A 65,841-nucleotide genomic window follows, 5' to 3' on the forward strand; every position below is an offset into this window, starting at 1 on the left:
TGAATCGAATTTGATCGAATGTGCTATTATTTAGATTCATATGATTCGAATTCAGCCGAATATGGACCTATTTGATCAAAAACGGACCTATTAGACCAAAAAAAACACCTTCAACTTAATTTCGGTTTTTGAATCCGATTTTCGAAGTTTTTTCAATTTGAAATTCGACTCTTGATAAATATGCCCCTATATTTTCATATTTTCTGTGTTACTGTTCCTTTAACAGAAAGGTGGCAACCCTATTTATACTATATATTTATCAAAAGGGGTATTTTATTCTATAAATTAACTAAAAAGTGCTGTTGTAAAATAATTCAAGCTATTGTCTTCACTCAAATTCTAGCTTACGGTAGCTCCTGCGAGCACTTGATGTGCCTTTAAAGGAGAACTACATAATGCTTGACAAAAAATAGGGGTAGAAATACTGCACATTATGTTTTGAGGTGATGTACCAGCCCAAGGTATTCACAGCTCTTTAGAAGTAAAAAATCTGTGCCTTCCAATATTTACCCAGTAGCTCCCCATCTTCTTTTCTGCTGATTCACTGTAGATGCACTGTGCTGCTGTCACTTACTGAGCTTAGGGAATGACTTACAATATACTGTACATATAGAATATACAGTTCATCCTTATCTTCTAAAATTCTACCCAGGCCGATCTGATCTCCAGCACCTTTTCCCTTGCTCTAACGGCGAGGCCTCTGTTAAGGGAGTGGACCTGTTTCCCATGTCCCATTAAGGTTAAGTACAGGACAAGTCTCACATTATTTCCTGGGAGTCAGACACATAACTTTCCATATGTCTTTATTGTCTCTGAAGTCTCATCCATCACTGGGAACTTTCCTTTGTAGATTGTAGGGTGCAGCTGCCCTAATTCCTGTCCAGACCAAAGACTGGTACTTCTGTATCGTGTTGATGTGGAGGCAGCCATCTTAATAATGGCAGGGTCTTGCGAAGTTCCCGACTGCGAGCAGCAGCTGAGCTGCATCTGTCATGAGGATGCCAGGGACAGTTCACTAATGATAATGTTACATTTAGTTACTTTAAAGGGAAGTCCCTCATTTGAACAACTAATTAAAGTGTTCAGCTTCCTTATTGTGATTAAATCCCTATGAAGTTTTCAGCTAACAAAAGCATCATAGATCTTTCACAGGGAACAATTCGGTCCAGTGGGACTGGCGAGCTACAAGTTCAAGGGGGCATATTATGGCTTATTTTACTTAGTTGGGGACTTTTGCTCATTAAACACTATATCTCATCTGGAGTGGCACTTTTCAATGTATGTATGTATATATATTTATATACACACACCTCTTATAAGGCCTAGCTAAGTGATAACAATTTAAATAAGCTATATATTAAATGTACTTCTTGTTTTACTCACTAAGAAAAATGTAGAGCCCTATTTAAACTTGCAGAAACAAAAAGACTGGGCAAAGTAAGTAATTTTTGTACTACTTTGACTGTTTTCAAAAATGCAACTTCAATAAAATGTTGTCTGCTGCTCATTCCAATATGGACCAAAAGCAACATGGGTTCCGTAACAGCATTTCAATTAAATTACATTTCTAATATCAAAAGAAAATTCACTGTTTTCTTCATAAACCTCTACTTCTAGGTAAAGTGTTAAAACACGTCAACGTCCCAGCTTCTAAGGTTTATCATTAGGACCCTTGTGGATGTTGTTTATGATTGGACATTATAATGTCCCTATTAATACTGTAGATTACACATGTGTAGACATTAGAAGATAAGAGAAAAATACAGGTTGTTGCCTTTGTTGTAGTAAGAGAGAAATACAGTTCAGTCAGATTATTCGTCCACAGCAGATCAGGAAGCCTTTATTATACAAAGACTGCAAGATTCAAGCAAAGGCTAAGAAATTCCATTGCAATTTGCACCCCTGGATCAGAGGAAATAATAAATGACACCTCTAACTTCATGTAGAAGAGGAATTCAGTTTTAAAAACTCCAGGACTTTATTTCTTGAAGCAAACACACTGGAGGACAGCAAGTGTGCAGGCAACCCAAAAGTAGAATCGATTACATTATGGAAATGTAGCTGCACAAAGACAAAACAGCAACCATCCACATAAGCCATTACAATTGTCCCTTTTGCAATCGCCAAAATGTTTATTTTAAAAAAACTTGAACATAAACAGCAAAGCAAGGAGAGGAGTCCCAAATGCACCTCCAAATCTTTTCTAACATCTGTGACAGTTGAGGGATAGATTAAGGCAGCAACCTGGGGATAAGTAGTGCCATTAAGATAATACATTTCCATTCCTACCCAACCAGCTCCATAATTAATTGTACAGTATAACGGCTTGGTACGACTGTATTCTGTATGAGTATTGCCAATGTGAAAGGGTTTAGCTGATATTGTTGCTAGTGATGGTGCACAACAGTAGGTGCCTACAATGCAAAGGACCTGATTGAGTAATAGGTTTATATTATTCTAATGGAATATATATTTCCACTGAATAGCCTTTTTGCATGCTAACTGCTACATGACAAGCAAATGACATACAAAACATCACAAATGGATTCTATTTTCCATTCAGTTATAATTGATAATAATTTGTATAATAATGTGCATGCCAATTCTACCAAGCACTATTTTACTATTTAAAAGTGCTAAAGCCTTTTATGGGGTATCGGTTTCTGTTATTACTAGAAAAAAAAAATAGGTCACAGTGACTGGCAAATCTTTCATGAAGCCAATGAAGATCAATGTTGATTGGCTGCCCTTCAACAAAATCTATTATTTCATGATGGATCAGTTCCCTGAAACTGCCTGTCCTCACACTGGCAGACTGTTCTGCCTCGTCCATTCCACGGCTGATGTCATTTACGATGACCTCCTATGAGTAGGTTTCATGAGTCCCAAAGTGAATAAAAAGCTAATTGCATTTAATACTTAGCTTTGAATACCTCCCAAACCTCTAATTTTTCACTTTGCAGCTGTTCCCCGGCCATCACTGTAGCATGCTGAATTAGGATACTGTGTCACGGAAGCAGTCTGATGGAAGCTACTGTTTATGTTCATAGGCTGTGAATTAAAGGATAATGGAAATTCTATATGTTAGTCCAACACTCTAACTATTTTTAAAACTTTGGTACTGGAGCTTGCATGCTATTTCAGACAGCAGGACTCAGCTATATGATGGCCACTTTCTGGCGTACTATATTGCTGTTATGACATAGGAAGATGAATACATGTTGTGACATGTCAATCAAACATCAGAAGAGTGGACAGTTCTATTAGGCGTTCAGTGCATGCAAAAAACTGATTTATTTACCCGTAGCATGTGCTTACAAAACAATTATAGGCAGCTGGATGAACACTGAACACAAGCCTAATAGAGCAAGTCCTTGCAGGTTTATCTTCAGAGGTACAGGTATGGGATCCGTTAGCTAGAAAGCTCCAAATTTAGGGAAGGCCGTCTCCCATAGTAGATCCCATTTTAAGCAAATAGTTAAAATGTTTTATAATTATTCCCCTTTTTCATCTGTAATAATAAAAAAGAACCTTGTACTTGATCTCAGCTTAGATATAACTAACCCTTATTGGAGGCAAAACAATCCTGTTGGTTTTATTGAATGTTTAATGATAATGATATATGTTAAACGATACTTAAGGTATGGAGATCCAAATTACATAAAAATCCCTTATCCGGAAAACCCCTGTTCTCGAGCATTCTGGATGTAACCTTTAGTAATTGTTCCACTATTTTATCATGCAGTTTAAAGGGGTGGTTCACCTTACAAACACTCTTTTCAATTCAATTGTATCAGATTGTTCTACAGAAATAAAGACTTTTTTCAATTACTTTCCCTTTTTAATATGTTTTATTGTTTTTTCAAAATCTAAGTTTAAAATTCAATGTTCTTGCCTCTGCTTTTTGAGTCTGGCAGCTCATTAATTCAAGTGCAGTCTCTGAACTTTTACAATTTTGCTACATTTAAGGTGGCCATACACGGAGAGATCCGCTCGTTTGGCGATGTCGCCAAACGAGCGGATCTCTCCCCGATATGCTCACCTTGGGCAATACCGGGCTGATCCGTTCATGGGCCCTAGGGCCCAACGATCGGATCCTAACGAATGGTAACGGGCGGTCAGATCGCGGGACCCCATCAACGAGCAGATGCGGCCGCGATCCAACGGGATTTTTAGTCCCATCCAAGAGAGATCTGGCCGACTTTCAGCTAGATCTCGATCGGGGAAGCCCGTCAGGGGCCCCATACATGGGCCAATAAGCTGCCGACTCGGTCTGTCGTCAGCTTTTATCGCCCCGTATATGGCCACCATTGGTTGATACATTTCTCAGCAGCATCTGTGGAGTATTAGCAACTATTGTATCAATTCTAACAGCTGCCTGTAATGAAACTCAGGGATTCCGCTCAGCAGGGCGAAAGATAAGAAATGTATCAACTAATTGTATCAATTTAGAGCAGTTTACGGGGTCGAGGACCCCACATCCCAGAGCTGCTTTAGAAGGTGAAAATTAATTTTCAATTCAATATTAGAAAAATGGTCACACATTGAAAATAGAAAGTCATTGGAAAAAGTCTTTATTTCTGGTGAACTGTCTCAAACCAACTGAACTGAGTTATGGCACTGCTGCAATTAAACACCTTGGTTAAAAAAACATATTTGGGATTAGGGCTGATTTTCTCCCAAAGCATTCCAGATTTAAAAAATAAATAAATCTTTCTTTTTCAGGGATATTTGTATAGTCTTCAGTAAATGTGTTTGGATGTAGGAAGAATAAATTCAGTTGGTGAGTGCAGCAGGAAATAAAACAAACACAGAATATCATAAATATAATTTATTAAAGAAGACGAAAACCTATTTCTGTCCTCCTGCCAGCTAACATGACATTGGTTAAATGGTACTCACGTAAAATATCATGAGAATGAAAGGAAATTGAAAATTCCATGAGAGAGTTGGTCCATGTAGACGCAGGAAGCCTGATCTCTGTGCCCTTGCCTTCAGTCCGAGGGACGGCTGATAATTGCCTGAGCCCCCACATGGCTCCCTCCACACGGCTCAATGGCATTCATTGCACGGACTCGTATATATTATATGTTAGTGCCATAAACTGTGCAGCCCTCCTGCTACCGGAAACTCCCATCTTCCGACTTTCAGGGTGAAGGGGGATTCCATGCAGTAGAATCGCCACAAGTTTGACATCAGTCATCTGTTAAACTGACTTGTGACAAAAAATATATAAACAGTTTTCATAACAGCCATACGAATTTATACTTTTAATTTGCATCTTTATTTAGCTGAATAAACCACAGTCATTTTGCAGAAACTAACACACAATATGGCCAGACAGAAGTAAGAAATCACAACTTCCTTCATCTGTTAAAGGAGCACAGTATACCCTTACGTTTTCCCCACTGAATTAAGGCTGTCCACATTCCATCGCCTGAAAAGTGACCCTTTAAATATTTAATTCATATTATTTTCCTTTTTCTTACAAAAGATGCCCCGCAACTGTTTGATAGCTAGATCTGCCACTGATTCTCCTGAGGGCAGGAGAGAAGCTGACTTGATTGCTCCTGATCAAGGTGACAGCTATTTGACTGAAACAATAGCCTCAAAATCGGATTTGGCTCAATAAGCTATTGCTTGGGAATGCTGAATAATTCTGTCAGGCAAAACCCACATAAGGCTGTATATATGGTACCATTTAGATACTCGTGTTCGACCTGCCTATATCTGATGTCACAGGATGAGGTAAGTGCGAGTCTATAAACGCTAGTTCCAACGGAGCTGGAGGCAGAGAAACATGGCAGAACTAAATTGGGTGAGGGGTGCTCAGGTGAATAGTTAGACCCACCAGCCCCATGTTCAATTATTAGCCTGACCTGAAGGTAAACCCATTAATCCTGGGGGTTTGGGCTGACCATGCACCTCTACTGTGGTCCTCATCAAAAGGTCTCCCATTGGAGGCAACATAATCAGAAAATAATCATAAGGCCCACCACCAAACTGGGGGGCAAAAATGTGCTTTTATGGTAACTTTGCTAAATGGGCAGATCTACCCGGCTTTCGCCTAACACAGTAACCAATAAGCAAATGTCTACAGATGGTGATCATTTGTTTCACTGATGGATTACATCAGTACATAAGACTATCATAAAATCCACATGGCAAGGCAACTTACATAAAATGGAACACAAATGTCAGGACCAAGACCAAAGTCTAAACCAGGAATGTCCAGCCTCGGTTTCCTCTGCAGTTGATCTACAACTCCCAGAATTCCACAACAACTGACTTTTTTTTATAAACCTAGACATTCATTAACTTTGTGCACCATTTTGAACAGAGAAGAGATGATGTAGCTTTAGATACTAGTTCCAGAGTAATCGGTGTAGTTTAGTAAGTTGCTCGCAATCTTTAAAGCCAGGGTACCTCACCGGTTGGGCATCCAAATCCTTTGCAGTACAGCGACTAGAACAGAAATAGCCTTTTTTTCAAAATGTACAGTACAGTTGCTAAGAATAAGGCCAAGGCCAGAAAAATGAGTAGCTTGTCAGTGAGCTCACGCCGGTTATATTTAGTGATAAGTTTTCGTCCAAGTTGTATAGTCCCCGACATGGATTTGAACTCCTCGTTGGCTTCCTGAATGGTCCGTGATGACGTGGCTATAGAGAAAAGATAAAGACCACGTGAAGATCTCACAAGAACGATCTGATCCCATACTTATTCCTACCGTCTCTCAGGAACATGTAACCCCCATTTTTGAGATGTAGGGAAATGACACACATTTGACACATTTCTCTGGCTACAATCACAGCTTTCCACACAGACCTAAATTTCCATTTGGAGGGTAGGGTGCATTAGGGTAGGAGGTATGTCTGCAGATGAATTGTGTGGTGATTGAGTGTAATTGTTTCTGGGTCGCATATATATATCCTGGGTGGAAGCTTTGCCCATACGAATGGTATGCTTGTAGTTTTATTTACTTTACTAAACATTTTTAACAACTCTAAAGCTCATTTTCCAGCTGCAGCACTTCCATGTCAAGAGATGTCCACTGGAGTTGGAATGGCTCTCCCAGGGTGGTTCTCCAATAGAAGAAACTGGTTGAGAAAGTCTTTCCAACTTGGAGGGGGGGGTTAAGAATTGCAGTAACAGTTGAAATAAACACTGCATTATGGATAACAAAATATACCACAAATACCTCTTGCAACACCTCTTTTGCCCAGCGTGTTTCAGCGCAGTGGGCAGAGAGAACTGCATACCTTCATACGTGTACTGTGGGAGCCCATGATTAAAGGACAAGTAACACTAAAAATGTATAAGTAAAAAATTATTTCCTCCCCCCTCCAATAATACTGTCATCCTGGACAAAGTTATCTATCTTTAATATTCAATACATAAATAATGCAATAAAATAGCACTTCCGGTCTGGTTTAAAAAGGCGATGTGGCGACCTGCACTTACGTGCACGCTCTGATGTCCCGTTAGCCGGCTTCTTTTTAAAACCAGAAGTTACTTGCTTCTATAGAGGGCCGGGCCTGAAAATGTACATTTCTGTTCTAGAGGGACGTCTTTAGCACGGGCTTGCAGTGAGCTGTGCGGGCTAGTCTCAGCCATAAACAGCCTTGTCTGATGCAATGCAAAATCCCTGCTGTCGCCAAAGTCTAGTTCTGCCGCTTGCTGATGGTTCCAGGAAATCACAGTTTGGGTCCCACTTGTTGGGAGAGCTCCCTTTCTCCTCTCTGTTCGGGGTGTGAGAGCAGGTGCTTTATGAATGATTTTCACCCAGCCTTTTCCCTGCCGCAAAAGCACAGCGCAGCAACTTACGGTTTTAAAAAGAAACCGGCTAGCAGAGCATCGGAGCGCGCACTTTAAGTGCAGGTCGCCACATCGCCTTTTTAAACCAGACCGGAAGTGAGATTTTAATGCATTATTTATGTTTTAAATATTAAAGATAGATAACTTTGTCCAGGATGGCAGTGTTATTGGAGGGGGGAGGAATTCATTTTTTACTTATAAATTTTTTTGTGTTACTTGTCCTATAAGTATCTTGCAGGTGCAAAACACGTAGGGCCTATGGAGATACATTTATACTTTTAACAATAATTAATAAAGACTTATTCTTTTAACTTATACTTTTGGCCCTGTGCCAGTAGCCCTGTTTTCTTGCTGTGTATTTCGGACTGTGAGTGCTTGTCAGGGTGTGGTGTTAGCCAAAATTAAGGTGGGGTAGAGCATTAGGAACAGCACTTTCCAGCACCTTACTAATATGATTATTCAAGCCTGGGGTAAAAATAAAATTTTTGGCTCTACAGGGTATAGGGTTCCTCCGTACCTAGTGTCTGCGTGGTAACTTCACTCTGCCGGACTTGCTGTGACATCATTCGACTGATACCCATCAGACTCTCCGTGATGCTGCTTGTCGACTGTGCCAAGTTTTCCTTCGCTACTTTCCTGTTGGGGAGAGTTGCATTGACTACAAAAATAATTCAAGCATGCACAGAGATATTTTTTAAGGAGCCACTTTGCTATATATTTCAAAACTATTCTGAAAAATGTCTCAATGTCCTTAATATATTGATATTGATAATGAGTGGAGTGCAGAGGACCTTTTTTCTTTGTATGAATTTTCTGTTCACAGCCTCATTGCATCCTCGTCTAATGGTTTACAATTGTAAAATTCAGAGTGAGCACAACTTTCCCGTTTTTTGCAAAACTATTCTGAAGACAAGTTATTTGACCCTCCAAAGCAGAACTGAATAGGACAATAGAACACCAGTCAGCACTGAACCAATTCCAAAGTATCTTGATATGGATTGGCTACAATTTGTATCACATTAAGATGGAGTACAACAAAGTATATAAACTATACGTGCCAAGAAGGACTGATATATGATATATATTAAGATTATATGCCTATACCAGTATAAGATTTAATTGGGTAGAAGAACTAAAACAGAACTAGAAACAAAACATGGGTACAAACTTTAATCTTCCTCTTCCCAATTTGCCTGCCTTTCTTCCCTCCAAGGGTTATAATAAGTCAAGGCATTTGCTAACAATACATTCTTGTCTCGTATATTATGTGTTATGGTTTTTTTCTTTTGAGACTTTCAGTCAACGCTTGTCAAAACTGTGGTAATTGGCATTGCTGTATTTCGGATCTTTCTTGATAAGTTTTCTGGAAAACAGATCTCTTCCAAGCAAGAGCAACCATGGATTAATAGGCTTTAAATAAAGACAGGGAGAAGTGTCTTTCCCCTACCAACTCACCCTCCTTGCTGGTGCCCCACCTCTCAGCACTCCAATAATAAAGAGGAAAAAGATTACATGGCAATGTCACCTACAAGTGTTAATAGCTGGCAGAAACATATACTATTGTTGAAAAATCACCAAAAATGAATAGCTTAGCATGTTCACTACACTCAAGAAGTGTGCTGCCCTGGTGCTGCAGTGCCACTGCATTGCACTATATGGTGATTAAAGTTCATTTCATCACTACCTAACATACAAGAAGGTGTAGTGTTATATGGCAAGTGGACAAGAGATCCCACCAATTCTTCCATTCAACATAGAGATCCTCCTTCTGTTTACATTCATATCAATAAATCCAAAAACAATCATTCAGGTTAATCCTCATAATGTAATATGCACGAAGAGTCTGTCAAAACAAATGACTCTACCGCTGCCTTGTAGGGTCACCTCCTTCCAGCAGTTCATCCTTCTCTGCGTTATCTATCGCTTGCTTGCAGGAAAGGTTCGCCTTACGCCACACAGTCTGGTTGCTGAAATCAATATCACAATGGATGAACAGCAGTTGCTAAGTTTGCTTGAGAAAAATGGAAATGCACATCAAAAAATCAAATAAGAAAGGCATAAGAATGGGCATTACAAGAAGACACTCATTTGTATATCTATATAGGATATTATATAAATAATCCTTTTTCACATGTAACAAGTTTGCCACCCTGGGAGATCGGCACTTTCCATGTAATTCCGCGCATGCGCAGTTGTCGCAAACCAGCAAACTGCTCCAACTGCGCATTTCCCCAAGGGGTAGTTAGCCTGGAGGGAGGGGGGTCTACCTGGAGTGGGGGGTACAGGGTTTTTTGCAAAAGGGTTTCCTTCTCATTTAAGGGGATTATTTACTAAACTCCGAATTTATCTCATTATTTTATTTAAAAAAGCATGCCCGATTTGAACCTATTTATTCATTAAAAAGCTTGAATTAAATCGGATCAGGAAAAAACCCGATAAAATCGAGTAAAAACCTGAATCTGCCTTTTTCCCCCCGAATCGCTTGATTTTTTGGAGTTTTTAACCAAAAACCCTGCCCTGAATTATTTGGATTTTTGTGTTAAACCCAGCGCAAACCACCATAACTTCAAATTGAGATTGGTGCCTCTCCCATTGACTTATACAAAACCTCGACGGGTTTGAGATGGCGGAATTTAGGATTTAGGCTTTTTGCAGCATTGGAGTATTAAAAAAAATCTCTACATTTATAGGGTTTTTTTCCATGAAAAATTTTAATTTTTGCCCTAAAAAGCTAGAGGAATTTGAGGTTAATAAATAACCCCTTAAGAGTCAAGTGAGTAAAGGTCTTCCACTGTTTCCTACAATGTTTAAATGATTGACTTTTTTACTCAAAATTTCTGAACAGCTACAAAGATGTCAACAGCAGGCAGCCATGCATACCTTAACATCTGTTTCTTGTGACACTCCATCTCCTTCAGCAATGCCTGCTTGTCGGATTCCTTATCCTGCTCCTTAGCCAGCTGTTCAAAATCCTTTCCCCACAAAAAAAAAAAAAAATACAACCAATTATGGATTTGGAAAACAAATATATAGATGGTGTTACATGGAGGGTGGGGAGCAATGATTCATTCAAAACGTTTTTGTTTTTTTGTTAAATCCAAAGAAACAGTGTTATCTAGTATTAAAGGAAAGCTAAACTATCAGAACAAATTAGTGTAAAATGGCATTTTTGTAATTTATGTAAAAAATATTTTTCTTCAAGTTTTAAAGATTCAAGCAGTTTTGGAACTGCTCATATAATGAATTTTAAAACAACAGCCCCACCTACTGGCCATTTCAGCTAAAATGAATTGCAGGCAGTACAGGATATTGTTTTACAGAGTTTTGTAGACAAGGTCAGAGGCATATATTATCTACCTCTATTGTGGATCTTGGAATTGCTAATTCTCTCCAATAATACCACGACATATCTGAAAGTAACTTGTTGCACTGGGATTATAGAATGTACCTGTATTCTCAACCTCAGCAGGTGGAATTTCTCCTTGACTTGAGCATTGAGATCATTCAGGGTGCTTAGAGGACCAGGACATTCTCGGATATCCTAAAAAAGAAAAGGCATTTAAAATGTTGGCATTTAATACAGAACATATTCCCTTCAATAATAATTTATATACAGAGGTGGTAGAAACAGCATAATGTCATCGTAAAAAGGAGTTGTTTTAGCCTTTGGTATTGAGTTGCTATTGAGTTACTAAAGATGTAAAGATGTAGTATACACCTTCCTTGTTCTTTACCCTCTAAGAAAGGGAGACTCACCTACGAGACAAAGGAACCTGATTGGCAGGATAGGTGTTTCTCTTAAGTAGAGATGGTTTGACAGCTAGCAGGGCATAATGATCCAATGAGAGACAATCCTCAGGTGTACTGTTCCTAAGCTTAGATTACATTGAGTAGCAAAGCAGCCTCAGTTCCACTGAAAAATTACATTTAAAGGGGTCGTTCATCTTTGATTTGATTTAACGTTTAGTGTGATGTATATGATTCTGCAAATTTTTTAAGAAACAAAATGAATGCAGAGTATTAAAGAGCATTGCACCTAATTTGTCTTGTTGTGACTGGGAGTATTTACACAAGAATAGTCTGTGGTCTGCTCTCCCTGCCGACAGCCCTGCAAGTCAGCGAGCATGGGGGGGGAGGTTCTAGTCCCCATGTGAGAAGAGTACGAGCTGTTACCACCCCATGTGGGGACCCAGAAATATTTTTTGTTGGGGAACCTGGCCTAACATTTACACCACTGGGGCAGTGATGTAGGAACAGGCATGATGACATCAGAGGTGGGCACAATGATGTTGGTGGAGTTAAGACACCGGGGAGAGTCTATTGCATCACTTAGATGTAACTGGCTTGATTTCTATCCAGTTTTCGCAATGTTTTAATGTGTTTATGCCAAGTTCAAAACCACACTGGTAGCAACCTTTAAAGGGGAAGGAAACCTAGTCAGCGCAAACCCCCCACCCCCCCTCCCATTTGTTGCCCACCCTCCCTCCTCCCCCTGGCCTACCCGTCCCGCTGGGCAAATGCCCCTAACTTGTTACTTACCCTTCTGCGCAGGTCCAGTCCAGGGAGTGCACAGACGACATCTTCTTCCACGCGATCTTCTTCCTGCTTTGAACGGTGCATGCGCAGTAGGATCATTTCGCCGGTACGATCTACTGCGCATGCGTGTGACTTTTGGCGCATGTGCAGTAGATCCGTACCGGCGAAATGATCCTAATGCGCATGCGCCAAAACGCCGTTCACAGCAGGAAGAAGATCGCGTGGAAGAAGATGTCGTCTGTGAACTCCCTGGACTGGACCTGCGCAGAAGGGTAAGTAACAAGTTAGGGGCATTTGCCCAGCAGGACGGGTAGGCCAGGGGGGAGGAGGGAGGGTGGGCAACAAATGGGAGGGGGGGTGGGGGGTTTGCGCCGACTAGATTTCCTTCCCCTTTAAGCTATTTTCTGCTTGACGAGTAAGCCCAATCCTTTAATTAGAGGTATGACAACTATTAGACATAGGGTTGCCACCTTTATTAAAAAATTTTACCGGCCAGTGGGGACGGGCACCAAAAGGGGGCGGAGCTATGTGGTGTGCCGCTAAAAGGGCGGGGCTACGTGATGTGCCGCTAAAAGGGGCGGAGCAACATCGCACAGCGCTGGAAAAAAGGTAAGTTATTTTTTAATTGGGGGCAGGCCAGGGGCTTTTTTAAAAGGGTATTTCAAATTACCGGCAATTGCATTGCCGGTAAATTTGCAATACCAGCCCCGGCCTTGGCAGGTGTTTTAATTAGACAGCAATCAGTTATCTAGTAAGCCCTGAAATACAGCAATGCTAATTTAGAAAAATTAACTTGATAGTAACTAAACCATGTTGAGGTGAAGAGGTGAGTCTCTTAGTATTTAAATGTCTTTCATGTATTGGCCAGATTATTGTTTGGGTTTCAGAAGGCTGAAAACCGTACAGAAAGCTCAGACCCGAACAAGCCTTACAAAAGGTGAACTGTTTGGGGCAAAACGGAACAGGTGGCACCCCTAAGTGATGAGTGAATTGGCAGTGGCGTAATTAGATATTACTGGGCCCCATAGCAAATTAGTTTTCAGGTTCCCAATATGTCTAGAGGTTGATTTGTTTTACCAATATTTATAGAAATTGTATATAAATTACCTCCTGGGTCTGCTTTCTTTGTAGTTACGCCGCTGTGCACGGAGCATTTATTTGTACTGGGCCACATTCTACTTGTTGCCATATGTCACATGAGCCAGTAATGAAACCCCCAGCTAATTTAGTGGTATGAGGCCCTTGATTAGCAACTCCAGCTCTGATTATTATCTCCTGTACTGAAGGGTCTGTGCATCAGTTGTGTACAACACCAAGGAATATGTTGGTGCTTTATAATATATTATATTATTTATCAATATCTGCATTAACAGCACATATACATGAAACAAGGGATAATTTATTGGCTAGAATGATATATATATATAACCTTGATAAAGGCCCCAATGAGGGCCGAAACGTTGGCTACACGAGTGATGTCTACATAAAATTGTTTGATTCACACAATTTTGGAGTCCACATTGAGGGTTATATATATATATATATATATATATATATATATATATATATATATATATATATATATATATATATATATATTAGGGATGCACCGAATCCACTATTGGGATTCGGCCGAAGACTCGAATCCTTGGTGAAAGATTCAGCCGAATACCGAAGTGAATCCTAATTTGCATATGCAAATTAGGGACAGGAAAGGAAAAAGTGGAAAAAATCCTTTTTTTGTGACGAAAAGTGACGTTATTTCCCTACCTGCCTGGCAAAAAGTGTATGTGACGTTAGGCAAGATATGTGGGAACGGAAACAAAACAGGAAGGCATGTGTCAAATCAATGAATATAACAAAGACCCGTGACCGAGTCCCTATCTTACTTTTTTTGGTCAAGGTACTTGTAAGTAATTATGATCCGACTTTGTTATATTCATTGATTTGACACATGCCTTCCTTTTTCATTTCCGTTCCCACATATCTTGCCTAACTTCACATATTGTATTTCAATATTTCAGTATTTCATTAATTGTTGTGCCGATTTTATGTACGTTTTTTTCACTTTATTCACATTTTTTTCTATGTATGACGTCACTCGAGCGCCAATTCCCTTGTTGATCGGCGTTCCCTTCCCGCCACACCACGTATTTATTCCGTTCATTTTATCCCCCACTTCCCTTTGAGAAAGGCTGTTGTGTCAACTGAAACGTCAGCTATTTTTTTTCTTCGTATTTCTAAGACCTGTGAGTGCGGCCTCTGCAGTTCCTGTACATTCTCATCGTAAAAGGGCTGCACCAAGGCAATTTTGAACACTTTTTCGAGAGTGCCTGTTTTCTCCATTTTATATATATATATATATATATATATATATATATATATATATATATATATATATAGTGAATAAAGTACACCCTCTTGTAAATTATAAGGAGAGTATAAGTTACCGAGGAGTTTTATGACCCGAAGGCAGGGTGTTTTTATACAGGTCATGGAACTCCAAGGTAACTTCTAATATCCTCATATTTTGCAACTGGGGGTACTTTATTTATTATAATACACAAGTTTCAGTGAGTCATGTGACAGAAATGACATCAGAACTCACCGTTTATAAGGATATAATTTACAAGATATTCATGGCTATTGTGTATATAGATATATAGATATATAGATATATAGATATATAGATATATATATATATATATATATAGTTGTTGCCTAAGGGATAGAGTTCTGAGCTAGTTCAAAGTGTTACCCCCTATGTAAATGTAGACTGAAGGCCATGGTCCTGTATGAGCCAATAACACTGCCAGGCTCTGCCCTATACCTGCAGCTGCTTGTCACAGACTGGAATTACAAGGCGGTGGCACTAGTACATTATCCCGGCCTGCCACTAGGTGTCGCTGCATAAGGACTAATTCGCTTAATGTGTAGGCTCAATACCTTAATGTTTCCTGTATGTTCAGAATCTGCCAGTTTTATCAATGGCTAACCCCGTCTCTACCCCTTACAACAGCCGCAATGCATTTACCTGGATCAGCGCTTTGATCTCCAGATCGTATTTAACGATTTCCTGGTGACAGATTCGGACGTGGACATCCTGGGACTCTGCCATCGCGACAGGCTCCGCTACGGTAGGAGGACTGGGACAAAATAGTACGTAACGACGATTGTTGACTAAAGGCAAAAGGAAACCTTGCTTGCGCCATCTGCTGTCGTTTCTTTGCATAGAAAGACAGCGAGCAGACAGAACAGTGACATCTAGCGGTGATTTTTGGAAAAACACACACACACACAACCAGAAGCATTTTGTTCAGGAATAGCTCAAGAAAAGCAAATTAATCATTAAATTCAGATTGAAACAGGCTTAGACTGGACTGAATTGAAGTCTTGCTGGTGCTGGCAATTATTATAGCCAAGGAAAGCGATGCATGAAATTCTGCACTAGCAGCACCTATGGTACTTTAGCTATAGAGCCTGGCTTCCTTGTTTCCTCTGGGCCACAGCTACAACCCTCATCATCCCACCACTGGTTCAGGTCAGGAAGTGGTTTGGGGGTGTTGTAGTTCTGCAACATCAGCAACTCAGAACTACCCCTGTTATATTAACTACTTTACTCCTTTGCAGAGGGATGTTTTGTTGGCTGAAAGTCACAGTTGACAAAGAGTGGCTAACTCACCAACGCCTCTTGAGAGACAGACAGAGAAATAGGTCAAAACAGAAATTATATATATATATATATATAATTATCAGAGGTGATATAACGCTATCCCAAATATTGAGGGCGCACTGTCCGCTAAAAAATAATTCTATAAACCGAGAGAAGAAAAGAAAAGGAGGATAAACAGGCACGCACAAATTATGTACCACCATATGAATGAAGCTCCAAATCCTTACATACCCTTAAAGTTCCTAAATGACAAATAAATTGCATAATGTGTGTAAGAGGAATGTCCCCCTCTTTAAAAAAGTATTGTTGCAAAACCAGCATATAGAATCGTCAGCCTCCTATGCAGCAGTCACAAGTGTGGACTGATACAAAAAAAAAAAGAGACAATAATCTGCTTTTGCAAAGATACTTTTTTTTAGTTTTTAATTATTTAGTTACAATAGTTTTTAAAGAGGATGATGCCCCTCTATCAGGCACTTTGACATTTATGCACTTTAAGAGCATGTGAGGATGGGTGGGGATTTGAGCTGACACATGATAAATGACATTCAAGCGATGGTTCATCATTTGTGAGTGCCTGTTTATCCTCCTTTTCTTCCGTTGGTTTACAAAACAGAATTCATCTCATGTGAGCTACAATGTGTGAAACAATGAAGCTTAATCATTCAGGGTACTGCAGTAACTGGCGCAAAGTTTGTTCAGGTCTAACAACCAATTCAATAACTTTTAAAGATAAGAAAAGTAAAATTCTGTTTGCTGATTCGCTGCTATAAGGTACTTAAATGGACGTATAATTATACTTTGCACAAATAAATTGAATAATGTTTGGGGTCATTGTAAGGTTCCCAACCATCCGCCACCTGCCCTGCCATGCAGAACTTTACCTTTTCCTCTTCACCCAGTACTCCTCTTGCTTAAAGAAGATCTAAAGTCTAAAGAAGTAGCTAGAAATGTTGTACGTTATGTTTTGGGCTTCTGTACCAGCCCAAGGCAACCACAGTCCTTTAGCATTAAAGATATGTGCCTCCAAAGATGCCCCAGTAGCTTCCCATCTTCTTTTCTGCTGATTCACTGCACATGCTCTGTGCTGCTGTCACTTACTGAACTTAATAATTACTACATGGCAGCAAAGAAACCAGTACAATTAGCATCAGAATTTAATAATCAGCCCTGTAGCATCAGCTTATATTACAGGCCAACCTCATTTTCTGCTTGATAATTTGTGACGACCCCTAAGCTTAGCTTCTCAACAGCTGCTCAGAGCCCACTGAACAAGATGGTAACCCCCTGTGACAAGTTTGAAGTCCTGGATCACTGCTGCTATTGACAAGCTGAAACTTTAGGCAGGTGCAAGAAGTTCAGTGTATTAAATATGGCATTTTTAGACATATTCATTCTTAGGGTTTAGTTTTTCTTTAAGAGGGGGCTATCTTGAAGGAGAATTCAACCCAAAATTTTTAAAAAAAACCTTCCCCTACCCTGGGCCCTCCTCCCCCCCCCCGGGCAAATGTCCATAATTTTTTACTCACCCCTCCGTGCAGATTCTGGCCTCGGAGTTCACGGCAGCCATCTTCTTCTCCGTTAATCTTCGTGTTTTGACGGAAGTTTCGGCTCATGCGCAGTTGGAGTAAATTTCCGGTCTCGAACAACTGCGCATGCGCTGAAAGTCACGAAAATTTCCGATTCAGAATATATAATTTGCATACAAATGTATTCTAACCCCCACAACTAAAAAAAGCATAAAACTTTCCAAAATTACTTCAAATGCAGGGAACTTTTTTTTAAATCAGACCTGACAATTTTCAGGGGTCACCAGTAGAGAAGGAAGCAAAACATGTGGAATGGGGCATGGTCTTTGTTTGGTATGTGTCCAGCAATCACCCAGTTTCAGATCTGTTCAGAATCCAAAGAAGCAAAATACAGAGGGAGTCCCAAATGCCCTTCTTATGCAATGCCCAAGAGGGAAGTGAGTTAATGAGGATGATGGTAGAGTCCTGTGCTGGTCGATTTTTTGAAACCTGTACCCAACCCCAACCTGAACCCGCAATTTGATCTGCATGTTCCTGCTACCCGACCTGCAATAGGCCAACTAAACTTCTGACCCGGGGGGACACACCCAAAGTGACATCACTCAAGGTGCCATATCTTTCCAAAAAAATGGAAAAGCTGGAAGAACCACAAGGGTGGGTGGAAGGGTTCAAGCCCGCACCTTTGTTGGGTACCCATCCAGGTTACCCACACAGCCAAGCAATTGGGGACTTTTGGCCCGTAACTTGACCACTTTGCGGGTATTCCGCAGGTAACCGACCCGATGCAGGACTCTACTGTAGATGGTCTTGTTTATTACATCCATTATTACAGTGGCACAATAAAAAAAGTACACACAAAGTCTTAGTGAAGAGACAAACAACTTTATTAAATAATGGCAAACAGAAGAACAATAACGGACTGAAGAAGCCATGTGGAAATGACAATGTAATTTACAGTATTCTCATAGCTGTTGCATTACACTCTCCGGATTCTGTCTCAGCACAAACAGAAATGCATCCTCATTGTATTATTACATAGGCAGAAGATCATCAAACTGAGGTTAAAAGATTTGTAGACTGTGCATGCACATTTCAAACGCACTTGTGTTTTATTGTACAGGACACCTAGCAAATACAGTCATTAACCCCTGGCAGCGTATGATGAGTTCTACAGTTCTGGAAGTCCAAAGAATTGATACCCTGGTGGCCCGACTCAAATACACTGGGGGGGGGGCACTGTTCTCTGGTGCAGGAGAAGAGCTGAATCCCTTCAATATATGAGAAAATGATCTTATTGAACTGATACAGTTCTGACCATATGCAAACAGGTAGGCCAAACAAAAATGGAGTCGCAGAGTGCTAGTGAGTTTATGGTTAATAACCAACGTGATTCGTCAGTAACACAGCTAATAGAGTAAGGAATGACAGAGTCCAAGAGATGTAACTCAGTTAACGTTACACTGCTTCCCCTAATAATGATTTTAAAGCAGCAGTTTTTGTTTGGGGATCGGGAACAAAAACACAGTGAAATATGAAGCAATACCTATAGGTTGACTATGTACTTCTTATAGTCTAAAGTGCCTCTTGCTGAAAGACTAAGTGCAAAGTTACTATCGTTACGGACATAAAATGGATTGCCTGTTCATACTGGTTGCCAAGATAACCCATAGCAGCAATAAGCCAAAGCATGCACGGCCCAAATGATATCTCTTTCTGCACCGCAATTGTCTAAACCGGCTCCGTGTCATTAAAGTGTAACCTGTTGGGCGAGCTACAGTACAAAGGATCACTGCCAATTGCAATACTAGGTGTGGACTTATTTCAATGGCATGAAGTTGCGGAATAGTTCCTAATGGTGGGTTATGCAAACACTGACTGTGGACACTTTTTATTTGACATGCTTTGGAGGCGGTGAATAGAACAATATACAACTACCAATGTATAGATAGTACCAAATAATACGTTCTCCACAGCTCGGAAAACTTGATTAGTGGCTGCAGGTATTTCGGAAGAGGACAGCAGTGCCATTCATACTGTACTTTAACACTGAAGCTCTAACTATGAGAGTTTGAGTAGGTAAAATCTGCCTTTATATGTGTTTGTGCTTCGACATCTGTCAACTAGATTTGAAATGAGATTTTATATAAAATGACAAACGCAGTGCAAAACATACTTCTCTTATCCTTGAAACCATACTCTGATTCTTGTTTTGCCTGTGCCTTTTGTTGGAGATATGCTCCACTTGCAGGAAAAAGAAGCCCCACCAGGGCCTCTCCATGCAATTAGTTTTACTTTTATAACACACAGCATAACATTTCTTCCTGAATGGTCCAAAATACAGGAGCTCTGTAGTAGCCCCACTACTGTTCTGAATGTACAAGTAAGGCACAGTTATAAAAGCCACATTACATCAACACAACAATGTGTCTCTCTAGAGGGCACAGCGACTTAAAGCCTTACGACATGGTTTATTAAACCTCAACAATGACACGTCCTACAGCAGAACCTATGTAGGAACTGGTAATACTGGATTAATAAGTCCAATCGCCTCCGTTTGACATTTGTTTTTGGTATAAAGTTAGGCCTCAAATACAGAAATAACCACAGTATTAGCTGCACATTCAAATATCAGACCCCACCGCATAATATAAGGACAGAATCACTCCTTATAAATAATACCTTTGAAAGGGAACACACCTTATAAGTAAGAGTTTACACGGACTGCAATATCCCTTTAGTCAGTTACATAGAGCATAAATCATTGTGCATAGAATATTCCTTTTCTGTATATTTGTAGAAGCAATCACTTGGCTTTAATTGGCTGATGCATTCTTCCCACCTGCACTGTTGCCCGCAACCACCACTCCTGCTGGCACACAGCTACTCCTAAGTGTCATATTATTTGTCACAAAAAATGGAGTCACACTGGGTACTAGGCAGGGAGGAGATTTAAAGGGGAACTATCGCGAAAATGGAAATGTAATATAAGCTTCAGCTAAACTTTCTAAATACAATCAATGAAATAGTCTGCATTGTTTCTGAAATAATCAAGTTTATCTTCACTATTCCTCTCTCAGCCTCTGTTTCTCTTCATTTGTCTTCATGCAGCAGTTGGGTGTCAGATGAATGATCCAACATATCTTCCAGGGAGCTCCTTTTGTTTAGAAGATGTATTAGAGCTCACTCATATAAAATCACTAGACATCATGCAGGATTTGTGCAAAGGCAGTTATTTTGTTAGATTTTGTTTCTACTGGAATCAGTTATTTGAGTGAGCTCTAATACATCTTCTAGGCAAAAGGAGCCCCCCTATAAGATACTGTATATTGGATATAACTGTCAATTACTATCTGACACCCAACTGCTGCATGAAGACAGAATGAAGAGAAAGAGATGCTGACAGAGGGATCGTGAAAATGAACTTGATTATTTCATAAACAATGCAGAATTTTTAATTGATTGTATTTAGAAAGTTTCTGATTTCAGTATGATGAAGCTAATATGTATTTTCGCGACCGATCCCCTTTAACAACTATTTGAATTTCCCGTCCAGGTCATGTTTGCTACAAGCAATAAGGAGTTCCATTGTAGTTGCAGGCAAGCAATGGTGCACCAGTGCATCAGCGTATTCTGACAGCCTGCCCCCTCCCCCCTAACAACTAGCTGCCATTGGCTAGGTCTTCCCACCAGGCCCGGACTGGCAATCTGTGGGTTCTGGCAGATGCCAGAAGGGCTGCTGTAAGTTATTATAAACAGTGACTATATATCGGGCTGCTATGTGGCCTGTTTGGGCCTCTGTGTACCTGAAATGCTAGGGCCTATTTTGGATGTCAGTCCATGCCTGCTTCCCACCAATTTGGTCCTGAACCAAAATGGCCCTGTCAATGGCTACATATCTTAAGCCAATAATGGTGTAATTACCACTCAAAATATGGCTTCCAGGATTCCACTCCCCAAAAAAAGGAATGTTCTGTGCACATTAACGCATGCTGTCCATTTAGGGATATGCTCTTCATAGGCAAGTTGTATATTCCCTTTTAAACGCAAAGTAACAGCTTAACAATCCCAGTGTGAATCCCATTCTCTATGGTTGCTCAGTCCAGCCTAGACTGGTGCAGGCATAATGATGAGCAATTTTTATTAAACAAATACTACAAACAAGACAAAGTATAACATTGGATGTGAAACACTGGAACATACAACCCCCAGTCTACAAGAACCTTAATTTGGATACTCATGCATCTAGCTGGGGATTGTATTTTTTTTTTTTTTTTAAACTAAAGCAAATGCTATGGAGAAACCTATATATGTTTTTTTCCTCATACATTTGAAACATTTTTATGAGAGCAATAACATATACAGTATACTGAACACGTTTACATTTTCTTGTATATAAAATTACATGTTTTCTAATGACAAAAGAGAAAGCAGATTACTGGCATTGAAGTACGATCTAGACCGTATTTTGTTTGTTTATTTTTTTTTGTTGTTTTTTTTGTTTTTGTTGTTTTTAATACCACAGAGTCTCCTGGTTAAACTGTAAAGCCGCGCAACTTTCCTTTGTCACTGTCTCAGAGTGAGGAGGGTGCAAGGTGGCTCCTGGTGTTTGGGCCAGAGAGTGTACTATCCCAGAAGTGGGAACGGTCTACAAATCATATTGGTCCTGAAGGAAACAAGGATATTGTTTGAGTTGCTTAGCGTGAACTTCACTTTATCTAAATTTAATTTTAGCTCAGCACTTAGTTGAGTGATGCATTCGATAAAGTTGTCATTTTTTTTAACTGTCCCTTGTTGCATCTTCTGTAATGCAACATTTTCAGTAGTACAATTCTCTTATTTTCGTTTTGTCTCATATCAAATGGCATTAGAAAAAAATGGGTCAACACGATTGGATAATGTTTTTTTTTTAAAAAAAAAAACAGTTTCTAGATGAAAATGCAGCCAATCACGTTTAGATTTCAGGACCTGTAGGAAAGGACTACATGACCAACACTGCCTGACCATGTCCCTGAACATGAAGTCAAATCAACAACTATGTGACTTAATTCAAACCTGAGGCTTAGCTTCCTTCTGTATCTTACTGCCAGCTTGAATTTCTGTTTAGATCAAGTATTGCTGCAGTATACAGAGCAGTCCAGATTTAGCAGCAAATGGCAGGGAAAATAACAAAATATATATATATATATATATATATATATATATATATATATATATATATATATATATATATATATATATATATATATATATATATATATATATATATATATAAGAATGCACATAAAACAAAACACAAAATGTTTCTTTCCAAAGTGCTAACATGAGATATACATATAAATATGTAAAATATAAAGTGTCAGTTTCTAAAAAGTGAACTTTTTCCATTGGACGCCTGCATCTTAAAAGTGTCCTCAATAGCAATGCAGGTCCCGCTGAAAGCAGAAGAGTCAATATGTCAAAGTTGAATGGACTAATGCAAGTCTAGCTCCTGCAAAATGCACCCTATATGTAACATTATAGCCAATGCCACAACTAATTCCTACTGTACAGAGACATTATATACAAGAGCTCTGCTATTGACAATAGCTTGGGAGTGGTCCATATAAGCACTGCGGGAGCCCTTGATCTATAAAAATGGCTGTAGGTTGGGTCTAGCAAAGAGACTGTGTGACGCAGGTGATTAAATAGTGAAGCAGGGGCATCTGCAATTTGTCATGTGTTGTCCTGTACTGGTCATCCAATGTTGTGAGAACAGACAGATGCAGCAGCACAACAATAACTTTACAACAGTGGGGGAAAAAATAACAAGAGTGGGCAATAATAACAAGCGTGGGTAATGGCATGCAGCCAAAGCTTGTTTTTGGAAGGCGAGCTCTCCCTAAATTTTCATCATTCCCCAGCATATAAGCATATGCACACAAGAGAAGGGGCTTTGTCCTCATGCCTCTTGGCAAATGTGATTGTTGCAGGTATTTGGTATTTTTTAGGAAAAAAACACTGCTAAGACGTTATGCCTTAAAGGAGAAGGAAAGGCTTAAATTAAATAAGCCTTACCAGAAAGGTCTATATAAATACACCAGTAAGCCCTCAAAGTAATGCTAAACTATAATTTGGAAGGCGCACACCCTAATTGATATTGAGGTGCCAATCCAATGGAGACCATCCAAATAAGGCCTCCTTGTACATATAATCAAAACATAAGGATTACACTTATATTGGCCCAGTGATTGGCCTTATGCGTTTCGACCACAAATGCGGTCTTCCTCAGGGGCAAAAATCCATATAATACAAAAAGGAATAAAAAGGCATTTTTATTCCTTTTTGTATTATATGGATTTTTGCCCCTGAGGAAGACTACGTTTGTTGTCGAAATGCGTAGGGCCAATTGCCAATATGTAAGTGTTTGATTAAATAAAAATGTTGACTTTTTAAACACAAAGAGCGGGCAATCCTTATGTTTTGATTTTGACTCAAAGTAATGCTGCTCTGAGTCCTCTGTCAAATGAAACACTGCATTTCTTTCCTTCTATTGTGTATACATGGGCTTCTGTATCAGACTTCCTGTTTTCAGGGCTAGGGCTTGAGCATGCTCAGTTTGCTCCTCTCTTCCTCCCCCCTCCCTTTTGCCCCTTCCTGTAATCTAAGCCCAGAGCTATAAGTGAGGGCTCAGGCAGGAAGTGATGTCACACCACGCTAATATGGCAGCTGCTATCCTAAACAAACAGAGAGAGTTTCTAGAGCTGTTTACTCAGGTATGGTAAAGCATTCTGCAGATAAATATAGTGTTATAGCTTGCACTATTGTGGCTAATCTATTGGCAATAAACTGCTTTGGTAGCTTTCCTTCTCCTTTAAGTGGTCTCTAAGAAAAGTTTATGACAAACATATGTGGTATGCCCCACATTTTTGGACTTGCCTCTCTGTGCCATGTGACCTGCACAATTCTCGCAGTCTTTTCTCAGAGTAAACTATCAGCATTTGTCATGCCTTTGGAATGATCGAGTCAGGAGCTTTCCCATCCACCCTTACCCTAAAATAATGCATTTAAAAAAGCTAACCTGATTAATATTACAGTACTCTCTTCATACGGTGACTGCAAAGTTGAAAGCTAGCATTATAAATTAGGGGACAATAGTAAGAGGGTAAAACAGCCCCAAGTGGCCGGGAACTTGTTTGTAAGAAGAAACTTGTTTGTATTCTTGATAACATATTCATGTAGCACCTGAGAGGGCTTTTAAAGTTGCCCTTTAATAATCAATGCCTCTGCTGTTAGTTCTGAATATTTAAAAAAGGTACATAATGCGTGCATGTTTGGGGGTATATTTACCAATGGTCTATCATTTTTGTCCACACTGTGTTCTTTGGAAGTGATTTTTTTCCAAAAAAAAAGAATCTGCCTTCAAGGCAACTCTAAATCAGGACTGTTTTGCTGCAGCTGCTTCAAAGTCATTTCTGCAAAACCTTACATCTTGGAGTCAAGAATATATGGTTCCCCCACACACATACAGAAATGATCACTTTAATTCTGAGATTATGCCATAAACTGTTAACATTTATCAAATAAACTTCTGAATATAAAAATATATTTTTGGGCCTTCAGTGGGTTGATTATTGAACTCCAATTTATAGTAAACATGCCATTGTTGTTAAATCCCAATGAAAGACTGCAAATTTACCACTAGTATTTGGGAAACATAAAACAGTATTGGGAAGCCTTGGTTTGACAATCAGTGGCTATCTAGCTATATAAGGAGCAGTCTAGAATGGAAGGCGTGATTGTTTTCATTTGGATACAAGAAACCTTCTCAATAGCCACCGGAAAACTGGCTTGTAATAACAAATTTCCTGAGTTTTACAAGCCTTTTAGTAATTTGTGCTTTGAAGGAGAGCACAGCATGACTATAAGTACAGAATCATAGGCAGCAAGGCTTATTTTACGTAACATGCTGTTGATGGAGTGTTACATAACATAGCTCTGTGTTCATTAAAGGAAAACTATACCCCCCAAACAATGTAGGTCTCTATTAAAAGATACTATGTAAAACAGCTCATGTGTAAAACCCTGCTTCATGTAAATGAACCATTATCATAATAATATACTTTTTTAGTAGTATGTGCCATTGGGTAATCATAAATAGAAAATTGCCATTTTAAAAAATAAGGGCCGCCCCCTGAGATCGTAAGATTCACTGTGCACACATACAAACCACATGTAAGGTCACATGAGCCAATTAACAGACAGAGTTCTGCCTTTTGCTTCCTCACTTCTTCCTGTTACAGTTAGTGTTGTAGTATTTCTGGTCAGGTGATCTCTGAGGCAGCACAGATAGAGTCACGAAATGGTGGTTCAAGGCAAGAGATGTAAAAGGGCGATATTTATGTAAATATATATTCCAGTTTGGTAAGATTCTTTAATATGTCATTCAATTTGATATAAACTATCTGTTTCTTAAGTATTCATTTTGGGGGTATAGTTTTCCTTTAAAGAAGAATTTGCTGGAAGTTACATATTGTCAATAGATAGTGTGCATTCATAAAAAAATGGCTTGATTGATTATTATAGCAGTAAAGGGCTTAGGAATACAGTACATTGGAGGACTCTCTCGCATTTCAATGCAATAAAGGTGTTTGGCATTATGTGCTAGCAAAATCTGCCAGAAAAATCACTGGAAAAATATAAACAGAAGAGTAAAATTTAGGAAAATAGCCATTCTTGAGAAATGAGAAGGAAAGCAAATCCAGGTGATAATAAGGCACTCCAAAGCTCCTGCCCACTCCGTTATCTTCTATTAAAGTAAGAAGTCTTATGAAGAAAAGTTAGGCCTTTTCCTAAAATATTGAATGTAAGAGTGCAAAAAAGCAACGATTCCCTCCCTAGGAAAAAAAAAAACCAATTCCCAGAAACACAACAATACAAACACTTGCCTGAACATAGCAGCAACTGAAGAGCAATCCTTAGTAGGAGGTTTCAGTTTGTGGGCCGAAGGCTTCAATACGGCATTGCATCCCAAGAACCCGACAATAGCTCAAGTCTCTGAGCAGAAAAGGGACGCCATATCCCTTTGCACAACCTCTGCCTTTATTGATATTGTTCAGTATCAGACAGAAGCAAAGCAGTTTCTCTCTGCATACTGGGCATGGGGAACAGAAAATTAGCAACGACCATAGGACCAAATGTATTACTTCATCTGGACGGTTTTTTTTTCTTTTTCATTTTTTTTTGTTTCTAACACTGAATAACTATGTGGCTACAAATCTTGCCACACTGCCTCAGAGAGATTAATAGCAAGGACACATAGAAAAAAAGGCAATTTAATTCTGTACCCTATTCAGCACCACTACAGCATAAAGAGTGAATTATTTTATCCTGCATCTAGTAAAACTGTTATGTGCACTACAAAGACAGTAATAAGGTATACCCCATTAGTGAGAATATTAATGATCAGCCAGGCATACATATGAGACTTCTCAGAGTGGGGATCACACTCAACAACTGATATAGAACTAAAACTCCCATTGAATTCCCCTCAATCTCAGCTGGCAGAAAGCAACTGGGAGTCAGTCTTCTCTGCCTTAGACTGCTGAGTTGTCATAACAGGATAGTTTTTTTTCAGTGTGAATATGACAGTAGAAAGTAGGGTGTCTTGTTAAAGGGATACTGTCATGGGAAAACATGTTTTTTCCAAAATGAATCAGTTAATAGTGCTGCTCCAGCAGAATTCTGCACTGAAATCCAGCTTTCAAAATAGTAAACAGATTTTTTTATATTTAATTTTGAAATCTGACATGGGGCTAGACATATTGTCAGGTGCCCAGCTGCCCCCAGTCATGTGACTTGTGCTCTGATAAACTTTAGTCACTCTTTACTGCTGTACTGCAAGTGATATCACCCCCCCCCCCCAGCAGCCTAACAAAAGAACAATGGGAAGGTAACCAGATAGCAGCTCCCTAACACAAGATAACAGCTGCCTGGTAGATCTAAGAACAGCACTCAATAGTAAAAGCACCACTGAGACTGATTCAGTTATATAAGGTAGAAGAAATAATAGAAAGTAGTTCCATCCTAAAGTGCATGCACAAGTCACATGACTGGGGCAGCTGGGAAACTGACAATATGTCTAGCCCCATGTCAGATTTCAAAATTAAATATAAAAAAAATCTGTTTGCTCTTTTGAGAATTGGATTTCAGTGCAGAAGTCTACTGGAGCAGCACTATTAACTGATGTGTTTTGGAAAAAAAACATGTTTTCCCATGACAGTATCCCTTTAAGCAAAGTAGATTATCTCATTAGAGCATCAACATGCAATAGGTATAGAACTAAACACTGTTCAATTTAATTTGTGAGAAGTTTTTACTTTTAACTTCAGCTGCACTGTACCTATATATGGATTTATGTTATATGGTGAAATGTTGGTATTGAAGGAACAGGGTTAAAGAAATATCCACAGCACTCTTTAGCAAGAAACTTAATCAGCAGATTCATCCCCATTCCTAAAATGGTAAGGCACTGGTAAGGGAGCAATCTTTTTTTTGGCATGACATTTAGTGAAATATTTCTACAGGTATGGGAGCCATTATCCTTGGGACATGGTTTTTTTCTGGACAATGGATCTTTCTGTAATTTGAATCTTCAGAACTAAAGTCTACTAAAGTCATGTGAATATTAAATAACCCCAATAGGCTACTTTTGCTTCCAGTAAGTATTAATTATATCTTAGTTTGGATCAAGTACAAGGTACTGTTTTATTATTACAGAGAAAAAGGACATTTTTAAAAATTTGGATTATTTGGATAAAATGGAGCCTATAGGAGATGGCCCTTGTGGAATTCTGAGCTTTCTGGATAATGGGTTTCCGGATAATGGCTCCCATACTTTGGTGGATATCATAATATCATTACAGATTTGGAATCCCTTATCTGAAATCCTTGGGATCTGACACTTCAACATGGATTTCATTTCTGGAATCTATAGCGGTATGGTATAATCTGTTTTAGAAAACGGTAGAAGTTTTCCACCTTTCAGGTCCACGTAGGAAATGGTGGAAAAGGGAGGCAAGAATAGGGACAGCAAAGTTGCTCTGTTTGGAGCAGAATTGTCCCCAAATTCCAGGACATTGCAGAAAGGATCCCACACCTGTATACTGAAAGCTGTTATGTATTAGGCAATATCAATGGCATTATCTTTTTTTTCCATAATACGTTTTTAAAGTAAATCAAAAATCCCCTGGCTAAAACACCCTTTTAAGTAAACGGGAGTTTAATAGTTTAATAAGCACTAAAAGAGTATTGAAACTGATATACTCCATTCAGATTCAATAACCAGAATGACTAAATGCAGGATAAAAACAAGTTCACCTCTATTAACAAACATAAAGTAAAATCAAGTCACTAACATTTGTAGAAGCAATTCTTGCAGAACTGGTACAAAAATATAAACTCTATTTTTTTTTTCTGTTTTTTTTTTTTTGTAACATCCTAAACTATTCTTTTCAAATTATATCATGCTTTGAATGATCAAGGAAATACAAATTGGCAAGTACTGGAATTGTATAGCTCTCTTTCTGTGTATATATATATATATATCCATGAGCACATTACAATAGCAAAAATATAGATATAGTTCTATAATATATATTTTTTTTATAACTCACAGGGTGCCAAAGGGCCAAGGAATAAATCAGATTCTGGAAGTTTAGTTTAACTATATCAGTGAAATGTAGCAGCTCTACCTACTCTCCAAGCATCTGAAAATCAATATATTAAACAAAAAAAAATTATATATATATTTATACATATATATATATCACAAAGGTATTAAAGCCTTTGCTTATCTACAAAGGAAAATCAAATCTTTCTCAGCTGTAGATACAAGACGGTGAATGCACCCTCTATATTTATTTATACACAAGCCTATAAATTGGACCACTGCTTAAGAAAAGATAATATTCACAGTTCGGTTTTCCCCAATGGGATTCCGCTTACCTCAATGTTTTCTTTAATATATATATATTTTAAATTGTTTACATTCATTACAGTATCTTAGAAGCTGTGCAAAACTTTACTTTGACTGGCAGTCTGCCACCTTAACGTCTTTGTCTTTGGTACAAAATAAAAAATTATAACAACAATCAAAGTAATGTGCAATTTTTTTGTTTCTGTCTGTTACGGTTAAGGTACCGAGGAAAAAAAAAAAAGTACGAAGTCTTATGGTTTAAGTTCAAGAGCCACCATTTGTGTAAGTTTTTTTTTTTTCTTTTTTATCTTTTCTTTTTTTTTAAATAATGTTTTTGTCTTTGTCTTCCTGTTTGTTTCTATACAGTTCACAGACTCTGTGGCACGTATTTACATTTTCAACATATTCCTATGTACATTCAGGGAAAAGGGAAGTCACAATAAGTATTGACATTTAAGTTTAACCCCATATTTTGTACTATGTCATAAGTATCTACATATTAAGGTTAGTACAAGTTTTATATGTTGTTTTTTTTTTTTGTTGTTGTTTTTTTTTTTTTTTAAATTCACCGTAAAGCGTACAAAACAGCCTTGATGGCCTTAAGCTTCAGAAGTGTCTTCTCACTCTGCAAATTACAAGGCACAAAGATCATGTTTTTAAACAAAGTTTCACACGGTATAAGCGCATATGTGTATACATACAATGTGTATATAAACACACACACTATGCTCTGAGCACAAAAGAGTGTCTAAATCTTAAACTTCCCACAGAATCACACTGACTTTATGTCACTCTTTTGTGATCAGGGTACACACTGCCTAATTTTGGCATTACCTCAAAACGTTATGAAAAAATTGTTCTTGTTTATCCTAAAACAAACTTAAACAGTTTTTTTTTTTTTTACTATTTGAATATGCACATTTAACTTCAATATTATGGTGTGTGTGTGTGTGTGTGTGTATATATATATATATATATATATATATATATATATATATATATATATATATATATATATATATATATATATATATATATATATACACACATACATACACACACCCCTATTGCAAAGGCAGAATAACTGCCAGCAGTACATTCAAAAAAAAAAAAGTAGAACAACGAACAACAACTATTTCTGTGATGAAGCAATGTCTCATGCATTGGGTCCTCATCCACATACATTTTTACTTTTGAACGTGTTATAAGAATCTGCTTGCACAAAATAATAATAACAAGGTACAAGCAGAATCACATGCAAGAGCTGTATTAAAATTTACACTGGAGAGTAAAGAACTCTTCACAGCCAGAGAGCGACACATCAGTTCTGGCTGTACAGAGAGGCTATCACACCTTTGAAGTTGGTATACGTAATCCCACAAGGCCACCAGTTGCATCACCCTCTGAAGTCTTCTCCAAAACCTGGTTTACAAACTCAGAGGTCTGGCCAGCTACTGGTGAACCTAAAATAAAATAAAAATGAGAAAACTTTACTTTAAATATGACAAGTTTATTTTTTAATTAGCGAGGCATTACATTAAAGTAATTTTTTTTTTTCAATTACACATACTGCATTTACAAGCAAACATATACAGGTATGGGATCAAGGAAGGCTATTTTCTGCAGAGTCCATTTTTAATAATTCATTTTTAAAAGTAGTTCCTTTTTGTCTGTAATAATAAAACAGTAAGTAAACTTTTCAAATAAGTGAATGTAAAATTGATGAGAGTGCTATTCTAAGCACTTTTGAAATTTACATTCATTGTTTTTTTAAATTCCAAGATATTAAGGAATTCATGTACTGTTTACATGTATCCTACTTGTCAGTTTCCAACCATTCTGACCACCAAGTAGTCAAAGAAGTTATCAGAAGAAAGAAAGTTGTCAGGAGAAAGAAAGAGGGCTAGTCCAATGTTCTTCTGGTTAGGAAAGATGTGGATTATCTCAGATTTCTAATGTTTTTCCTAACCAGAACATCAGATCAGCCCTTTTTCAGACCAGCCTTTTTTCTTTCTCCTGACAACTTCCTCGACTACTTGGTGGTCAGAATTCTCTCTCATCAATTACATCAGTTTATTTTAACGGTTTACGTATCCTCTAAGGTATGCAGATACAGAAAACCCCAAGTCTGGAGGATTCTCGATAAAAGGTCCAATACCTGTATTATATTTAGCAGCCCAGAGCAGTAATATCACGTAAAATTATGGTTCAGATTTAGTCCTAAGAATTTGGCTAAATCGAACTCTTGTAAAAATGGCAAAATTGGGCAAAATCTCGAAATTTGATTTGTGACTGCCTGCTTGAAATACAAATATGCTTAGCAAAAAAAATAAATAAAAAGACAAACATAAATCATATCACCTCGTTTAATCAGTCAATTTTACTGAAGCTAGTTTGGAAAACCAACAAGCTTAGCCTTATAAGAGTGGGCCAAAACATCAGCACAAACCATGTACCTAGAGTGTCTTTAATCATGGCATCCAGTTTCTGCTCCATGTCAGCAGACCATCCTTCACATGGAATCTGGATCCGGTTCATGATTTCTTGTTTAATTGAATTGATCACAAACAACAAGTTGTCTGAAAAATAAAAAAAATGGAAGTTTATTCCTGCTGGAATTGGTGGTGGTAGAGTTTATACACTACCCAGGGGTTTCGTGAAATGTCCTTGAGAAATTGTAAAAAAATTGCATATATTAAATTGTGCTTTATATACACCTATATATTATATATGACAATTAAGCAATTGCAAATAAAATATTTACTGTAGTGCTAGTCTGTATAAGGTTTACATCCGGTCTGTGTTCATGACTTTTTACCTCTGTTTATTAGCTAGTATGTAATAAAACTATTCTAAATAACGTTACCAGCTATGAAAAATGTCCATTACACCAAAGGAATGGTTGTTTCTACTCCTACTAACCACCACTAATTGACAGACCATTAAAAATAAACAATTAAAATTGGATATTTAAACACATTTAGTCTGCCTTGCTCACCTCCCATTCAACGATTAGATTAGTACACTTACCATATTCAGTATTTAGGCCCCACAATTTCACTTTGTTTGCTTCATACTGAGCTTTCTTCTTTAACCGGCACGCTCTGTGTTAACAAGAAAAAAGTGGGAAAATATAGCAGGCTTTTTCCAGTAAATTGCATTGCCAGCGGACTACAGTAAGGCCAACTGGGATTCAGCTCATCACCATCAGCCCAACCAGGTCACTGCAAAGCTCGGTAGCCAACATATCCACATTCATCAACTGTACACCCCTCTTGCATCGCACCCCACTTCCTCTAACAGATTCAATTGAGATAAAATCTACACATGTGAGCCTTACTTTACACTGGAAATATATGTAAATAATATAATATGTCTTCCTTTTTGTTTGCTGCAAAAAGATTACAGAGGTAGCAAATTTCCACTGGCTCAGTTTAAATATGTTAAATGTATTTTATTTTAAATTCAAGCAGGTTTTTCATCAAAGGGGCATCTAAGACATACTGTACACTGCCAGTCCAAAGAACACTTGCAGCTTCATATGTTTTACTACAGTTTAAAGGGATACTGTCATGGGAACACATGTTTTTTTCAGTTAATAGTGCTGCTGCAGCAGAATTCTGCACTGAAATCTGTTTCTCAAAAGAGCAAACAGATTTTGTTTTTGATTTTGATTTTGTGCCTGAACTTTAGAATGGAACTACTTTCTGGCAGGCTATTATTTCTCCTACTTAAAGGGATACTGTCATGGAAAAAAACATTTTTTTCAAAATGAATCGGTTAATAGTGCTGCTCCAGCAGAATTTTGTGCTGAAATCAATTTCTCAAAAGAGCAAACAGATTTTTTTTATATTCAATTTTGAAATCTGACATGGGGCTAGACATTTTGTCAATTTCCCAGCTGCCCAAGTCATGTGACTTGTGCTCTGATAAACTTCAAACACACTTTACTGCAAGTTGGAGTGATATTGCCCCCTCCCTTTTCCCCCCCAGCAGCCAAACAAAAGAACAATGGGAAGGTAACCAGATAACAGCTCCCTAACACAAGATAACAGCTGCCTGGCAGATCTAAGATCAATAGTAAAAACCCATGTCTCACTGAAAAACATTCAGTTACATTGAGAAGGAAAGACCGCAGCCTGCCAGAAAGCATTTCCCTCCTAAAGTGCAGGCACAAGTCACATGACCAGGGGCAGCTGGGAAATTGACAAAATGTCTAGCCCCATTTCAGATTGGATTTCAGTGCAGAATTCTGCTGGAGTAGCACTATTAACTGATGCGTTTTGAAAAAAACATGTTTTCCGATGACGGATCCCTTTAATATAACTGAATCAGTCTCAGTGGGACTTGGCTTTTACTATTGAGTGCTGTTCTTAGATCTACCAGGGAGCTGTTATCTTGTGTTAGGGAGCTGCTATCTGGTTACCTTTCCATTGTTCTGTCTGCTGAGGGGGGAAAGGGAGGGGTGATATCACTCCAACTTGCAGTACAGCAGTAAAGAGTGACGGAAATTTATCAGAGCACAAGTCACAAAACTGTGGGTAGCTGGCAAACTGAGAATATGTCTAGGCCCATGTTAGATTTCAAAATTGAATATAAAAAAAATCTGTTTACTCTTTTGAAAAATGGATTATAATGGATTTTCAGTATCCTTCCCATGACAGTACTTCTCTCTCCAACACTGACAGTCACTAAGTGTCCACAAATTATCTGCAATTAGGGTTGCCACCTTTTATAAAAAATTTTACCGGCTGCTGGGGGGCGGGGCCTCAAATGGGCGGGGTCTGACGTCAAAAGGGGCGTGACGTCAAAAGGGGTGGGGCCACGCGACAGAGACCCGCGGACGCTAGAAGAGGCAAAAAAAAAGGTAAGTTGCAGGGGATTGGGGGCAGGCCGAGGGCTCCTTTTGATCGTATTACAAATTTACCGGCAGCTACATTGCCGGTAAATTTGTAATACCGGCCCCGGCCTCGGCTAGGCCGGTAAAATACCGGCCGGGTGGCAACCCTATATGCAATGTGTGGCTGTGTAACCTTCACCTTTTATTGCAATTTGGATGGAGCTTTAGCAAAATACTACTGCTACTGCTCAGACTGCAAACTGAAATACAATGGAGCCTAGGCCCTTATTAGCCATCAGCAAAGCTGTGTAATAAAATATACGTGTGTCCCAAAACTCAAGGAAGCTTCTAACCAAACGGCGGTAAAGTAGAGAAGCAAGAATGCATTTTCACGCTAAAATGAGTGTTCAGACTGTTTTGGATATACACAGGCGAAGAAACAGCCTTTTCTGACCATAGCCTTTGTGATGATTCCATATTAAACATCTTTGCATAATGTTCTCCCACTCCTGCATGTCATTTAGCTAGCAACATTTATCATATATATTTGCAAATTACAATAAAGGTATATACAGACTCATACTCTCCCTACCCCCACACAACTATTAAAATCTGGATATAATTCCCGTTAATTAGAACTACTCATGTTTTACCTGGAAGCAAGCTTATTCTTCTCTTTACGGGACCGTGGTCTTGCAGTAAGAGGAAGTTCAGATACAGGTGTCAGGTCACCGATCACCTTGTTCAATTTGCGCAACTCTCCTCCAATCTGCAGAAGCTTTTTTGGGTTTGGAGTTAGGTCTTCCACATCTGTCCTGCGAGACTTCTTCACTGTGTGCTTGCCTGTTCACAGAATATATGTGTGAATATGTTTAAGTGGAATTTTGTGGCACCAATACCTTATCTTTACATGAGAGTAGGGTTGCCACATTTTCTGGAAAAAAATACCGGCCTTACTATATTCTTGCCATGTTTTCCTATTAATAACATTGGCATCAAGCATAATTATTACTGGCCAGGCCGGTAAAATACTGGCAAGGTGGCAACCCTACATGAGCGGAAGGTTTGGCACACACTTCCAGGTCAGATAATGACCAATGTACCAATTGGAAAGCATAGGCAAACAAGTTTTATTTCAATGCCAATGCAGACTTTCAGATTTAATTCAGTGGGTTAAACAAAAAGATTGCATAAAAATGTGAGGAACTAAAGACTTTTTTCACTTCATTTCAGGGGCTCAAAAAGAATTGGACAAATTAAAAAACTGAAAATAAAATGTAAATTTATAATACTTGGTTGAACCCCCTTTGCTGGCAATGACAGCCTGAAGTCTTGAACTCATGGACATCACCAGATTCTGGGTTTTCTCCTTTTAAATGCTCTGCCAGGCCTTTACTGCAGCGGGTTTCAGTTGCTGTTTGTTTGTGGGCCTTTCTGTCCAAAGTTTTGTCTTCAACAAGTGAAATGCAGCTCAGTTGGGTTCAGATCAGGTGACTGACTTGGTCATTAAAGAATATTCCACTTCTTTGCTTTAATAAACTCCTGGGTTGCTTTGGCTGTATGTTTTGGGTCATTATACATCTGTATTAAGAAATGCCTCCCAATCAATTTGACTGCATTTAGCTGGACTTGAGCAGACAGTAGGTCTCTGAACACCTCAGAATTCATTCGGCTGCTTCTGTCCTGTGTCACATCATGGATAAACACTAGTGTCCCAGTGCCGCTGGCAGCCATGCATGCCCAAGCCATCACACTGCCTCCGACATGTTTTATAGATGATGTGGTATGCTTTGGATCATGAGCTGTTCCACACCTTCTCCATACTTTTTTCTTGCCATCATTCTGGTAGAGGTTGATCTTGGTTTCATCTGTTCAAAGAATGTTTTTTCAGAACTGTGCTGGCTTTTTTAGATGTTTTTTTTTTTTAGCAAAGTCCAAACTAGCCTTTTTATTCTTGATGCTTATGAGTGGCTTGCACCTTGCAGTGCACCCTCTGAATTTACTTTCATGCAGTCTTCTTTTTATGGTAGACTTGGATATCGATATGCCTACCTCCTGGATAGAGTGTTGTTCACTTGTTTGTCTGTTGTGAAGGGGTTTCTCTTCACCATGAAAATGATTCTGCGATCATCCACCACTGTTGTCTTCTGTGGACGTCCAGGTCTTTTTGCATTACTGAGTTCACCAGTGCTTTCTTACTCAGGATGTACCATGTAGATTTTGCCACTGCATATATACTGTAGTAATTTCTCGGATGGGTTTTTTCTGTTTTTGCAGCTTAAGGATGGCTTGTTTAACCTGCATGGAGAGCTCCTTTGACCGCATGTTGTCATACAAGGACCCCCCTAAAATCAACTCCAGGGCTTTTATCTGCTTCATTGATAATGACACAACAAAGGAATTGCCCACACCTGCCCATGAAATAGCATTTGAGTCAATTGTCCAATTACTTTTGAGCCCCTGAAATGAAGTGATTGTGTTAAAAAAGGTTTTAGTTCCTCACATTTGTATGCAATCTTTTTGTTCAACCCACTGAATTAAAGATGAAAGTCTACAGTTCAACTGTATCTGTATTGTTTCATTCAAAATTCATTGTGGTAATGTACAGAACCAAAATTAGAAAAAAGTTGTCTCTGTCCAAATATTTATGGACCTAACTATAAGTTAAAAAAGAAATATAATGTTTCTGTTTTTCTCTGGGATAATAAAAAACACCTTTTACTGTTCCTATTAATATCATAAACTCACGGATACTCACTCTACTGTGACACAATGGCAGCAACTGACAACATGCAACATAATAGGAAGGATCTGTCAACAGTAAAGGTAATTCTCCCTGAGACATCCACAGCAATCAAAAATAGCTATGTACCAAATATATAGTGTTCAAAGCTTGGAATCACTCAGAAATGGATTTGAATACTTCTATGCTATGCAAAATAATTTTGAGTGGAAAAAAGGAAGATACTTTCCGGCCAGCACAACTGCCAGACCACCTTATTGAGATCTTGTGAAGAACTTCATTGTAAGATCAGAGAAAAACGTCCGGCAAGCCAGTCGCACCTCTTGAAAAAGCTACAGAAGGCATGGGTTGCATATGATTTTAAAAACATGAACATTTATGGGGGATCCCAAACTTTTAAATGCTAGTGTACCGTAATTTCCAAGTCAATTTATTAAAACGGTTATAGTCAATTGTACTGGTTATTTTATGAAGTACAAGGTATCTTAGAGGTGTTTGTAAATAACATGTTTTGGCATAACAAAAAATATTGTATCTTTCTTAGAATTAATAAGAAAAATAGCCCAGTTACAAATTTTCTTGTAGTGGTTTCCAAAATGTTGATCTGTCTTCCATAGGTGGACCCAGAGCAGTGATGGGCCCGACTTTAGGAGAATGCCTAATTGCTGTGCTAGATACTTTGAGAAGTTCAATGCAACGTTCAAATAGGATGGAATTTTGAGGTGAACTTGTATTTGCTGCCTGGTTAATTGTTTAAAAAAACAGAATGCCGATTGTTACAACAATGCTTCTATATATCTGTGACAGTGTTATAATCAAAGGATTAGGATGAGCTTCCTGACCAAATCCTGTACCTCTGGTCTACAATATTATAAGTTACATTTTAAGCTTAGTTTCACTTTAATTAGAAATGTTAGATGGATACTGTGTTTAAGTCCACAATTAATACCATGGTGCAATCCATTCTTCTGATACATGTTGCTTGGAAGTGTATCTCTGTTCCATTCTGAGGGTCTCAATGTTCCTTCCTGTTGAGATGGAATCAGTTGCTCGCTATATTCCCAAAAGTATCTCCGCTTTCCTCTCTTTCGTGATGAGATGGCTGTGATTCCCTTTAGATCTTCAACTGAATCATTTTCATATCCTAAATTTAAAAACAAGGGTTTTACCTTGGGACTCATCACAACTTTAATTATGTGATAATGTTGTGGCATATAAACACTATTCATTATGGAAACACCAATCAGTTGATAAAAAAATCAATTGAATTTGTTTAATGCCTAATTTAAAATGTAAGATTTGGCATGCCGCAAATAATGTCCTGTCCTTTGAATCCACTGACACATTTGGGGGAAATACTGTTTTTTAAGATCCCTGAAAGAACATTAATGTATGACTTTTATCTAATTAGTTATTTTTACATAAAGATACAGTAAGGGCCTGTTGAATACAGCTGCAATTTCAATATGCTAATCATCTTTCGAGATTATGGTGTGAAGCTCAGTAAATTCTAGTTACACAATTATAGAACTGCTGTTTATGTGAACATATAATGAACAAAAAAACGATTGTGTCTACAAATAAGTCACATTAGCAACTCTGTGGGTTTATGGTCATGCAATCCTACTGACGAATCCTTTAATATCTGCGAGTCAAACAGGTGGCCATATGAGTGGCCATATACTCCAATGGACAGCTCACCACTGTTCCATTCACTTGGGCAGTCACCTGTGGCTCCTTTTCATTGCTTCATCTGTCATATACCAAGCCAACGGTGCATTGGTAGATGAAATTATCAAACATGATAGATCATCTGCTATCCAACAGAACCAACATACATGCTCAGATAACTGGTACAGTCAGCTATAGGCTAGCTATATACCCTTGGATATCAAAATGATGTTGGTTTGTTTTATATAAGTGTGGTGGGTTTTTTACTGGTTCCACTGCAAGAGAACACATGACCTAACACAACTCAATAGTGTGGTGGACACATAAGATACAACATGCAGCAACTCATGTGCGTTCAGCACAGACAAAGAATGGGCTCTGGTAACGTGTTCCCATGTAGCGGAACCCATAAAAAAAAACCACCTCACAGAAATGCAATATTAAACATCTTTGTGTAACACCCCTTGAATATAATTACTTACACTATACTTTGAAAACTCTTTTTTGATACTTCCCATATGAACTAAATACTGCATGCACATAGCTCAAAGCCCTCTATATAGGAGTACAATTTATAATAATCCCATTTATTACAAAAGTGGTTTAATAGATACTTTTTCTTTTTAATATTTTACTATTGCTGGAATACATGAATAATTCACATGATAGCGCGCAACGATTAGTATGCACAGGTTATTATGCACATGAACAAGGTTGCTAAGATCTTTCCATATACCTATTGTTACTTCATCTATTAATCTAAAATATAGTGCTCATTATTTCTCTCTTTATTACCTTATAATATACAAGAGCCAAAAATATCCTGTAAAAGTAAATTATATCCTTATAAACTGCTTAGTGATGTCATTGGCACTTAGTGATGAAATTTCTGTCACATGACTCACCGAAACTTGTGTATTATAATAAATAAAGTATCCCCTGTTGCAAAATATGAGGATATTAGAAGTCACCTCAGCGTTCCTTGACCTGTAAAAAGCACTCGGCTTGCAGTCATATATGGTCATAGAACTCCTCTGTAACTTATAATATGCTTATATTTTACAATAGCGGGTACTTAATTCACTATATTATCTTATTAGAAATTATATACAATTATAATACTTAAGTATTATACAAAATACATAACAACTGAATGGTTTTAACTAAATTAAATACCTGGTTCTGAAAAAGTATCACTGATATCATCTTTATCATCTTCATAGTCTTCTTCCTCTTCCTCCTCCTCCTCCTCTTCTTCCTCATTCTCAGATAACTCATGCTCACTACCAAACCCCTCATCATGATCTTCCTCATCCATGTCAGCTTCCTCTTCTTCTGCTTCTTCCTCCTGCTGAGGGTTCTCATTCTTAACTGTAGGTTCTGTGACGCCCTCTGATACAAAAAGTGAATAGTTGTGCTCTTCTTTCTTTTGTGAAGGATCAGAGACAGATGCTTCAGCAGAAGCATTCCCATCTCCAGGACCTATTGTGATAAGTGCAGGCGCTGGACAAAAAAGCTTTTGCGTTTCCTTGAAAGGCAGGATGCCAAAGCTTTTACGACCTATGGGTGTCTCCTCTATTATCCTCTCCTGCTTCTTAGCCATGGCACCACAGAAACATGTGTTCTCCTTGGCTGCATCAGTGGCAACCGAAATAGTTGTTGGCCGACAAGGAAGTACCGTACTAATTTTGACCTTGGCCTTTTTCACATAGTCCTTACAACCCCCATGGAGGTTAATTTTTTCTTCACATGAAACATTAGTTTTTACTGCCATCTGGATGCTTGCAACAGATTTGGTAGCCTTTTGGGAGCAGTCAGCCAGTGGCACCTCGGTATGTGCAGTCTTTGATGAGCACACTGGTGCAGTTGCTCTCCCTGCTGCCACTTTCTTCCCTTGTAAATATGAAGTCTTGTTGCCAAGGAAGCCATCTGTGTAGTAAAGGGAATCGGTGACTGACTGGGAGTCCTCACTATTAAGCTGAGCAAGTGTGGGTGTTTTGCTGATCACCTCCTCATCCTGATACGGACTGGAGAAATCATCAAGACCTAGATAATCCACCTCTTTAGTTCCCCAAATGTCACAGCTTGTAAGCTTTGTGTATTTGGTCAGGTCTTCATAGTAGGTATCCCACTGCTCCCAGTTTGAAGACACGGGTGGACTGCTTTCAAGGATATCTGTAAATGAATCCAAGTTTTCAAAATCTTTGCTGTCTTCTAGGATTAGGAAGTTTTCAGTTGGGCTTTGTTGATAGCCTATTCCTTGATCCTAAAAGGATGAAAAGAGAGCATTAAGCAACATCAGGACATGTCCAGATTATTATACTAAAATATGTTTTCCAGAGGCAATGTATAAATATTAAATATCAAAAAGATGTCAGAAGAGCATTTTACAATGTTAATAGTTTACGCTAAACAAAGCTAAATCTATTTAGTTTATTTAAATCTTTTATCAGATTTACTTTGATCTACCACATTTGGCATCTTGAGAAAATTGCATTGTAGTAGGTGAAGATATGTGTAGTTTTCAGCACCAACCAATAGCCCCCAAAACTAAATCTGACCCAAAGAGATGCACTGCTACTTCCATGGCAACTCACCTCAATTTTTGGACTGACCAACTAGTTTAACTCTCAAGCTGTAAAGTGGCTTATTTAGGCCCATAAAAGTGGGGGGGGGGGCGCAATGCTCATCTATTATTGTATATATTCATTGAACAATTATGTAATGTTTAATTAGGGTGAGATTTGGCGCAAATGCTGATTTCTTATCCTATATGCTCCTTAAAGTCCAATGTAGAGGCCAGTTAGATTGAGATTTGATGTGCATGGTTAGCTTTTTTACTTATTTTCAGAACTATACCAGGATCAGAGTGAGTTTATGTGAGTCTGTGTCCTTATTCTAAGTAAAGTGGAGCCAAAGCAAATGGTGAACCTGAAAATGGGGTTTGAAAGAAAAAAACAGTACATACAAAACTGATCAAAGGTAACCCTGGCATAGCCTTAGACTTGTGGCACATGTGATATTGCCAAAAATTGCTATGAAACTGTGCTTTTCTTTTCTATACCCTTAACTAATTTTATTTTGTTTGTTTTACATTTCATAATTACATAATTAAACAGAAACTGAATTGACTAGGTTATTGCCAGTGGTGTTAGAAAACACAGCTTACAATAACCTGGCCAATTCAGTTCCTGTATAGTTATATGATGCTGTAATTTTTTGCTCTGCTTTGCGCTGAAGAGAATGAGATGTGTTTAAAGTGGACCTGTCACCTACACATAAAAAGCTGTATAATGATAAATCCTTTGCAAATTAAACATGGAACACAATTTTTTTTTCCATTAAAGCATCAATACTTGTTATAAAGGTGTTTAAATATCTGAGCTGTCAATCAAATATGATCTGCCCCGCCTCTACACCCGAGGCACAGAGGTGGGGCATTCAATTACTTTCACTTTCCATTCAGCACTTCCTACATGTCACTGCACTCATTACCCTTCCCCCTTCCCTCCGCAGGCTCTATAATTATGTAGGGTACTGCGAAAGGGCATTAGGTCCCCGATTCTGGCGCTTACACAGATTTTGGGGTCACACACAATTTGTCTTAATAACAGTGTCCACAAAATGGCTCCTGTCAGTGTGCTGTGATTGTGTAATTCCAAGACTGAAGGAAACAAAATTTAAATAATAAATATTGTTTGAGTAAAGTTTATTTTGCTCAACTAACATGATAGAAAAGAATTTGGAATTATTGTGTAGGGTGACAGGTCCCCTTTAACTGTAAAGCTGCATCACATTGCATATGTGATTAGAGGTGGAAATACCGCCACTCCCCTACATAAAAAAAAAATCTTCAGACTTACCAGTTCATACATGAAAATTGGATCTGAGCTGTTTGCAAGAAGGTCTGTACTCATTAATGTTTGCTCAGCCAACGTGGGACTCCGAAAGGCATTCCCAAATGGAGGGTCCATTCCACTGGCACTGGGCTTATACATAAACGGGAAAAAACTAAGTCAAATGTAAAATTGAAAATGGTAATCAGTCTAGTCTACGTGTTCTGATATTGTTAAGATCTTTAAATTCTATGGTCTTATCGAGTGTTGGTTCATTAGCTTCATTGTGACATGAAGAGATTTGGCATTTTTAGTTATATGTGAGGCAGGCCAGCACTGTAGATTGTATGAGCTGTAGCAGTTAAATGGTTTAAAAGATATTGAAAATGTGCATTAGATCCAAACTACCAATAATTTAGTAGATCTACTTTTTGAATTGTAAACTCTATTGAGCAATGCCCTCTTTACTTCTTTATACAATTTGCATGTGCAGTTTCCTGGAAACGCCAGGTCCCAAGCATTATGGATAATAGATTCTATACCTGTACACCCATTTATTGTACAGCACTGTGGAATATGTTGGCACTTGGGACCTGTTATCCAGAATGCTTGGGACCTTGGGTTTTCTGGATAATGGATCTTTCTGTAATTTGGGTCTTCATACCTTAAGTCTATTAGACAATCATTTAAACATTAAATAAACCCAATAGGCTGGGTTTGCTTCCAATAAGGATTAATTATATCTTAGTTTGGATCAAGTACAAGGGACTATTTTATTACAGAGGAAAAGGAAATAATTTTTAACATTTTGGATTATTTTGATAAAATGGAGTCTATGGGTGACTGCCTTTCCGTAATTCAGAGCTTTCTGGATAACATATCCTATAGCTGTACTGGATACTGGATATATAAAATTATAAGAACCAACACAGATATAGGATCTATTATCGAAATTGCTTGGGACCTGGGATTTTCCGGATAAGGGATTTTTCTGTAATTTGGATTTCTGCTAAAAAAATATTTAAACATTAAACACAAAATTGTTTTGCCACCAATATGGTTTTATGCAGTTTGGTTAGGATCAAGTACAAGGTACTGTTTTATAATAATCCAGAAAATAATAACATTTTAAAAACAAAACTTAAAAATTTTAAATGACTTGCTTAAAATGGACTTTATAGGAGGTTGCCTTCCTGTAATGCAAAGCTTTCTAGATAATGTGTTTCCAGATAAGGATAAAAGTTATCTAGTTTGTCTGCTTGCACAGTTTTATGGACATTTTTACATCGGCTTTCTAAAAAATTCAATAATTATTTGAACAACAATTTGTTGTTTTCTGTTGTCCAAGCCTTAACATGGCAAAGAAACACTCGATTGGACACTAAAGATTTACATGGAATGCTTTATGAAACATTAAAAAATAAATGTATTCATTGAAAACCTGCAGGATTCCCAGATGAAACTTTGTTAAATTGGTTGAATCTTGCAAAAATGACTTGGAGTCATCCAAATAAAAAACTAAATCCTGAAGGGATGTGGTTGCCAGCTAATTAAAAGCCCAAAAACATAAACTGTTGATTCACTTTTATTTATTAAATAATAACAGTAACAGTATAGGATTAAGGGCAGGGGCACACAGGCAGATTCGGGGAGATTTAGTCGCCTGCCACTAATCGCCTCTTCTTCGGGGCGACAATCTCCCCGAACTGCCTTCCCCCTGTCTTCCGCCTGCTATAATGAGAAAACGCCAGTGCAATGGCACTCACGGCACTTCGATTTCTGAAGTCCCCCGAAGTTGCCTCACGAGGAGGGAGGCAACTCCGCGCAATTTCGGAAATCGAAGCGACACGAGTGCATTGCCGCAGGCGATTATTCATTGTAGCAGGCGGAAGGCAGTTCGGGGAGATTGTCACCCAGCGACTAAATCTCCCCAAATCTGGCAGTGTGCCCCTGCCCTAACAGTAACTACAGCCAAGCGACTAAATCTCCCCAAATCTGCCCGTGTCCCACTGCCCTAACAGTAACTACAGTTAATTTTTTTCAGAGGGCTAACATATTGGGTGGGTGTGTGGACTGTCAATATTTGAATATATACCGATATACCACACAGGCAACCTGAGATCAAATATACATGAGAGACTATATTAACTATTACATTTAAATACCAAAAAGTTGCATAAAACAATATTATTATTCTTATTATTATAATGATATAGTCAACTACTTACCTGAGGCATCTCAAAGCCCAGATCTTCGGAACCTAAGCCTGAATACTTTTTCTGCTGTCCCACAGACCTCTTCTCTGGCTTTTCTGTGCTATCAATGACAAAAGTACTATACATGCAACGGAGAGCTGCTGTTCCCCAGTTAGATGGAAAATGGAGTTATACGCTCTTCATGCACTGGGAATTTCTTAAGCAGCACCTGAATGTTAGAGAAATATAAAATAGTGGGAAATTAAACTGTATTTGGTAACGTGGTGCTTTTGAAGTATGCAAAGCTATTTTAAATTGACAATTTATATTATTTATAAAGAGGGTTAACATTCCATTTTTTCATACCAATCTTTTGAAAAACTAATTGAAAAAGAAAAACTTTATGCTGCAAAGAATCATACTTATTTGCATATTTTTTTTTATTAATAGGTGTGGAAGCAGCCTACATTATAAACACACTCCATCCACAGAAACAATTAAAGGAGAAGGAAAGGTTAAAACTAAGTAAGCCTTATCAGAAAGGTCCATCTAAATATACCAGTAAACCCCCAAAGTAATACTGCTCTGAGTCCTCTGTCAAAAGAAACACAGCATTTCTTTCCTTCTATTGTGTACACATGGGCTTCTGTATCAGACTTCCTGCCTTCATCTTAAACCTCATTGCCCTGGGCAAGAGCATGCTCAGTTTGCTCCTCTTCCCCACCCCCCTCCCTTTTCTACTGTAATCTGAGCCCAGAGCAGGGAGAGACTCAGGCAGGAAGTGATGTCACACTATGTTAATACTGCAGCTCCTATCCTAAACAAACAGAGTTTCTAGAGCTTTTTACTCAGGTATGGTTAAACATTCTACAGAATAAATATAGCATTCCAGCTTGCACTATTGCAGCTAATCTATTGGCAATAAAATCCCTCCATAGCTTTCCTTCTCCTTTAAGGGCTGATTTGTCGATATTTTATTCCGCAGTAATAATGGTTACCACTCAGTAAAATATACGTCATTGAAGATTTAAACTTTTTTATGCATTAGATCCATTTGTATCAGTGTGGACAAGAATGATCCGAATCCTTTCTTCCCACATGTGATACAAATTGGGGGGCCAGGTTCCAGGCAAGTGGTTCAACACTACAACTCCAGGTTGACAACGAAAGGTTAATAATGAATCTGGCTGAAAAACAAAGGCATTTTGTTTAAGCACCTTCTGTGAAGAACAAATTCCTTGTCCTGGCTTCAGTCAGACATAAACTCACTGCCTGCATAATCTGAGTCGCAGAGTTGGGTGACAGTCAAAATCCTCTGTTGTTCCCATCCCACTGCCTCTGACACAGAGGAGTCGCATTACAGCATATCCTGTACTTTTGCACATACTTGTCATTTGAACAGGGGCAATCCGTGGGCTGCTGCCGCATGAGGTGGCAACCCAGATGCCACCCCCCCTCCTGCTCTGCGCTTAAAAGTTTTGTGTCGGAGCGGGTCAAAAGGGGCTGCATCGCTAGAGCAATGAGTGTTATAGCGCTCTCTGCACTAGCAGAGCAGAATTTCTGGTTTAAAAACCCCTAAGGGAGGAACTCCACTGGCGATTTTGGTGCGATCCGACACGCTGCGCAAAAACGCAGGTGTCAAGTCGGATTAGATGGAAATAAGGTAAGCAACAGGAACGTTGGATGGTGTAACAGCGTTCGTCTGACGTGACACAACTGTCGGATGCAGACGCTGCACGATGCATCTGCATCTGACAGTTGTGTCGCGACGGATGAACTTCAACATTTCCATCTCTTACCATATTTCCGTCGCATATGACTTGACGTCTGTGTTTTTGCGAAGCGCGCCGGAATCGCCCGTGGGGTTCCTCCCTTAAAGTTACAGGCGGCTTTTTGCCACTCTTTATAACTGGCCGCTCACTGCCGCCTGAGGCCCTTCATTTGCATGACCCAGTGAGCCCGACCCCCAGCCAATAGGATTCAAAGCATCTTGTTGCTATGACAATGCTATACTCCTTCATGCCCGTTACTTGTTACACTGAGCTGCAAGCAGGATCATATTGAGGAGAGGGATCATAGAGTGTGTGTACTGGGTGTTTCAGATTCAGCTTTTCAATGCCTGTATAATGTTATGTAAACTATGACCGTGCCTGCAGTGGAGGGGGGGCAGGAGGATTTTTGGCACATGCGCATTAATGACTGCTGGCAGAAGGCAGGAGCAGGTCCTTTAGTAAGATGGCCGTTGTGTTCTACTAAAAGGCTTGTTAGATTACACAATTAATATCTTTCTTTGCAAACGGGAAAAAACAGCGATCACAGAGTATAGTATGAGAACTGCTGAAGGAGACAGTGTATAAGCTTTGCCTTTCCTTCTCCTTTAAGTGCAAAACGCTCACATAGTCGAAAACATTATGCCTTCTGCTGAACTGACAAAGATATCATCAGTTCTGATAAATGTGCCGATTACGTTTTGATAAATTAGGAAAATATGAAACTGACAGAATTCCTTCAGGATTCTCCGCTTTGATATTTGATAAATTAGCCCCTTATTATTTTTGTAAATCCATATACAGGGGAATATCACATTAAACCGTATTCTGAGATGTTTTTGCAAAATGTATTATTTTCTATTCTATTCTAAATGTATTATTTTCTATTCTGTATTAGAATAATACAAAAATAGTTGAAGGGGTTGTTAACCATTGAGTTAACTTTTAGAGTATTATTCTGAGACATTTTGCAATTGGTTTTCATTTTTTATTATTTGTGTTTTTTGAATAATTTAGCTTTTTAGTCAGCAGTTCTCAATTTCAGTAATCTGATTGCTAGGGTCCATATTACCCTACCAACCATACACTGATTTGAATAAAGGACTGGAATATGAATAGGAGAGGGTCTGAATGGACAGATAAACAACAAAAACTAGCAATAGAATAGAATTTAATAGAAAGATCAGTAATCAAAAGTAGCCTTTGTTTTTACATGGGGTCAGTGACCCCCATTTGAAAGACGGAAAGAGTCTGAAGAAGGCAAATCATTAAAAACTATATAAAAAAATAATGAAGTGATTGTATAACATACTTAAGAACCACCCCTTAAGTTAATCTAAATTCACATGGGTATGCTTGATACAATCACCAGGTATATCCGGTACAAGTGAGATACACAGTAAAATCTGTACTGAAGTGGCTCAGTGGCAAATTATCTAGTGGAAGCAACAAGAAAAAGTTGGAGCTCTGAAAACTCTGATTAAAGGTGTTGTTCATCTTTGAGATAACTTTTAACATGATGTAGTGAGTGATATTCTGAGACAATTTGCAATTTGTTTTCAGTTTTTATTATTTAGGATTTTTGAGTTATTTAGCTTTTAAGGGTAAGGTCACACTGGGCGCTTCGGGGAGAATTAGTCGCCTGGCGACTAATCGTCTTGTCTTTGCAGCGACCAATCTCCCCGAACGTCAATCTCCCCGAACGCCTTCCCTCACTCTCTGGCAAAAATGAAAAATAGCCGGCGCTAAGCACAGGCGGCTATTCGTTTTCCGCCCGAAGTTTCCTTGTGAGGCTCGTGCTTAGAATTGATTGGCTATTCTATAACATATTAAAAATTAACTTAAGGGTGAACCACCCATTTAATGCAGTCCGTAGAAAGTATGAAAATCACAAAACTGCACCTAGTGAAATATACTGGCCCAACTTATTAACATTTTGCATACGTGGAAGTTATTTCTCAAAACCTCACAGCACTTCATTTCTGAGCAATAGGATCCTTGACTGCACCAGACACTTATAAACGATTCAGAGTGCTTGGTAACCCTGCCCACAGAGCTGCAAAGTGCTTCGGGGGCAAAACACTCAACATTACCCAGTGTGTGGTACCATAAGAGATATGCTATGCTTCTTTAAAAAAAATCACCATACCTTTGAGACACTGAGGAATTATGTTTCATCACTGGTAGGGCCACAGGTAGGGTTGCTACCTTTTCTTTTTTGAATTTGGCCTATTCTATAGTTGAAGTACACACAAATTGCTCTACATTCAATTTTTTTTTTCTTCGAATTTTCACTTCAAGCCTTGATAAATCTGCCCCTTAGTATTATACAGACAGCAGTGTCTAAGACGGTTTGCAATTGGTGTTCATTTTCTAGTCTGTTTTCTGAAATATTTGCATTTTTCTGTTCTTCGACTGACAGGACTGGACTTTCAACCGCTATCTAGTTGCTAGGCCTATTATCCTAGCAACCAAGCATCAGTTTGGAAGTCAGAATAGACGATCAGCCATCACAATCAATCTAATCTTTGGAGTCAGTGATCACTAACAACCAGATATTTCCAGTTTGAAGGCTGGATTGAAATGGAAAATTTACTTCTAATAGGTCTCTTAGGTTTTTCAGAGGGACAGTCCCTCTTTTGACAGCTCAACCCGCAGTCCCTCATTTGTACTGGAAAGTCCCTCTTTTCTCTGCTCAGCCAGAAAAAGTAACAAAGTTTCTCACTTAATTGGCTTTTAGCAGAGAGCCCAGAACAGCTTACAGGTGCAAATAAGATACTTTGTAACAATTTTGAGACACAAAATAACAGTTTTTTTGTAAAACGAACATGTTAATTAGAGGGTGTGGCCACATAAAGGGGTGTGGTCAAAAAATTGCTGCGCTACATGTGGGAATATAATTTTTGTCCCTCTTTTTAATTCCAAAATGTTGGAAGGTATGTTACTACAAAGCAAAGGCTTGCCACTTGCAACCCCATACATAGCATAAATCTACATATTCAATAACACCAGACATTGGGCATCCTGGAGAGATTAAAAAAAAACTAAAAATCTACACAAAATCAGGACATACTAAATATAAACTGTGCTGCTGTTTTTTCTGGGGCCGCGGTAAAAATAAATATGGTCCATGTGTGTCACCGTATTGATATCGGCACGTGATACACAACGAGCTACCTAAGGTATTAAATATTATATCTATCATTACACAAATCTCTCTCTCAAAAAAAAACATACATTCCTCGGGTTGAGTCATACTAGGAATCTTTAAGTGGGTTCATTTTGATACCGCTTTCCAACACAGGAAGTAAAGAAAATAAGCAACTCTGTAAACAAACACCTCAACCCCGCCCCCCCCTGCTGAACGGCCCGAGCCAATATGGCCTACCCGCATGCATAGAAACCTTGCCGACGAACAGCGCGATCACCTATTGGTCGGCTAAGTAGCCAGCCTCTTTCCAATTGGTGACGGAGGTGCCACTCAATGAGCCGCTCCCGCCTCCTCCCTGCAAAGCTGCTGTGAGAGGACATGTAAACATTCGCCATTCAGAGCACGGGGAAGGGGGTGGGAGAAAGAATACAGTTCAGTCGCACATGCCATCAATTTCGCCGCATTTATCAATGAACGCACTTTGCCTGCACGACATATATCGTCTAATTGCGCTTCTCCAGTTCTTGCTCAGCTATAACTCCCAGAGTGCCCTGCGTGCGTGTAACTACTAATGTTTCCTGTCACATATTAACTGAACAATTCAAGCCCCAGCTGGAAATTCCTTGACGTTGAGTAAATAGAGATAAGGGAGCTTATGTAAAACATAGGCAGTCTCGTCATGCACACACAAGGACAGGAGATCCCTCTGGCCAGGGACACAACCCCCATCTACTGTAAACAACTTCTTGCATAGGTGTACAAGGAAATAATAATGGTACTGAAGCTGATTCGTAAAAGGATGCTGATGTATCCTTTATTGTTTGGAGAGAGGTTACTAAAAGGGGTTGTTCACCTTTAAATTAACTTTTAACATGACCTAGAGTCTAGAGATTGATATTCTGAGACAATTTGCAGCTCTCCAGTTTCAGTAATCTGGTTGCTAGGGTTCAAATTCCCCTAGCAACCATGCCCTGATTCGAATAAGAGACTAGAATATGAATAGGAGAGGGCCTGGACAGAAAGAGGCGTAATAAAAAGTAGCGATAACTATACAATTGGTAGTCTTACAGGGTATGTTTTTTTTTTAGATGGGGTCAGCGACATCTATTTAAAAACTGGAAAGATTCAGAAGAAAAAGACTATATAAAATGACTATAAAAAAATAAATAATGAAGACCAATTGAAAAGTTGCTTAGTCTATATCATACTAAATGTTACCTTAAAGGCGAACTACCCCTTTAACTGCTTTTTTTTGTGCAAGGATTGAGGAGGTATTCAAAAAAAATGCTTATGGAAATTCAAAACGAGGTTGCAGTTGCCCAAACGTTGAACTACAATTCCCATCAGCCCCAGAAAATGAAGGCTATCACAGGCTGGTTTACAGGGCCACAGACTTAACAGCCCTACACAATTAATCGTCTGAGGGTTAATGTTTTATCAGGCATCTTCCCGATAAAAAAACATTTTGGGGAAATTGCTAATAAAACTGCCCCTGCTTCAATAGATATAGGGGGTAAGGAGATAAGCGCTCCTACTTCCCCAGGATATGCATTCGCCAAACGAGAAGGAAACGAATGATACAAAGTTGCAAAGAACAACACAGAGTGATGTCGCCAGCTGCTCTTGAGGAAGGAACAGATTCTAGTTGTGTGCAGCTGCAGGATCCAACGTGAGTTTAGCAAGGCACGTGATCAGGCTGTCTGCAGTCACACCTATTCACTGACCTGCGAGTCCAGACTATCTCCAGTGTGGAGCATGACTGGTCCAACTAGATATGCTAGATCCCTGCATGGCACTTAGGGTAATTTGGGGCACGTTGACTTGAATGTGAATTGCCTGCAACAGCAGCTAGTTAGGTTTATAGTGATATAATTAGTCTGGCAGCAGTATGATTTTGTATGGACACGTGGTGGAAGTTAAGAGACGCAGCATAGCACAACATTGGCATGACACAAGATGCCAGTCCACCGGTTGCATTCTCATTCATTCCTGGCTGGCAACCTCATGGGGTGCAACAATCATGTGACTAATCAGATCCTCTCCCCTTTTTATTTCCATTGAATCCTATCAGACTTGTCAGGGAATCTCTGATTTTCAAACTGAGAAACACTTTTAAGAGGTGGTTCACCTTTAAGTTAACTTATGTTATAGAATGGCCAAACTTTTCAATTGGTCTTCATTTTTTTCTTTTTTGTCATTTTTGAATTTTTTTTACCTTCTTCTTCTGACTCTTTCCAGCTTTCAAATGGGGGTCACTGCCCCCCGTTTAAAAAAAAAATCAAATGTTCTGTAAGGCTGCAAATATATTATTTTTGCTACTTTTTATCACTCATCTTTGTATTCTGGTCCACTTCTATTCACATTCCAGTCTGCTGTTCAAATAAATGCTCGGCTACTAGGGTAATCTGGACCCTAGCAACCAGACGGCTGAACATGCAAACTGGAGAGCTGCTGAATAAAAAGCTAAATGACCACAAAATGAAAACCAATTGCAAAACGTCTCAGAATCCTCTCTGCGTCAAAATTCAATTAAAGGTTGAACAACCCCTGCAAATGAGTTCTCTTGTTATTTGTTATGCCTTCTTTCAGTGAGTCATTCATATATCCACCGCATCATACTACATCAACAACAGTGTATCAGCCCATCCCTGTTACATTATACTCTTTCTTATAAGCAAGTGAAACGTCTGTTTAATATAAAGGAAAGAAACATTAACCGCAGTGCCAGGCGGCAACACATCCATCCCATTAGCAAGCAGATCTCCACATTCCTCTCATGGAATGTACCATCATGTCAGTTCCACGTGTCCCAGCTGCAGATCTGCGCCTGTGTTTACATACACACCCCCACTGCTCATCACTGCCAATCGCTCCCCTTCCCAGCTCAATCTGCAATAAATCTATCTATATATCTATACATATATCTAGATAGATAAATGAAACCAATGGGGCAGCACGCTAGGAGATGTGTTTCCCATATCCACGCCCCCATAGAAAGCTTTCCCCCAGGCAAGATTATTCACTCCCAGTACTGGATGAACAAGTCCACCCGCAGCTGCCGATCGCAGCTATTCCCCGTGACATTACGGATCGGTTATAGAGAAGGCGGGCAGACAAGGCGATGACCAGATGAGGTTTACGAGGCGTCAGATTTATGGAAGTATTGGGAAGTTTAAAGGACAACAGCTGCTGTGAAACGTGTTGTTTTGCTGTTGCAGTGGAGCGTCTGTGGGGCTGATTTAGCTCGAGTGACGAGCAGATGCCCCCAGCTGTACAGACTCCGTTTCACTTCAATTAAATGTAATTCTTAAGTGGCACAACTACATTTCCATGGACTTCCTTTGTATAATCAATATCCTTCTCTCACCCCCATCTATCTGCCCCACGCCCCTTCCATTCATCCCTATAATCCGCCACACCCTCCTTCCAGTCACCCCCATTACCTGCCAGTCACCACCATTCAGTCTCACCCCAGTCACTATGCCATTCCCTTGCCCTGCTGCTACTGAACACTCTAATACTCAGCCACCCTACAAGTTATCCCTGCAACATCCTACCCGCCCTCCTTAACAACAGCCTACTTTGCACCGCTTACATTTCCAATAGCCATGCTTTAGCACACACCCTAACTCTCTTCCTATTCCCTTACCTTGTACACCCCATTCACTTTCTCCTTTTATGTGGCACACGCCCCATTCCTTTCATTGCCCCATTTCACGCCCCTTTTACCTATCACACAAACTTGGCACAGCCGCTTACCCTTCTAACCTGGAGATCTACTTGTACTTGCCCCTCTTGTCTTACTTGGCACACCCCCTTGCACTCACCCCTGTTACCTGGCACACCCCCTTCCCTGGTACCCCTCACATGACACCTCCCCTTACCTGGCAGCAGAGAATTATCACTTCCGTGCTTGCTGGCGGCCGCGGTCCTTTTGGCTTCTTATTGCCCCTGGGGGTTTCTCACCCACCCTGCTGCTGACGGCCATAACCCTGCACAGACTCCATGCTTTCTGGTTTGTTTTGTTTATTTCCTTCCTGACGGGTTCCCGGAAAGCGCGTGACTCCCCCTCCCACGTGACTAAGCGTTGGACCAATTAGGCTAGCCTGGTACCCGGGAACGTCCAACCAGAAAGCTGCTGGCAGGGGTGGAAATAAGGAGGAGGGATGGATTGGAAGCTTTATTTCTTTAATAGGTTGAAGGAAAAACGAAACAGAATGTTTCATTTTATATGTGGGCTGTGGGTTTCTGGTTAAAACTTCGCTGCATTCAGGGGCCGCTATTCGACCACATAACATGGGGGACTACGAGGCAGTCAGTGACGTATACGGCCCGCCCACCAGCTGATTATATAAATAACCTGCTTTCAAGCACTCGTTCCCCATATACATGTATGGGACGGGAAGTATGCTGAGCGCTGCAGCTATCACTAGTGAGCTCGGTGCCAGACGATTGCCCTCCTTTCCAGTGTCGGACTGGGACGCCAGGGGCCCACCCAAAAACCTAAGACCAGGGGCCCACTCTCAGTACTATTATTCTACATCTCCTCAATCAACCTCTTTTCTCCTAGTCTGTTTTCTTTACATACTATAATCAATTATTCCATCTATTTAGCCTCTTTGTTCTCATAGAAATAGGGAATGGCCATGAAATAGGCCAAAAGTTTAGCAGCATGAGGGCCAGGGGCGCTCCGCCAATGAGGCGAGCTGAGCCGCTCGCCTCAGGCGGCAGCGCCAGACAGGATTCCAGGGGCGGCAAAAAGCCGCTCCTGCACCTTTAAGAGACGAATTTCCGTTTTTTTTTTAACCGGAAATTCGGCTGCGCTATTGCGAGAGAGCGCAATTGCGCTCTCCGCAATCGTGTTCCTGCCTCCCCTCGCCGACAGGTAAGTCGGTGCGGGGGCGGCATTGCAGCCTTAGGCGGCTCCTTCCCCAGAAATGGCGCTGATGAGGGCCCACTGACACCTGGGCTCACCAGGACTTTTCCTGGTATCCCGGTGGGCCAGTCCGACACGGCTCCTTTTTCTATTGTTTAGATCTTGTACTAGCACGTCTTATAAAACGCTCACACACGCAAGGTTTGCTGGGAGTGGTTCAACTTCAGGGCTGGTTTTAGGGCAAACAGAGAAGACAGAGTATGTTTTTTGCATGTGGGCTCAGGTGCAGCTTTGTCGCGTATTTAGCGCGTTGCGCTAAAAAAAAGACCACGCCCATTATAACGTGGCTCCCACCTTAAGGACACAATCTTCAAAAACAATTTGAAGCGCTGCAATTAGTTTTATTGTGTGAATGACATTTTGGGAGAGGGACCCCTAAATGCCGTGGCAGAATAACCAATAAACATGCCTGTCATGTTACACACAACTTGTCTTTTTATTATTGTTAGTGTTGTGTCCTGCATCTTTCTCTATTATCTTTCACCTCCCCCTCTAGTCCAAGAAGATGCTGTGACCCTTACCCCCCCCCCCCCTCTTAAACTGTTCCCAGTTATAGTTAGCAGCCATTGTAGGTGCTCTTTAATTGACTATACAACCCTGGTTAAGATAATATTCTCTGACCTACTGGTCTGATCTACGTTTGGAGATTTTCATCAGTTTTGCAATAAACTTCAGCAAGATCTGCATGCTTGTGTTGGTCCGGTTGAGTTCAGTCGTCTGTGGAAATCTGCTAATAACAGTGAGTTGTGTCCTGTAAAGGTCCTGGCCCAGATCTAAGGGAACCATCACTAAGGACAGTGGGTTGAAACAGAACAGTCAGAGAATATAATTGCCAGCCAAGTTCAAATTGGACCAGCTTTGTGTTACTTCTGAGCTAGTAAGGAGCAACCAGCCAGCCATCAGCAGCAGTACAGTGTATGTGCATAACACAGAGACTTCCAGCTACATATCTTCACATTACAATGTCCTCTCATCAGGATTTATCAGCATCCAGTGTGAATAATTACATGTACAGATCTGCTTCAGTCAGGGAGAGCTTCTCTACATACCACTGCTCACACAATACTGCTATCCACATTCTGCACAGAGACACAAGTGGGATATATTCTATATTGAACTTTCTGTAATCTGCCTGTCTGCTCAGCACCTGCATCCTCTGCTCTTAGCTGTGTGTCACAAAGACTTTACACTGAAAATCCTGCAACCAATGCATTCATTGCTACAGTATGTCTCAGTCAGGCTCTATGGCTTCTGTTAAAGATACTTCCGAAAATGTGTAGAACCACAGCCCACTGGGGTACAATACAGCTCCACCTTGTCAGAACAAAGTGTCAGATCCAAAAGGAAGATCATACCTACTATTAAATTAAAGGAACATTTTGAAGCTACAAAAGAGCAATTCTCAGATAATCTCACTGAGCTATGGTACAAATCAGTAAACTGCAGGTCTGTGGTTAGTGAACCTGACCAGGAAGTACTGCACCTAGGGGGCGCTCTCAAAGGTCTCAATATTGCCTTTGAAAGTTATCAGAGACTGAGTACTAAATATTCATCTTTCTTAAAGAGCACCAACACAGAGGATTCTCTAGAAGAGTTAAACAGATTCAATTACCTCAATGAGCAAAGAATCAGCCTAGTTCAAGAGACCAAGATGAAGGCTCAAGCAAAAATCACACATCAAGTTGAAGCAACATCTCATGTTTCTGCATCTTCTAGACACACAAAAATATCTTCCAGATCTTCACATTCAAGGTGTTCTGCACTCAGCGAGCAACTACTCAAAGCTCATGCTGATTTAGAAACTGCTGAATAGAGGCTGAATATGCTAGAAATGGAAGCAGAAACTGCTTATCAAAAGGACCAAATGGAGATCTTGCAAAAAGAACGTGACCAAGCAGCAGTGTTGGCTAGACTGAAAGTTTTAGAACATGCTGCTAAAGAGATTGATAGAGACAGTGTCAGTCTGACGGACACAGAGGACTCCATCAAGCGCACCAAGGATTATGTCTTGTGCCAAAATAGCAGGCACTCAGTTGCTTCTGATACAACAGAGCACACAAGCAATTCCTCAAAACAGTCACTTCAAGGCATGACAAAGATACTCCACAGCTCTAATCAACACAATGAGTGTTCTCCTCCTTCTGCTTCAATACCTGTGCTCCAACAAACTATAATTCGAGGTGTTGACATACTACCTGACCCAGTATCACACATGGTCAGTCATCTAACTTCTGACAATGCTGCTGCAGACACATACCCCACTATGATAATGGACTATAAAACTAATCCTAAACTGAATTCCTCTGCATCACCTTACTTCCGTGAGTCATTCAACACTAATATGCCAGACAGGGCTGGCTTTCCTCAGATTGCAGCTCCTTGCCCAAAGCGTAACAGAACTGAAATATAAGACATCGCCACGTTCATGGCTCGCCGTGAATTCACCAGCATCAGTCTTTCAAAGTTTGATGACCGACCAGAAACCTACAGGGGCTGGAAGCGTACATTTGAGGCTGCCATAGCAGATATTGGTATTACAGCCGGACAAGAATTAGACCTACTGATTCAGTGGCTTGGCCCACAGTCTTCAGAATGCATTAGGTCTCTAAAATCCATTTACACTGGCAATGTAGCTGCAGGTCTCACAGCTGCATGGGAATACCTGGAACAGAGCTATGGCTGTCCAGAAGCCATTGAAAGTGCTTTATTTAAAAGACTCCAAAGTTTTCCAAAAATGACCGGAAAAGACAATCAAAAGTTTCAAGACCTGAGTGACCACTTGCTTGAACTTCAATTGGCAAAAACTGATCCTTGCCTGCCAGGTCTCCGCTATCTGGACACCGCTCATGGTGTTAACCCAATAGTAGCAAAGCTGCCATACGGCATTCAAGAAAAGTAGATAACATAAGGTTCAAAATATAAAGAGAAAAACCAAGTGCCTTTCCCACCATTCACATTCTTCTGCGACTTTATCAATAGGATTGCAAGGATGAAGAATGATCCAAGCTTTATATTTTGGGAGTCAAGTTTTCCTAACCCTCCTTCACCAAAGCATACACACACCAATTACAGGGATTATAGAGGTATTTTGTCTGTAAAGAAAACAGATGTTGTTCCTGCCATTACACCTTCCAACAAGGTTTACCAAGTTGAGATAATTGAAAACCCAAATCGACAATGCTCTATCCACAGGATGCCTCATCCTCTCAAAAAGTGTTGTGGCTTCAGAGCAAAACCACTGCAGGAACGCAAGGAACTCTTAAAGAGATTTGGCATCTGTTACAAGTGCTGTGCCTCTGTGGAACATCTTGCCAAGGACTGCACAGCTGTTATTAAATGTTTAGAGTGTAACAGTGACAAACGTGTCAGTCCTTCATCCACAATCCTCTCCAGTAATACCTTCAAACACTTCTGCCCAAGGAAATCATCGTAGGGAGAGCTCAAATCAAACCACAGCTTCTCCTTCAATGTTCACTTCATGTACTGAAGTATGCGGAGAAGGAGTTTATGACAAGTCCTGCGCCAAAATATGCCTAGTTAAGGTATACCCAAAAGGACAGCCTGAAAAGACACTAAAAATATACGCCATTCTCGATGACCAAAGCAACAGGTCACTGGCACGAACCAAGTTCTTTAACTTATTTAACATAAATTGAGAAACATAACCATATACTCTTGGCACCTGTGCAGGTATTTCTGAAGTTACTGGAAGAAGAGCCTATGGCTTTATGATAGCATCTCTAGATGACAAGATAAAGCTTCCTTTGCCTACTCTAGTTGAATGCAACCGTATACCATCCGACAGAGAAGAAATTCCTTCACCCAAAGTTGCCCTCCATCACCCTCACTTAAGGAGTATAGCCAACTGCATACCGGTCTTTGACAAGAATGCTGATATTCGTCTTTTGCTCCGTAGAGATAGCTTGAGAGTTCACAAGGTACACCAGCATCGCAATGGGCCTCATGATGCACCTTATGCCCAATGCCTTGAGCTAGAATGAGTCATTGTAGGAAATGTCTGTAGAGATGGTAAGAAGAAATCCACTAACGTTACTTCTTACAAAACTCATGTATGCTCAAATGGATGCAGTACTTATATTGATCCATGTCCACACCAGTACAGTGTGAAAGAAAGACTCAAGCAACTCAAGAGTTTCAGCACGTCACACAGAGTAGTGTTAATTCTCACCAGTCTCAGGGAGACACTCTCGCTAGCACTGTGTTCAAATCTACCATTGATGACAATAAAATAGTGCTCACAACTGAGGACAACGCATTCCTCAAAACTATGGACAAAGAGTTCCTTCAGGATAAGTCCAACAGCTGGGTAGCCCCTCTACCTTCCTGTACACAAAGGCAACATTTTCCTAATGATAGGCTACACGCAATCTCTAGATTTGTTTTATTGAAACGCACAGGACAGGAAAACTGAAATTAAAGAACATTTCTTTGCCTTCATGCGAAAGGTGTTTGACAACAACCATGCAGAACCTGCACCATCATCAAAGGAAGGTGAAGAATGTTGGTTCCTCTCATCCTTTGGTGTCTACCACCCTCAGAGACCAGGTCAGAGTAGGGCAGCATTTGACCCTAGAGCTCAGTATGAAGGTCTGTCATTGTACAACACTCTTTTCACTGGGCCCACCTTGAAGAACAGCCTCATAGGGCTTCTGCTCAGTTTCAGTAAAAAAGCTTGTGATGATAAGGGCAAACATTCAACATAAGTTTCACAGTTTAATTGTCCGCAAGGATAGCAGGAACTATCTCTAATTCCTGCGGCATCATAGCATAGACCAGAATGATGAGGTGACAGACTACTGCATGAGAGTACATGTTTCTCCTGCTGTTGCTATATACGGGTTAATAAGGACCGCTCAAGAGGGTAAAAGAGAACATGAAACAAAAGCACATCAGACTGTTGAAAGTAGCATCTCAACTCCAGTCACCTTCCAAGGAAACCAGTTGCCTAGAAAGCGGACTTCTAAAGTGGCCAACTGGAACACCCCCTTCTCACGGTAACACATCTTCACTGATCTTATCCTAGTAGGCTTTGTCACCAGATCAACATCTGCCACCAGTCGTAACAGTAAAGCTGGCAGCATCAGACTTCTTCCCGAATAATACCTTTGAATTGATAGACTCAGACATTCTAACCAAACTTAATCCAAATTCTCTTCTTACTCAAGTGGCTGTAATGGTTCCTCGAGGACACTATCATTGCAGCAGACTCTATGGATGTCAATGGAAGCACATCCAGCATCTTTCTAATGTGCTTTTCACTGGAGAAAGGAGTGTTTGCATGTTCTCTACACTCAGAACAAAAGCCTAATCAGCAAGGTATCTTGTTCATCAAAATGAACCACAGGATTTCTTACAAAGACTTTACCCAGTGAAGGTGGGGAGCTACAAAAGATTGTAGAAAAGGTAGCCAAATATGACACTCTCTGGCTTTCTTCAGACTTTCTACAAAACTGGTACTGCTCATACCAAGAGAAGACACCACTTCTCCTGATGCCTTGCACTGTGATGTTTTGAACATTAAGACTGATATAATGGCACAAGATGCCTACAAAGGACACCTGCATTGTTATGCATGTTTTTGTTCTATTTTTCTCGTTACAGGTCCCTGTAAAGGTCCTGGCCCAGATCTAAGGGAACCATCACTAAGGACAGTGGGTTGAAACAGAACAATGCCACTTTGGACATCTGCATGCCACTTCTCCCCCAGGTGGGTTCTCCAAACATCCAGCATTCCTTAAAGGGGAACCCCACAAAAACATAACTTAAAGATTTTTGAAAAGTAAACACAATTTCAAGCAACTTTGCAATACACAACAATTAAAAAATATGCTGACTTTTCACGATTTGGTTCACTAAGCCTAGAGCCCTACTCTCCTGCTGATCTGTCTGATTACTTTGCTGAGCTGGCTGACTACTGTTACTTTGTATCAGCAGCCATCCGTCCTTAGACTGCATCCTCCAAACCCCACAATACGCTGAACGTGATTTCAGTAAGGAACAGAACATCATAGTGCAATGCTTTGTGGGTTATGTAGTTCCTGCATGCTGTCTGTAAGCTGTGGAGTAGTTGTTACAATTTGTAACATCAGTGTTTAGTCCCTCCTTCTCTGCCAGGATTTCGTTGCAGAAAGAAAAGAACTGTTAAACAGCTGGATTTAAGCATAAAAAATGGCATTTATTCATACTTTTTGAAGAAACCGTTAACTACCGGCCTTCCTATGTATTTATCTTTTTTCCCTATTAATAACATTGGGCCACATTCAATTGTAAACATTTATTTCTTGCAAGGCAGATAATTAGATAATAACACCCCCCCCCCAGCTTTCACATTTTGTTGTAACTGTTTTGTCAGCTGGAGTCCATTACGTGGGGAGACTATCTTTGCACTGGTAATGTAATCATCTGCTTCACAAAGGCTAAATATGGAGTAGCATCTTCCCTGATAGAATAATAAGCAAAAAATGTGTTCAGCCCAAGCCCTATTCATTGCACTTATGTTGAACAAGGTGGGTATACTGCTCCTTAAAAACTAGCCCTGATTACCTTCGTCCTTTAACATGACCCATCCTGGGGTATGGCATAGCAAAAGAAAATCTCTTATTTCAAGCATGTTAAAATCCATAATAACCCCATGTCTATAGATAGCTATAGTTTAAGCATTATCATCTTTAGCCTCAGGTAAGAAACTCTTCTCTATTTGCCTTGTCATGACATCAGGAAGCCTGGCCTTGTCCACCTAAAAATATGCCTCTGGGTACTGTTGAAACAAGAACGAGTCTGTGCTGATCAATTAGTAACATTACTTTGAGCAATTATGGCTTTATAAAAGATCACATTTTATTACAGGAAAACTTTTTACAGCAATGAATATCGTTAAGCGTTAGCATTGAAATTCAATGATATGCTGGATTTTTTGCTATATTAAACCCATTACTAAAAGAGAAAATTGAATCCCTTAGCAATTTAATTACTTTGAATTCAATTTTCATGTGTGTAAAATGTCATTAAATCATATAATATTTATTAAAGTTTATCGTCTAGTTGTAGTAAATGTATAAATTGGGATACAACAATTTTCATCACCATTTGGCCCTTGAACTTGTGCAGTTATACGAGTCCTGCCTAAACGAACAATAGTTCAGCATAAACAATAAGTTTGCATTGATTTGTGGTGTACAGATCACAATAATTTGCTAAATTTAATTTAGTCTCACTATTTATAACCCTGAATGTATCACTTGGTATCTATGGATTGGAGGAAAGCTGATTTATTTCCTATATTTAAAAAGAGATTACGATCTCAGCCTGGCAATTATAGACAAGTTTGACATCCGTGGTCGGCAAAATATTTGAAGGCTTGTTAAGGGATCACATTCAAAATTTTGTCTTAGTGAATAGCATTAGGAACAGCAATCGGCATGGCTTTACTAAGCATAGGTCATGTCAGACAAATTTGATTGCTTCTAATGATAAGGTAAGTAAGATGCTGGACAGTGTGGGGGGGCAGTAAATGTGATCTATTTGGATTTTGCCAAGGGTTTGATACAGTGCCCCACATAAAACTGTTTTCTAAACTAAAGTCTGTTGGGCTTAATGAAGTCCTTTGCACATGGAGAGGAAACAGGCTACATGATCAAATATAGAGGGTACATTCTCTAAATGGAGTACGGTTCTTAGTGGGGACCACGCAGGGCTCTGTTTTGGGCCCACTTTTATTTAAAGGAGACGGAATACCGGCTGTGCATGCGCAGTAGAGCGAAGAGCCGAACTTTAACGAAAAAGCCAGCTATTGTGCTGTTCTGCACGTTTGCCCCGAGAAATTTGAAAACCGAAGAAACAGGAAGAGAATAGCTCCGTGGTGCTCGCTAGAAGAACCCCGGGGTGTCAGCAAGTAAAAGTAATCACTTGGGGGTGCCTAACTTTTGCCACCCCAAGTGTAAAATGGTATTCCTTCTCCTTTATCTTGTCCATTAATGACTGAGGGGAAGGTATTGTAAGTAATGTATCAGTGCAAAGGTGAACAACTCTTTTAAACCGTAGGCAAAAAGTATGCTTAGCACAAACCCCATTCAATGACCTAATGCTGAAAGAGGATGGTATACTGCTCCTTTAAAGGTAAACTGTATTAAAGTGCCCCTTTGGCAGTAACCATTGGACTTTTAATGGGCAATGCCTTGACACTAATATCTATAACTCAAGTGATCTCTGTATATCCTTATCTCCGAGTCGAGGGCCAAAAGTAGCTGGAAGGTTGGAAAATGTAGGCATAGCAAGTAAATATGCTCCATGTAGCTTTTTGTAGATCATTCGGTTAAAAGTCGGTCATGGCAGCTGGGTGACCAGGAGACTGAATCTTGGCCTGCAGGAGGAATTTTTCTTTCACAACATTGAGGAAGTTCATTCTTATGCCAGCAATGTTTCTGATTAGATCCTTCTCTGATTCAACAAAGAAAGCTTTGTGTTTTTTTTCTCATTTGTTTGCTTGTTATGCTTTTTTCTTCTGACGCTGACATTACAGTGCCTGCATGTTTCAGTTCTCCATTTATCATTGTCTTTTTTTTCTGGAATGTATTTTTTCCCAGGGATTTCCAATAAGTAGACTGTGCTAACTGAAAGCAACAGTCTATATCTAAACATTTACAGCCAGTGAGGTAACTTGAAATGGAAACCAGGCATTTCTCAAACTTGAAAGCAGGCCAAGTCACGGCAGCTGTTTTATTACATTACATTATATAAGATTTAGTGAACAAAAGCATTCATTTCTGCTCTCAACACAATGGCTTTTCATGTGACGAGACAAGCTGTTAGCTTAATAGGGGAAATTCATTTAGTAATCTTCTATATTAAGGATATCATACAGTTGAATACTACATGGAAGTTGTTGGGTTGCACCGATTGAAACTGAATTAAAGGGGAGCTGTTTCTGTTATAAATAATCCACTAATTCTCATTGATTTAGGATTCCATGTTGCTGCCCCTACAACAGTTTCCATAACCAGAACTCTTGTTCTCCAAACCAGCAATCTTAACGAGATTCAAATTTTATTTTAGCTTTCAGTTGGCTTAGTCAATAGATGCCTCATATCAAATAAAAAAAACTGTGTTGTAACCCAACTTAAAATGCAATTGTTTATTAAAGAGAACTACTTTAGTAAAGCTTGACTTCCCTGGACATTAGATATTAGAGAACACTCAACAAGGTCTAGATTTAAAAAGGAACAGTCAGAATGCATACCAGTAGTGATGTGCAGGTCGAGAAAAGCTCAACCCGCACCCGACCACCCCAGGTTTCCCCCGCTCCATTTATAGACCCGTGCCGACCAACCCACAGTGGACGTCACAAAAGGGACGGGGACAGCAGACAGAAGAGTTCAACCCGAACCCATCCACACCCGCAAGCGGTGCAGCAAGGTCAGCCCAAACCCGCTGGGGCTGCAGGTATCGGGCCGGCCTGCACATCACTACATGCCATATTCACAAGTATATAACTATTTTGAGTTTAGGCTAAGTAACCTAAAATAAAACAACCCCACTGCATTCCTTAGTTCTTTATATAAGTGGCTAAAAAGAGAGGTACAAGAGTATACACCAATAAGAATGTCGCTTACTAGTAATGTGCGGGCCAGCCCAATACCAGTGGGTTCAGGCCGGCCTCGCACTCTTCCTCAAGGGTGGTTGCGGGTTGATCTCTTCTCCTGCTCTCCCCGCCTGCCACTGTCAAATACCGGCTTCCAACTTAGTCTTTTATAGACGATGCGCCTGCTCTCCCCGCCCCTTTTGTGACATCAACAGGGGCGGGTCTATAAAAGCAACCCGGAAGTCGGATGCGGGCGGGCGCAGGCTAAGGGAAGGGCGGGTTAGGGTCAGGGAAATCCTGACCCGCACATCGCTATCGCTTACCTATTCATTTTGCAGCTATTAAACATATAAGTTATTGTGAAATTTTGGCTTTATATTACACTATAATCAAACATCAAGTGATAGAAAAGTAGATGTGTTAGACTACAGCTCCCAAGTGCATTTACCCTTTATAAGCATGCTGGGATTTGTAGTCTGGCAAGAACTAAGAAAATGTGGCTCAAAAGTGTTTAGGTCCCCTTAAAAAAAAAAAAAAGAGCTTCCGAAGGAACTTCAAGATCTATACTTAGATGTTCTTAATACACAGATCAACTTTGTCATATATTTATGTAATTTTCTAACACACACATGGAGCAAGACCTTGCACAAAATAAAAATCTGGTGCGAGAGGCAGTCTTTACCATATGGGTAGATGTTAAGTACAGGACCGTTTGGTGGACAGCACCACCTGACTGCATCTGAATGGCACATAAGTTACGGAACCAGAGGTTTGCTCCTATGTGTCTCCCCTCATAAATCCAGCACTAACAAACACAGGCACAGCTGCATTCTTTAGGAAAATGCAGGTCTGCCTGTAGCAATTCATCTATGTGCTCGGTAGGGTGCAAATTTGTTCATGTATTGTTTTTGTAGTCTGCCTTGTTAATGACCCCTACAGTGTATGAGCAACCTCATCTTGCTAATAAAAATTGAAAATGAAAAACAGACACACTCACAGGTGAGCTTTCTTCATATAGTGGGGATACATTAAAGTGGCCAGACGCAAGCTGCTAGAAGCTTCCAAATTGGGTTTGTAGTTTATGTATGGAGTCCTTCTGATGGCCGGCTCTACATCTGGTCATCTGACCCTGCGTGTAGCTGGCAGAGATCCAATCATTTGTGTATGACAAGCTTTACTCCACCTCACACTAACCACATCTGTATCCAATGCAACCTTTCCTGCATATAACACACTGTAGCTACTACCCAACTCCCAATTCAGTAAACTGCATACCTATTTCATTTAAAACCAATTTCCTCACTGCACTCTAATAATACAAGAAAAATAGGACAGCTTTTCTGGTATTTGCTTTGTATGATATGAAAAATATTTGAAAGATTAAAATGACATGCAAATTCAGGCTCCACACTAGCGCTATGCATCCTTATTCCTGTGAATCTAAGCAGATTTCCATTCCAAATGGTTTCCTAGCATAATAAATGTACAGTACAGAAAGTGCTGTTCAGTTTTAACAGAATTAAAAACAGAAATGATAGATCAAGGCTTTACTATGGGAGGCATTTTTTTCATGGTGTTTGAAGAAGGTCCACTTCA

General features: G+C 39.6%; 2 protein-coding genes across 4 annotated transcripts; both read right to left on the minus strand.

Annotated features, from left to right (window-relative positions):
• Positions 1–4,816: 4,816 nt before the first annotated feature.
• bnip1.L (BCL2/adenovirus E1B 19kDa interacting protein 1 L homeolog) lies at positions 4,817–15,482 on the minus strand. The gene is given in 6 exon segments (NM_001093247.1): positions 4,817–6,659; positions 8,333–8,451; positions 9,681–9,782; positions 10,696–10,787; positions 11,264–11,356; positions 15,386–15,482. Coding segments are annotated over 6 exon segments (684 nt in total). The 5' UTR covers positions 15,470–15,482; the 3' UTR covers positions 4,817–6,465.
• A 2,064-nt stretch (positions 15,483–17,546) lies between these two features.
• On the minus strand, positions 17,547–54,236 carry crebrf.L (CREB3 regulatory factor L homeolog). Of its 3 annotated transcripts, XM_018252178.2 has the most exons (10): positions 53,596–54,236; positions 44,825–45,020; positions 42,624–42,749; positions 39,937–41,026; positions 38,039–38,233; positions 35,000–35,189; positions 32,537–32,610; positions 31,963–32,085; positions 30,860–30,969; positions 17,547–17,684 (listed from the first exon to the last, which is right to left on the minus strand). In XM_018252178.2, exons 2-10 carry the CDS (start codon positions 44,936–44,938, stop codon positions 17,637–17,639), a joined length of 2,070 nt encoding a protein of 689 aa, XP_018107667.1. In that variant the 5' UTR covers positions 44,939–45,020; positions 53,596–54,236; the 3' UTR covers positions 17,547–17,636. The 3 variants fall into 3 exon arrangements, with proteins under 3 accessions (XP_018107667.1, XP_018107669.1, XP_018107670.1); XM_018252180.2 differs by lacking the exon at positions 17,547–17,684 and having other exon boundaries at positions 30,556–30,969; positions 53,596–54,235; XM_018252181.2 differs by lacking the exons at positions 17,547–17,684; positions 44,825–45,020; positions 53,596–54,236 and having other exon boundaries at positions 30,556–30,969; positions 42,624–42,758.
• Positions 54,237–65,841: the final 11,605 nt, after the last annotated feature.

The sequence above is a fragment of the Xenopus laevis genome, chromosome 3L (genome assembly GCF_017654675.1).
Source record: "Xenopus laevis strain J_2021 chromosome 3L, Xenopus_laevis_v10.1, whole genome shotgun sequence".
In the NCBI taxonomy this organism is placed as follows: Eukaryota; Metazoa; Chordata; class Amphibia; order Anura; family Pipidae; genus Xenopus; species Xenopus laevis.

Excerpts from the sequence above, each read along its gene's own strand:
- crebrf.L (XM_018252178.2), bottom strand. The coding sequence starts at position 44,938 with ATGTATAGTACTTTTGTCATTGATAGCACAGAAAAGCCAGAGAAGAGG. Across the intron at positions 35,190-38,038 it reads GAAGAATGGATTGCACCATG|GCAAGCACACAGTGAAGAAG; the intron begins GTATTAATTGTG and ends TTCTGTGAACAG. Across the intron at positions 32,611-34,999 it reads AAGAATAAGCTTGCTTCCAG|AGCGTGCCGGTTAAAGAAGA; the intron begins GTAAAACATGAG and ends TTGTTAACACAG.